The sequence below is a fragment of the Panthera tigris genome, chromosome B1 (genome assembly GCF_018350195.1).
Source record: "Panthera tigris isolate Pti1 chromosome B1, P.tigris_Pti1_mat1.1, whole genome shotgun sequence".
In the NCBI taxonomy this organism is placed as follows: domain Eukaryota; kingdom Metazoa; phylum Chordata; class Mammalia; order Carnivora; family Felidae; genus Panthera; species Panthera tigris.
Window position 1 is genome coordinate 149,577,157 of NC_056663.1, and position 72,089 is coordinate 149,649,245.

Genomic DNA, 72,089 nt, shown 5'->3' on the forward strand with positions numbered 1-72,089 from the left:
AAACAGGCTCCAGGCTCTGAGCCATCAGCCCAGAGCCCGACGCGGGGCTCGAACTCACGGACCGCGAGATCGTGACCTGGCTGAAGTCGGACGCTTAACCGACTGCGCCACCCAGGCGCCCCCCATGTTTGTATTTCTATTCTGTATTTTCTTTTTTTTTATGTTTATTTTTGAGAGAGAGAGAGACAGAGTATGAACGGGAAAGGGGTAGAGAGAGAGGGAGACACAGAATCCAAAGCAGGCTCCAGGTTCTGAGCTGTCAGCACAGAGCCTGATGTGGGGCTCAAACTCACAAACTGTGAGATCATGACCTGAGCTGAAGTAGGATGCTCAACTGACTGAGCCACCCAGGCGCCCCTATTCTGTATTTTCTAATTCATTTCTTCATATATCTATCTATCTATCTATCTATATCTATATCTATATCTATATCTATATCTATATCTATATATCTATATCTATATCTATATCTATATCTATATCTATATCTATATCTATATATCTATATATCTATATATCTATATCTATATCTATATCTATATCTATATCTATATCTATATATATAAACTGGGGTCCCTGAGTGGCTCAGTTGGTTAAGCATCTGACTCTTGATTTTGGCTCAGATCATGATCCCAGGGTCATGGGATCAAGCCCCATGTAGGGCTCTGCACTGAGTGTGGAGCATGCTTGGGGTTCTCTCTCTCTCTTCCTCTGCCCCTCTCCCCATTTCAGATTAAAAAACATACTAATGTTCACTTATTTTAATTTATTATTTTCAAATTCAATCTTTTTCATCATTCTTATTCCTTAAATTCTATCATTCTCTATTTTAGTCTTTCCTTTATTGAGTTTCCTTGTATCATTTGGTCTTGCTTTCTAGAACTTATTTTCTCCCCTTCTCAGTGATCCTAGGGAAGTTTCATTTCTTGAATTCATGAAGAGTGAAGTATTTTTGAAGTTTCACTTTGAGGAGATAAACAGACATGTAAAAATAAAAACTTGAAACCTATAGGTTGGCTAAACACTAGAGAATTAGAATCTAGTATTTAACTTTCTTTAATCAATGTGGCCTCAATTGTAAGCTTTTGGTTTGAAAATACATTCATAAGAAGTTTACACTTTAAGAAAAACATTTTGAGAAAAGAACAGTTATATGGGTCATGTGATCACTATATTGTCATCAAAGTCCTTGAGAACCAATATTGCCCTGAAATTCCAAAGATAATTGTATGTGGCCTACCCCACACTTAATTTAGTATCTCAGAATTTCTAAAGTGGTTTTCAACTGTGACAATGTGCCATTTTTAGACTGTCACATTGTTAAATGTTAAAATATAGAGTATATGAAAATCAAATGGCTTCTAAACTGCACACATTTTCAATATGCTTTGATAAGAAATAATTTCATTGTTTTAAAATCCATTAGAATAATGGATGCAAATGACTTGTGACACTAATTTTTTTTCTATATCCACTTTAGTTCACTCTGTAACCCAGTTCAGTCACCCTAATGGTTTAACACATTACAAAGACTTGCTGATTGGGGAGAACACTGTGGTTAGCAGTAAACAGCAAAGCTGAAAGGGTCGCAAGACACATCTGTGAAGCACCTCGTGGAAGTAAAGAGCTGTTTCTAACTCAAGAGAACTGAAGTCTGTGAATTCAGAAAGTTTCCTGAATTATAAGGGAAAAATGGTGGAAATTAAAGAGACAGAAATAGTTCAGTTGTTTTTTATATTTGAAACCAACTCAGTATAACTGTCTAATGGAAACAATTAGAATTGATATTTGATGTCTTGCCCTCTGATACCACATCAGATTGGTGGGAGGCTCTTGGAAAGGGTTAGATGGTGTGTAATACATAAACTTTCACCTTAGTGTCTCAAAGCATTTAGGAACTTGGATACTTGGAATTTAGGTCTAGCTCTGCCATTGACCAGTTCGGGGACCTTTTGGATCTTCACATAGCTCATATAATTCACCAGGGAACTATGTGATAATAGCTACAGTTTTCCCACCAATACTCTTTGAGCCATACCCCATGTGAAATGCACACAGAGCTGACCTTTCAGCTGGTCAGACTGATCTGAAAACATTTCTGGTCATTTTTCTTTCCTTTTCCCTTCCCTTTTCTTCTTTCTTACTTTCTGCTTCCTTATCCTTTTATTCCTTTTCTCTTATACAAACACTTACGGAATAGGTACTCTGTGGTAGGCATTGTGCTAGCCTGTAAATACTACATTGTTTCTGAAGAAAGACATACCATTGAACACTTATAACACTAGTTACTTTTACTTGAAAGGACTTTATAAGGTGGATGGAAGCCCAATTTCTCTTTCTCTCTTTTCCTCATATGCATGTGTAAGTGCATACTCACATGCACACACAAAAAGAGAATTAAAGGCCCAGCTATGCTGTTCCTACCATGCAATCCCATGTGATTTATGGGAGTATATGGTAATGAGAGATTATTGCTCTCTCTGCAAGGTAACAGGATTTATGTAGGATTGGCTTCATATTTGGCACTTAAAAAAATGAGAACGGGAGGATCCTGGGAAGATGGTGGCGTAGGAGGACACTGGGTTCACCGCGCGTCCTACTGATCACTTAGATTCCATCTACACCTGCCTAAATAACCCAGAAAACCGCCAGAAGACTAGCAGAACAGAGTCTCCGGAGCCAAGCACAGACTAGAGGCCCACGGAAGAGGATAGGAAGGGCAGCGAGGCAGTAAGCGCTACACGGACTGGCGAGAGGGAGCTGGGGCGGAGGGGCAGCCCGCCAACCAAGCAGAGCCCCCGAGTCTGGCTGGCAAAAGCAGAGGGGCCGGACAGAGTGTGTTCTGACAGCAAGCGGGACTTAGCATCTGGGAGGATCATAAGTTAACAGCTCTGCTCAGAAAGCGGGAAGGCTGGAGGACAAAGGGAGGGAGAGTTGTTGAGCCCCTGAAGACAGAGCTCAGCTTGGCGGGGAACAAAGGCGCTTTCCAGCGCCATCTCCCTCTCCCATTCCCCAGCCAAAATCCCAAAGGGAACCAGTTCCTGCCAGGGAACTTGCTTGCACCGCGCAAACACCCAATGCTGTGCTTCTGCGGATCCATCCCTCCGGCGGGTCTGACTCCCTCCCAGTGCCGCAGGGCCCCTCCCGAAGTGGATCTCCGAAGGAAAAGTGAGCTGAGCCTGCCCCTCCCACCCCTGTGCATGCTGCCGATCCACCCCAGCTAATACGCCAGATCCCCGGCACCACAAGCCTGGCAGTGTGCAAGCCACGCCACCCCGCAGTGCATCCCGCCCCTAGGAGAGGGGAAGAGAAGGCACACACCAGTCTGACTGTGGCCCCAGTGGTGGGCTGGGGGCTGACATCAGGTCTGACTGTGGCCCTGCCCACCAACGCAAGTTATTTAAGACAGCACAGGGGAAGTGCCCCACAGTTCTGCACCACTCCAGGGACTATCCAAAATGACGAAATGAAGGAATTCCCCTCAGAAAAACGTCCAGGAAATAACAACAGCTAACGAACTGATCAAAAATGATTTAAACAATATAACAGAAAGTGAATTTAGAATAATAGTCATAAAATGAATTGCTGGGCTTGAAGACAGTATAAAGAACAGCAGAGAATCTCTTGCTACAGAGATCAAGGGACTAAGGAACAGCCAGGAGGAGCTAAAAAAGGCTATCAATGAGCTGCAAAATAAAATGGAGACAACTACGGCTCAGATTGAAGAGGCAGAGGAGAGAATAGGTGAACTAGAAGATAAAATTATGGAAAAAGAAGAAGCTGAGAAAAAGAGAGATAAAAAAATCCACGAGTATGAGGGGAAAATTAGAGAACTAAGTGATGCACTAAAGAGAAATAATATACGCATAATTGGTATATAAGAGGAGGAAGAGAGAGGGAAAGGTGCTGAAGGTGTACTTGAAGAAATAATAGCTGAGAACTTCCCGGATCTGGGGAAGGAAAAAGGCATTGAAATCCAAGAGGAACAGAGAACTCCCTTCAGACGTAACTTGAATCGATCTTCTGCACGACATATCATAGTGAAACTGGCAAGATACAAGGAAAAAGAGAAAATTCTGAAAGCAGCTAGAGATAAACGTGCTCTAACATATAAAGGGAGACCTATAAGACTCATGACCGATCTCTCTACTGAAACTTGGCAGGCCAGAAAGGAATGGCAAGAGATCGTCAATGTGATGAACAGAAAAAAATATGCAGCCGAGAATCCCTTATCCAGCGTCTGTCGTTTAGAATAGAAGGAGAGATAAAGGTCTTCCCAAACAAACAAAAACTGAAGGAATTAGTCACCACTAAACCAGCCCTACAAAGATCCTAAGGGGGATCCTGTGAGACAAAGTACCAGAGACATCGCTACAAACATGAAACCCACGGACATCACAATGACTCTAAACCCATATCTTTCTATAATAACACTGAATGTAAATGGGCTAAATGCGCCAACCAAAAGACATAGGGTATCAGAATGGATAAAAAAAAACAAGACCCATCTATTTGCTCTCAACAGGAGACTCATTTGAGACCTGAGGACACCTTCAGATTGAGAGTGAGGGGATGGAGAACTATTTATCATGCCACTGGAAGTCAAAAGAAAGCTGGAGTAGCCATACTTCTATCAGACAAACCGGACTTTAAATTAAAGGCTGTAACAAGAGATGAAGAAGGGCATTATATAATAATCACAGGGTCTATCCATCAGGAAGAGCAAACAATTATAAATGTCTATGCGCCGAATACTGGAGCCCCCAAATATATAAAACCAATTACTCACAAACATAAGCAACCTTATTGATAAGAATGTGGTAATTGCAGGGGACTTTAAAACTCCACTTACAGAAATGGGTAGATCATCTAGACACACGGTCAATAAAGAAACAAGGGCCCTGAATGATACATTGGATCAGATGGACTTGACAGATATATTTAGAACTCTGCATCCCAAAGCAACAGAATATACTTTCTTCTCGAGTGCACATGGAACATTCTCCAAGATAGATCACATACTGGGTCACAAGACAGCCCTTCATAAGTATACAAGAATTGAAATCATACCATGCATACTTTCAGAGCACAATGCTATGAAGCTTGAAATCAACCATAGGAAAAAGTCTGGAAAACCTCCAAAGCATGGAGGTTAAAGAACACCCTACTAAAGAATGAATGGGTCAACCAGGCAATTAGAGAAGAAATTAAAATATATATGGAAACAAATGAAAATGAAAATACAACAATCCAAATCCTTTGGGATGCAGCGAAGGCAGTCCTGAGAGGAAAATACATTGCAATCCAGGCCTATCTCCAGAAACAAGAAAAATCCCAAATACAAAATCTAACAGCACACCTAAAGGAAATAGAAGCAGAACAGTAAAGACAACCTAAATCCAGCAGAAGAAGAGAAATAATAAAGATCAGAGCAGATATAAACAATATAGAATCTAAAAAAACTGTAGAGCAGATCAACGAAACCAAGAGTTGGTTTTTTGAAAAAATAAACAAAATTGATAAACCTCTAGCCAGGCTTCTCAAAAAGAAAAGGGAGATGACCCAAATAGATAAAATCATGAATGAAAATGGAATTATTACAACCAATCCCTCAGAGATACAAACAATTATCAGGGAATACTATGAAAAATTATATGGCAACAAACTGGACAACCTGGAAGAAATGGACAAATTCCTAAACACCCACACCCTTCCAAAACTCAATCAGGAGGAAATAGAAAGCTTGAACAGACCCATAACCAGCGAAGAAATTGAATCAGTCATCAAAAATCTCCCAACAAATAAGAGTCCAGGAGCAGATGGCTTCCCAGAGGAGTTCTACCAGACGTTTAAAGCAGAGATAATACCTATCCTTCTCAAGCTATTCCAAGAAATAGAAAGGGAAGGAAAACTTCCAGACTCATTCTATTAAGCCAGTATTACTTTGATTCCTAAACCAGACAGAGACCCAGTAAAAAAAGAGAACTACAGGCCAATATCCCTGGTGAATATGGATGCAAAAATTCTCAATAAGATACTAGCAAATCGAATTCAACAGCATATAAAAAGAATTATTCACCATGATCAAGTGGGATTCATTCCTGGGATGCAGGGCTGGTTCAACATTCGCAAATCGATCAACGTGATACATCACATTAATAAAAAAAAAAAAGAACCATCTGAGCCTGTCAATCGATGCAGAAAAGGCCTTTGACAAAATTCAGCATCCTTTCTTAATAAAAACCCTTGAGAAAGTTGGGATAGAAGGAACATACTTAAACATCATAAAAGCCATTTATGAAAAGCCCACAGCTAACATCATCCTCAATGGGGAAAAACCGAGAGTTTTTTCCCTGACATCAGGAACATGACAGGGATGTCCACTCTCACCGCTGTTGTTTAACATACTGTTGGAAGTTCTAGCATCGACAATCAGACAACAAAAGGAAATCAAAGGCATCAAAATTGGCAAAGATGAAGTTAAGCTTTCACTTTTTGTAGATGACATGATATTATACATGGAAAATCCCATAGACTCCACCAGAAGTCTGCTAGAACTGATACATGAATTCAGCAAAGTTGCAGGATACAAAATCAATGTACAGAAATCAGTTGCATTCTTATACACTAATAATGAAGCAACAGAAAGACAAATAAAGAAACTGATCCCATTCACAATTACACCAAAAAGCATAAAATACCTAGGAATAAATCTAACCAAAGATGTAAAAGATCTGTATGCTGAAAACTATAGAAAGCTTATGAAGGAAATTGAAGAAGATATAAAGAAATGAAAAAACATTCCATGCTCATGGATTAGAAGAATAAATATTGTCAAACTGTCAATACTACCCAAAGCTATCTACACATTCAATGCAATCCCAATCAAAATTGCACCAGCATTCTTCTCGAAACTAGAAGAAGCAATCCTAAAATTCAGATGGAACCACAAAAGGCCCCGAATAGCCAAAGTAATTTTGAAGAAGACCAAAGCAGGAGGCATCACAATCCCAGACTTTAGCCCCTACTACAAAGCTATAATCACCAAGACAGCATGGTATTGGCACAAAAACAGACACATAGACCAATGGAATAGAATAGAAACCCCAGAACTAGACCCACAAACGTATGGCCAACTCATCTTTGACAAAGCAGGAAAGAATATCCAATGGAAAAAAGACAGTCTCTTTAACAAATGGTGCTGGGAGAACTGGACAGCAACATGCAGAAGGTTGAAACTAGACCACTTTCTCACACCATTCACAAAAATAAACTCAAAATGGATAAAGGACCTGAATGTGAGACAGGAAACCATCAAAACCCTAGAGGAGAAAGCAAGAAAAGACCTCTCTGACCTCTGCCGTAGCAATCTCTTACTCGGCACATCCCCAAAGGCAAGGGAATTAAAAGGAAAAATGAACTACGGGGACCTTATGAAGATAAAAAGCTTCTGCACAGCAAAGGAAACAACCAACAAAACTAAAAGGCAACGAATGGAATGGGAAAAGATATTTGCAAATGACATATCGGACAAAGGGCTAGTATCCAAAATCTATAAAGAGCTCACCAAACTTCACACCCGAAAAACAAATAACCCAGTGAAGAAATGGGCAGAAAACATGAATAGACACTTCTCTAAAGAAGACATCCGGATGGCCAACAGGCACATGAAAAGATGCTCAACATCGCTCCTCATCAGGGAAATACAAATCAAAACCACACTCAGATATCACCTCACGCCAGTCAGAGTGGCCAAAATGAACAAATCAGGAGACTATAGATGCTGGAGAGGATGTGGAGAAACAGGAACCCTCTTGCACTGTTGGTGGGAATGCAAATTGGTGCAGCCACTCTGGAAAACAGTGTGGAGGTTCCTCAGAAAATTAAAAATAGACCTACCCTATGACCCAGCAATAGCACTGCTAGGAATTTACCCAAGGGATACAGGAGTACTGGTGCATAGGGGCACTTGTACCCCAATGTTTATAGCAGCACTCTCAACAATAGCCAAATTATGGAAAGATCCTAAATGTCCATCAACTGATGAATGGATAAAGAAATTGTGGTTTATATACACAATGGAGTACTACATGGCAATGAGAAAGAACGAAATATGGCCCTTTGTAGCAACGTGGATGGAACTGGAGAGTGTGATGCTAAGTGAAATAAGCCATACAGAGAAAGACAGATACCATATGGTTTCACTCTTATGTGGATCCTGAGAAACTTAACAGAAACCCATGGGGGAGGGGAAGAAAAAAAAAAAAAAGAGGTTAGAGTGGGAGAGAGCCAAAGCATAAGAGACTGTTAAAAACTGAGAACAAACTGAGGGTTGATGGGGGTGGGAGGGAGGGGAGGGTGGGTGATGGGTATTGAGGAGGGCACCTTTTGGGATGAGCACTGGGTGTTGTATGGAAACCAATTTGACAATAAACTTCATATATTGAAAAAAAATGAGAACGTATATCATTAATCATCCTGTCTTCATCTGAACAGTCATTAAAAATGTGATCGGAGATGCCTGCACAATCCCTAGGTGCATAGTGTGCACGGTAACTCTACTTAAACACAATTACTCTGTGGCTTATATCTGTATACCATGCTGCTCTGCCAGCTGCTGCAGCACCCTGCTCAACTATGTGTAGCTTCATCATTAGTTTTGATGCCATGGGGGTTTTGCTATGATGTGTATCACATTTGTCCTGGTAAGCTTGTTAATACTCATAATCTTGTGCTTCTACGTTAGGTTCATTATGATTTGGAGGAGTTCAAGAAGCTTTTTGTGTTATTGATGGTGGATCCGGATCTCCTAAACCGGAAACATTGTCTTGGGTTTAGTTTGGGATATATTGATGTTACCAGATTCACTTTTTAACAAAAGCGTTTACTTAACACAAATTTTTAAATCATGATACCACTGGAAAGTGTTTTGCCCAGAAGCTTAGAATTTAGGGACAGTGTTTTGCATTGGGTTTTAATAAAAATTTTAGCTTCTATGGACAATTCCCTTAATGTGTTATGGTATGAAATACCTAACTGGCAGTTCATACTACTGTATTCAACTGTAATATTGTGCATGATTAATTGCACGTCATGCACTCTCTTTTGTGCACCTGGCCAAGTTCCTAGGTGAGTGGCTTCATGGTTTTGGATACTGTCCTTTGCCTGCTGACTTAGAAAATGGAGATGAAAAACAGCACAGAGTTTTCTTTTGAGCCCCAGGTGTCTGTCAGGGCCTGTCCCTCTCCAATGTGCTCTGGTCCTGCTGGAAGATCACTTAGGACATACAGATTTGGAAGGATGTAGTGGTGCTTACTGATTTCTCATGGCATGGACAGGAGCCAGGCAGAAGGACTGGCTTTGGTACAAAGCAATCCACAGCCTTGAGAACTTGCTAATAAACTGTGAATAATAATAAAAATGATCCTGATGATATCATTTCTTGAATGTTATTTCTATGTGCTTTACATGCATTAATTTATTTAACACACATATTACCACACATAAACCTTATGACAAACGTAGTATCTTCATGTCCATTTTGCAGATGAGGAAATTGAGGCACTTGGAGTTTAAACAACTTGTCCATGGTCACAGTACTGTGAGTGGCTACATAGGAATTTGAGCTGAGGCAGTCTAGGAAAGCAGCAACAAGATGCAACATTCTTCAGAGACACCCGAGTATCCCTTCTCTGCTGCTTGTCTCCTGCCTTCTCTTGTCCCACTGGCCTGAGTCATTTTGTGAGCTAGTGCCTGATTTGCCTGCTTCGTTTGTCATATGTTTTCCTCTTCCTTCCTTCTTGTGTTGTGTCGTATTTCCAGGTCCGGCCTCAGGGTTAGGACCCCCCACTCACCCATGAACACCTCTGTTTGAATTAGAAGAGATTCGTTTTTTTAAGTCCAATTTCTTTGACAATTTTATTATCCAATCTGCAGAGCCCTATGTGGGAGTAGCTGGTTGTGTGCACACACCCACTCCCTTACCCATTCATGCCCTTCTAACTTCCGTGTGTACCTGCCACTAGCACTGCACACATTCCTGACACCCCTCCTGCCACCTTCTTTGGAGGTCAGGAATTGAGTTCTGTGACCTTTAGGGCAGGTGAGGACTGGCCAGGACTTAGCCGTGTGTGTGTGTGTGTGTGTGTGTGTGTGTGTGTGTGTGGTGTGTGTGTGTGTGTTTGAGCATGTGTATGAGATCCTATGTGCAAACTTTAAGGGTCAGTGCTTATGTAGGAAGGTTTCTTTTCCTCTTTCCAAGACTCATTTGGAAGCCTCAGGATCTCTATTCCTTCTCTTCCACACTCATGTAAGTTAGCAAAAGTCTAACATGTAGGGAGGTAGTACTTTTGAATAGTGTACTACCTCAATGCCTATATGTCAAGCCCTGTACTGCCCTCCCTTTGAGAACATTCCCTAAGTGTAGCCTAGAAGACAAAGTCTGTGGCCTGGTGGTTAAATAGGCTTAATTTTTAGGTACTCCTTTGATTTTTAACTTATTTTTTATTTTATCCTTTAAAATTTTCTACTTTTGTATCTGTTACATAATAAATACTCATGGCAAGTGAGTGTACAAGAGCTTTTTGATTACTAATTCAATCTCTTTACTAGTTATTTCTCTGTTCAGATTTTCTATTTCTTCCTGACTCAGTTTTGATAGTTTGTGTGTTTTTAGAAATGTATCCATTTCTTTGAGGATAAATTTTATGTAATTTGTTGGCATATAATTATAGCAGTCTCACCATCTTGTATAAGTTGCAATGTTACCTCTTTTATTTATAATTGTATTTATTTGAGTTTTCTTTTTTTTTCTTAGTCTAGCTAAAGGTTTGTCAATTTTTATCTTTCCAAAGGACATCTTAGTTTTGATAATCCTTTCTGTTGTTTGGGTTCTTTCATTTATTTCCACTCTGATCCACAGTATTTCCTTTTTTCTGCTAACTATGGGCTTAGTTTGCTCTTTTCTTGTTCCTTAAAGTGTAAAGTTAGGTTTTTTAATTTGAGAATTTTCTAATTTCTTAATATATGCATTTGTTTTTATAAACTTTTTCCAAGAATTGCTCTTGCTATATGCCACAATATTTGATGCACTCCGATTTTCATTTGTTTTGAGATAATGTTTTTATTTTCCTTTTCATTATGTTTTCTTTGATCCAGTGGTTGCTTAAAAGTGTGTTGTTTAGTTTCCACGTATTTGTAGATCTTCTCATTTTCCTCTTGTTAATTTCTAGTTTCATGCCATTGTGGTCAGAGAAGATAGTTGGTATGATTTCAATCTTCTTAAATTTGCTAAGAATTTTTTTTCTTTTTGCCTATTATATAATCTATCCTGGAGAATGTCCCCTGTACAATTGAGAAGAATGTGTATTCCGCTGCTGTGGATGGAATGTCCTGCATTAGGTCCATTTGTTCCAAAGTGTGGTTCAGTTCCACTGTTTTCTTTTTGATTTTATCTGGATGATCTATCCATTGCTGATAATGGGGATATTGAAGTTCCTACAACTATTTTATTGTTTTCTATTTCTCCCTTAAGATCTATTATTACTTGCTTAATATATTTTGGTGCTTGTGTGTTTGGAGTGTATATACTTATGATTGCTGTATCTTCTTGATATAATGACCCCTTTATCATTATAAAATGACCTTCTTTGTGACTTATCACCCTTTTTGGCTTGAAGTCTATTTTGTCTGATATAAGTATGGCTAAGTCTACCTTCTTTTCATTTTTGTTTGCTTGGAAATCATCTTCCATCCTTTCATCTTGAGCCTTTATGTGTATTTAGAGCTGAAATGAGTCTCCTGTAGGCAGCATATAGTTGGGTCTATTTTTTTTTTAACCCATCTAGCTACCCTGCCTTTTGACTGGTGAGTAAAATCCACTTACATTTTGATTATTGATATGTAATGTTATGTACAATGATATGCACATTGATATGTAATGTACAGAGATAAAATGCACTGCTATTTTATCTTTGCTTTCAGGTTGTTTTGTCTCTCCATTGTTTCTTTTTCCTTCTGTTTCTGTCTATCTTTGTAAGTTGGTGATTGTCCATGGTGATTTGCTAATCCTCCCTCCTTTCTTATGTTTCATGTGTCTGCTCTATAGTTTTGCATTGTGGTTACCATGGGGTTTGCATAAAACATCTCATAGATAAAATAGTATTTTTCTGTAGATAGCAATTTATCTTCATTTGCCTTTAAGGTTTTCATCCTTTTACTTTTCCCCTTTTATATTTTTGAGGTCAGATATTCTTTTTATGCTGTGATTGTGTTAGCAAATTATAGTAGGTAGCTATTTTTAATACTCTTTTCCTTTAATTTTATTCTATAGTTAAGAGTTTAATACACTATTCTAAAAAAGAGTCAGAGTATTCTAATTCTATCATCTTTTTTTTAATTTTAGAGAGAGAGAGAGAGAGAGCACATAAGTTGGGGAGAGAGGCAGAGGGAGAGAGAGAATCCTAAGCAGGCTCCATGATCAGTGTGTAGTCTGACAAGGGGCTCAATCCCATGACTCTGGGATTATGACCCAAGCCGAAATCAAGAGATGGACACTCAACTGACTGAGCCACCCAGGAACCCCCTGACTATTACCTTAATCACAAAATCAGAATTTTGTATATTTTTGTTTTTTTGTTTCAGCATGAAGAAGTGCTTTAAACATTCTTTGTAAGGCAGGTCTAGTGGTGGTGAACTCCTTCAGCTGTTGTTTGTCTGAGAAAGCCTTTATTTACCCTTCATGTCTAATTTTTTTTTAATGTTTAGTTTTGAGAGAGAGAGAGAGAGAGGGAGAGAGAATGCAAGTAGGGAAGGGGCAGAGAGAGAGAGGGAGACACAGAATCGGTAGCAGGCTACAGGCTCTGACCTGTCAGCATAGAGTCTGATGCAAGGCTTGAACCCATGAACCATGAGCCAAAGTCGAACGCTCAACTGACTGAGCCATCCAGGAGCCCCTACCCTTCATATCTAAAGATTGCTTTCGCTCAATAGAGTATTCATGACTAGCAGTTTTTATCTTTAAATATTCTGAGTATGTCATTCTACTCTCTCCTGTCCTATAGGGTTTCTGATGAGAAATCTGCCAATCTGCCAATAGCCTAATAGTGGCATACTGATTTGTTTGTAGATTGCTTTCTTCTCTTCTTTTTTAAAATCTCCCTGGCTGCCTTTAAGTTTTTTCTTTATAGTTGATTTTTGACAATTTTAATATAATGTGTCTTGGAGAGGTATTTTTGTGTTGGGATAATAAGGTGTTCTATTAGTTTCGTGGACTTGTATATCTGGTTCTTTCCCCAGGTTTGGGAAGTTATCACCTATTCTTTTAAAAAATAACCCTCTCTTCCCTCCTCCCTTGCTTCTCCTTCTGGAATACCCATTATTCTTATGTTGTCTTTTTAAACGAAGTCAGTTCTTGTAGAGTTTCTTCACTTCTTAAAAATCTTGGTTCTGCTCTCCCACCTGAATTACTTCTATATTTCTACCTTCCAGGTCACTCATTCTCTCTTCCATGTTATCTTCCCTATTTCCAATGCATCTGATGCACTCTCCATTTCATTTATTGAGTTATTCAGCTCCAGTATTTGTTTGGTTAAGTTTTAGAATTCCAGTCTGTTTGGTAAAGTACTCCTCCTGTTCACTGATTTTAGATCTATGAGCATTGTATTGACTTTCTGAGTTTCCTTGTAGCTCATTAGATTTATTCATAGCAACTATTTTAAATTATCAGTTGGATTGTAATATTCCATGACTTTGCATCCAATTACTAGAAAATTTTCATTTTCTTTTTGCGATACCATATTCTGATGTTTCATGGTATTGATGAAAAGTGCCTCTGCCACTACATTTGAAGCAAGAAAGACCTTTATTATTTAGGCAAGATTTTTCTTTACTTTGATTCAGAATCAGTTTACCAGGTTGGTAATTAGAAGCCTTATTTTTGTTTTCCAGAAGGTGGCAATATAGCAGAAGGTTTTAGTTTCCCTGACAATGTGACTCACTGCTAAGATTGGATTAAAACAAACACACATACACACCACAAAGGGGCAAAGAGTGATGGCAGAGTTGGAACAGAGGTGTGCAAGGAGGCATATGCTTAGCACTTGAGGCTTTGGGTGTGCCTACTGCCTGCTACAGGTATCCTGAAGGTGCAGGAAGGGTCCCAGAGGTCTAGAGTTAGCCCTCTTGTCTCTAGAAGGAGACATCTATCTCCAGAAGAAGACTCTTGTTTTCAGCTTTTTTTGCTTTTTTCCTTTCCTTTCTCTCCTGGCATCACTGTGGCCTCTCCTCAGAGATAGCGACTGGTATCTCCAGCTACAGTATGTATGGCAGGGCAGATCCCCACTCATGGCCTTCACCTTCCAACCTCTTTGCAGAAAGATCATGCCTGCTTGCTGCCAGATGGGCTGTAGCCTTCTTTGCCATCACCACCTCTGTCACCACCTCCCTTGCTCTGCTGTTCCTCTGCTGTCCAACCCACCCACTTTTGGTGAACAGATGAATGGATCTTTGAGGTGTCCTGGTATGTTGTACAGAGGGACTTTTCTTTTTTCAGTTATGAACGTTGGATTAGTTGCACATCAAAGGGGAGAGAAAAAGGAATGACTCATGCTGCTTTGATGCTTATGTCACAATATGATACTGTCACCATCATTGTTATTGTCATAAATAGTTCAATTTACATAGCTGTTATCTTACATGTACCACACCATTTAATTTCCAAACTAACCCTGTGGCATAGGAGTTATCTTCATTTTACAGATGAGAAAATTGAGGCCCAGAGAGGTGCCATGAATCTCCCAAAGGTACACAGCTAATGAATAGTGGGGCAATGGCTGGCCCAGGTTCATTCAACACCAAAGCCTATGCTTTAAAATATTATATGCAGCTGCTTCCCAGCAGGGTTATTATAATAATGTACACAAATTGGTTAACTTCCATTTGAATTTTGTTTGCACAAATTTAAGGGAACTTTTTTTTTTTTTTTTTTTTTTTTGCATTATTTGTCAATCTAAGAGATGGGATCGCTAGTTCTTCCATTTCCCTCAAAAGCAAGTCAATAGAACTATGGGATGAAGGCAGTCACAATGTGTTGAGACATTATCAAGTAATTGTATAAGCTCTCTTACTATGACTAGTAACTCCTTATTTGAAACAACAAAGCAATTTTGCTTTATTAGTAAACAAAAACCTCTTATTAGGAGGAAAAATTTAAACTTACAATGTCTTACTCATGACAGAATATCACTGTACCTGGATAACACATGTTAACTGCAACTGTAACCTCATAACAATCCCCCTTTCAAGTTCTCTTTTGCCCATTGTCTCTTCATAATATCATATCACCCTGCTCATCAACCTTCTTCCACTATAGCTCACATTTTACATATATGTGCTAGCAAAACTTTTAAATTTATTATTATTATACTGTATGAGTTATAAATCTTCTCCCAGACTCACTTTAGTATCAGCTTTGTCTTCTCTGAGTGTGTTCCTATAACCTTTTAATTTTACCTCCTATTCAGTTACTGTAGTTTTTCTCTACTAACCTAAGTTTGCTGCTTAATTACTCCATCCACTGATTTCCAAGCCACTCATGTCTGAAACTAAAACCCATTTACAACCCAGAAGTTCACTTATAATACAAAGTTACTGGAACTGTAATAAACAAAAGGATAAATCTAATTTAAAAAATTATTTATTTATTTTGAGAGAGAGAGTACATGAGTGAGGGAGGAGCAGAGAGAGAGATAGGGAGAGAGAGAGAATCCCAAGCAGGCTCCGTGCTGACCCCACGAACTGTGAGATCATGACCTGAGCTGAAACCAAGAGTCAGACGCTTAACTGACTAAGCCACCCAGGTGCCCCTGGATGAATCTCAATTTAATCTGATATTTATTGAGTATCATATGCAAAGTAGTGGGTGCTAAGTACTATCTGAGAAAGAATAAATAAATGAGCAGGGGGCTCAGGTCAGGCAAGGAAGTACTGACTTCAGTGATTAAGTTTTGCAAGAAGACATTAATCTTGAAGGTTGCCAGATGTTCCTAGAAGTGAGAATGTGGCTTGGATAATGTGACTAATAATTGCAAGGGATTCTCTTCTATGTTGCTAGGACTTAGAAAATTAGAACTAAAAGTATATGAAATAATCTCCAAAGGTGAAATTGTAAAGGATTATGACAGTTGGTGGACTCAAAAAGAGAGATGATGTAATGACTATAGCAAACAATAGAGGGAATAGAGGTGGAGAACTCATGGTCCACTATTCCCACTACTTTGTCTGGTGCAGGTGCTGTGTTCGGTAACAGGAGTCACCTGGTATGAAGGATATGGATTTGGGAGAAATGATCTTATCAGACAACTTGACCTGAATAACCAAATGGAGGTATACTGAGAAACTCTCATTTTATATTCCCGAAGTGATGCTTTCATGATTAATTATTTTTCTAGATATCTCTGTGAGTCATACAAACAAATGTTTTCAGAACTAGTTAACCTGGGGTAAAAAAAATGACTAATCAATTATAAGTATAAAATTGGGAGTTAGGGGTGAAATGCTGCTTTTACCATTCTTATTAGAGAAGACTTACATTAAGGTATGATCTCTATTTTGATAAAGCTGGTTGACGATTATTGTCCCCTGTGATATTGACATGCTTCACCCATAGTTTCCAGCTAAAGAATATTTGCCAATCTGAGGGTATTTACACTATGGTGTGGTTTCAAAAAAATATTATTATTTTTTAAAATTTTCTACTCCACTTTTACCCTCGTATATTTTCTCCCTTTAAAGAACATGAAAAATGTACCAGTCTAATATTGCATCTTAGTTTTAGTATTGAAATTATAAAGCCAGTAGACTATTAGTTTAACAGTGCTTTGTCCCAAGTATCTTAGAAAATATTGATGTGTAATTTGTAAGAGCTTTCTAAGGCTAGCTGCAGGCTCTCCCCAGAAAAGTTTGAGAACTTGCTACAAAGGAAGAAACATTTCCCCTCATTGATTAACAAATACCAATTCCATTATAAATATACATGCGTGTTGACCTTTTAGTTTGTTTTCCAGAATACAAATTCAGTAGAGCCCCCATACTGTTGCACATGCTGTGAAGGTATTTTGGGGGCACTGAAACACAAGTGGGGACATCAATCTACCCACTGCATTTTGGAGCCCCTATATGAAGCCTTATTTCTTACTCCTCTGTGGTACTGGAACAGAGCTCGTGCTAATCAGTAGGCCTGGGGTTTAAAGATTTCTTCATACTGGAGCTCTGTAAGCTTAAATGAAGAGCAGATTAGAGTCTTACACAAATAAGATGAATACTGACTGGCTTATAAAGTCTTCCCCCTTTGATTTGAAAAACAAATATGCTTGCATTGTTAGACTGTATGTACATTGATATAGGCTTATATAATACAGCTGGTAAGCTAAGGAAACAAACAAAAACAAAAATGAAACCCCAATTATTTTTTCCATAGATAGACAGAAAAGACTAATTCTCATTTGTGTGATTTTGAAGGACTGCCTTAAGTCTGGTACCACCAATCAAAACACAAATTGGGAGATTGAATAACACAGCACTTCCATTTAGAAAGGTATTTTAAGATTCCTTATACTAAAGTTTACTCTGTATGAATAGTTGCGGTATAATTATTGCTTCCACGTACATACTGACTTGCCAGAGTTAGACACTGTGCTATTGTCTTTATATTTTGTATATGTTATCTATAATTTCCACAAGAAAATTCTTATTTTCCTGATTTTAATAGAGGAATCAGAACCTAGAGAAGTAATGTATACATTCCATGTTCAGATTCTAATTTCCCACATACTCTCAGTATAAGAGTTTCTTAGCCTCTTTGGGCTGTAATTTCTTCAACTCTAAAATATAGACAAAAGTCTTACCTACTTGTAGATTCATGTGGAAATGGAGATGAAATGAGTCAATGACATGAATAGACATACATAAAGCCCTTAATACAGTGCTTGGCACATAATAAGCATTATACAGTGCTTGTTATTATTATTATTATTATTATTATTAACAACACTATAATAGACTATGTTATATATTTCCTGAATATCTATGAATTTTTCATGTTTTAATAATTGCTTTGCTTTAGGCACCTGAGATAGCAGAGAATAAAATGAAACTAAAAAATTCTTCTTCTCAAGAAGCTTCATCCTAATAGAGATGGACAGTTAATGAAGAATGTAAGTAAAATAATAGTATGTTATATGGTGAAAATGCAAAAGAAAAAAGCTGTGGAGGAGGGCGGAATATGAAAGTTGGGGTTTATAATTTTAAGTATTGTGATCAGGGAAAATCTTTCTGAGAAGACAGTACCTGAAAAAGACTATATATACATAAAGAGGTGGAGGACTGAGTCATGTGGATATCTGGGGGAGGAACATTCCAGCTCATGAGGGCAGCAAGTGTGAACACTCTGATGTGAAAGCACACCTGGCAAGTCTGAGGGGGAGCAAGGTGCCCAGCAGGATGGAACATAGGGAGAGTGAGAGATTACAGGACAAAAGAGTGAGCAGGGAGCAGATCCTATAGGGCTATGGAAGCTATTGTAGAAACACTGGTTGTTGTTTTTTTTTTTTTTTTAAGTTTATGTGTTTATTTTGAGAGAGAGAGAGTGAGTGGGTGAGGGGCAGAGAGAGAGAGAGAGAGAGAGAGAGAGACAGAATCTCAAGTAGGCTCTGCACTGTCAGTACAGAACACATTGTGGGGCTCGAAGTCACAAACCATGAGATCATGACCTGAGCCAAAATCAAGAGTTGGATGTTTAACCAACTGAGCCTCCCAGAAATCTCAGAAACATTGTTTTTGTTTGTTTGTTTGTTTGTTTTTAGCTTTAAAAATGTTTTTATTTATTTTAGAGAGAGGGAGGGAGAGAGAGAGAGAGAGAGAGAAAATGCACATGGATTGGGGAAGGGCAGAGAGAGAGGGAGACACAGAATCCCAAGCAGGCTTGAGTCTCAGAGCTGTCAGCACAGAGACCAACGTGGGGCTCAAACCTGCCAACCGCAAGATCATGGCCTGAGCAGAAGTCGGATGCTTAACTGACTAAGCCACCCAGGCGCCCCCAGAAACACTGGTTCTTAATTTGACTGAGATATCGAAGACTTCCATCAGAAGAGTGAAATGATCTGTCCAATTTATACATGTTTTCCTGGGATTCCTGTGGCTACAGTGTTGCGAATTCATGGAAAGAAACAGGGAGGGAAGCCAGGAGGCCTTTGCAAAAATGTAGGCAAAATGTAATGATGGCTTGGACCAGAATAATAGCGGTGGAGGTGGTGAAAAGTGGTAATACTCTGGATATATCTTGAAGACAGAGTTAATAAGATTTGGTGTTGGATGGGATAAAATATAAGAGTGTATATGTGTGAGAAGAAGAGTCAAGAGTGACTCCAAGGCGTTGGCCTGAGCAACTGGAAGAAAGGAATTGCTCACCCCTGAGAAAGTGTGTGGTGGAAGGTTTGGGGAAAAGAACCAGTTTGGGAATTCAGTTGAGGTATTTTATGCTGGAGATGCTTATTAGACATGCATGTAGAGGCACGGAGTGGCAGTTTGAAGTGGAAAGGTAAGATGCAGGCTGGAGATTAAATTTGGGAGCCATCAGCATCGAGGGAATAATTAAAGCCTTGGATGGAATCACCAAGGAATAGGTGTAGGGGGAAAATAGGTGAGGTTTAGGGATCACCAAGTCCTGGGTTATTCCTTTGTTAAGAGCTTGGTGAGCTGAGGAGAAACTACCTTAGAGAGTGAAAGGAGTGCCTGGTGAGTGATGAGAAAGTCAGGGGAGTGTGGGGTTTTGGAAACCATGACAAGGAGGAGTAAATGATCAAATATGTTAAATGCTTGGTGAAGTACGATGAGGATTGAAAATTGACTCTTGGATTTAGTAATGATGAAAATGTGTTGACAACCATAAGAAAAAGAGGACTTTCCATGGAGTCGTGGAGGCAAAAACATTATTGGAAAGAATTTAAAAGAAAATAGGGAGAGAGAAACAGGACACAAGTAGGCACAGGGACTTCTGTATAGGTATTTGCTGTAGCGGGAAGGAGAGAAAGTGGTCTGTGGTTGGCAGGGGAGGTGAAGTCCAGGGACAATTTTTGTGTATTTTAATGGGAGAAATAATACCATGCCTGTGTGTTGATAGAAGAGAGGTACCAGAAAAAGTAGCCTTCAAAATGCAATAGAGAGAAGAAATCAGCCATACCAATATTCTCAAGCAGGCAAGATCTGATGATACTCCTTGCTAAGTAGAACAGTTAAGCTTAGCCAGGGACATTGACGTTAGCTCACTGTAATGAGAGAAGAAAGAGAGATAGGTGGGAGGATATAGTAGTGAAACTTGTGAAACTCATCTGATTGTTTCCTTTTTCTCAGGGGAAAATAAGAAGATAGTTCAGGGAAGAAAAATGACCAAAGAGTACAGGGTTTCCTGTGATGAAGACAAAGAATGTAATGAAAGGCATTTTGAAATTAGTCCCAAGACTAGATTGGACCATCAGTGTTGAGGCAGGACAAAAAAATGGCAGTCTTACCTGGAGTTGTAAAGTTTTGGTGCTTTAACCTGACACTAAGCAGTGAAGGTGTAAAAGATCAGGGGTGTTAGGCTTACTATTAGCACTTGGGGACCCCTCTGGACCCTGTAGATAAAAAGCTTGGGGAGGCCAGAGGGCGACCTTACTTTGAACATGAAGGTCTCTCTGTGCGAGCCTCCCTCTTGACCCCTGTTGGTGGAGGGAGCTCTCCCCCAGCCCATTGCTCCATAGTTCCTCAGCACTTGGTGTTAAAGGCAAAAGCTTTAGATCTGAATAAAACATAAAGGGATTTATGTAGTGAAGTAATGCTACAATAATAATATTGAATAGTCAGTGTCCAAGGACTAATAAAGTATGCAGATCCAGGGAGCTTATGTTTTGGATTAGTTTCTCATTTGTACTTATTTGATCCATAGCATGAGGTCAGTCCTTTTCTGTTTAAATTAAATTGATTTCCATCATTTAAACATTATCTAAGTAGGACAGAGAATTTTGAAAACTTAGGGAAATTATCCATCATTAATGAGGGACTTCAAGGTTTCCATTGAAAGTGGAAAGGTTTGATTTCGTGACGTAAAGCAGTATTCAAAGATTTAATTACAAGTAACTATAAAATAATCGGACTGATTTTCTTATACTGGGCCAGTGTCACTTTTTTTAATAGGCAGAGATATTATATTGTATATTCATTTTTTAAAACAGCAAAGCTTTTTGTAGTCTCCATTTGAGAGTGGAACTAGCATCATTTGATTTTAAAAATGAAGTTTATCATTAAGTTCCCAAAGAAGAGGTAGTAATAATGATAGTTAGCATTTGTTACATGGGTACTGTGTCCCAGATATATTATCTTTTTTATTCTTTAAAATAATTGTGGGACATAGGCGCTATTAATTCCACTTACAGGAGAAAATTTAAGATCAGATGAGTAAATTGCTCAAAGTCAAACAGCTAGCAAATTGTAGAACAGTGACTTAACTCCACATCTGTCTGCTTTCAAAGTCTGTGCTAATATGGCATTCTTTCAACTCTTCTACCTTGAACTACTCACTCTGGACAAATCAGCCAGGACAGCTTTATGAGTAATCAGGGTAGATGATTGCTTAAGCTCAAAAAAATTAACTCTACTTCCTTTCAGTTCATCATTATAATTTCAATCTTTTGGGTCATAATGTGTTAGTCTTTGAGAGTCCATTTATGTTTAAAATGCTATTACTTGTGGGTCATTCATTCAGCCATTATCAACTCACATCTTTATTACTAGTCAACTATGCAGCATTAATTACCAGAGAGTTTGACTGCTGAAGAGTGAAAATATTCACCCAGGATAAGATCTGGAGGCTGGAGAGAATTCTGGGAGGAATGTGCCAAGAGGAGAGAAATATAAACTGATAGGGAGGTTGTAGGCCAGAAATTGATTGAGTTTCCTCTATCAGGTCACGGTAGAGAAATTTACAGCTTGAATGGTTCTTACAGATCAAGCACTTCAATACTCTTATTTTGTAGATTACAAAGCCTAGCCCCAAGATCACACAGCAGGAATAGAGGTAGAGGTAGGATTACAATCAGAGATCAGAGTCCTTCCCATTATAAGGCTGCCATACTAGGTTGTTGTCAAGCTATAGCCTTTGAATCTTAATGCATTCACCCTCCTTCCCTATTTTGGAGTCTGAGTCATGTACCTCTCTTTCCTCATTTCCTTCAAGGTTTCTCTGACACATAAAGCACTGAATTGCTCTTTAGTTCCCAATTTCTCCTACTTCTGGGTGTCCCCAAATCCAAGGCCATTAATATATAAATTTTTACCCCAGGACCTGCTCAAAAGAGACTCATTTACTGCCACACAAACAGATCTAAAAAAAGGATGCAAAACTATGTTGCATGATCTTACTTGAAACAGTTCCCACTGTCAGTATTAGGGATCCTGTCAGCAGTAAGAAAATGCATAAGCAGCAATTCCAGAAATGCTCAGAGGCAATTAACTCATAATCAGTCACCTCAAATGATTGTCTTCCAATAAAAATTCAAAATCTTCTTTGTTCTCAATTTCTGGCAAGGTTTTGATTTTAGAGTATGAATGGAAAATGAATAGACAGTAGTAGGTGTTAAATATGCAGAGAATCTGCTTTTGCTTTAGAAGCTATACAGGGAAGCCTATGAAATCTTTTCAACCAGGCAGCTTTAACTGTCCACATCCAAAAGAATCCTCTCAATACTCTAAATTCCTGCACATGATTCTATTAACTTCCAAACTTGATGTGTTGTCCAAATTCTACCAAATAATAGAATTGACTCCTACAACCAACCACCATTTATCTAATCATTTCTAAATCCTTCTGCATCTACTGTGGATACTCAGCAGTACAGAAATGAATAGATTTAATGTCCTTTGAGGTTATGTGGAATTTGAAACTATTGATGGGCATTTACCTAAGAGTTAGTCAATAGGTCATTTGTCTGGGAGAAGTTGTAACCAGACAGATATTGACCTTTGTATCTACCTCTGGTCCTCAACTTTGAGTCCAGCTCAAGTCAGACTGACCAAATTGATGATAGTCTAGCATCTCATTGCCATTTTATATAGGTGGTTGGCCTGTGCACAGAAGGAAAGGGGAAGTCTGGATGTGGACAACAGGGCTTAAAAATATGCTTGTAACTTGATCTGATCTCATTCTTGAAGACATTCTTGAATGTAGAGAAGAGAGAAGAAAGGTTTCTTCTTTGTCTCTAGGGAAAAATTCTGTTTATTTACTAATATTGGTGGAAAGGCTATTTCTTTACATGGCTGAAATAGTTATATAAATGTAGTTCTAGTTGTGGTCATAAGCCAGAGTGTTTCTGCTTACAGTGATTTCCTATTTCCTAGAAGAGTATTTATGTACGATGTGGTAGGCAGCTTGTGACACAGCTCTCAATGAACACTTCTCCCCGACTCTGTCTCCATAACTGTTTCAAGTAAGGGGCATGCCCTCATGAAATACCCTCCCCTTGAGTGTGGTTGGTCCCTCATGACTTGCTTCTAATGAACAGAATGTGACAAAAGTGATGCGTATCACATGTGTGATTAGATTACAACAGGTGATCTTGGTTTGATGAAGTAAACTACCATGTTGACCATGTGCAAAAACAGTAACAACAAAATAACAGTGAAGGAGGTCTCTGGCCAAAAGCTCATTAAAAACTGAGGTCTCAAACAAGCTGAAAGAAATTAGATCTTGCTAACAACCATCTGAGAGAGTGAGTAAGTGACCCTTCTCAGTTGAGCCTTTAGATGGCTGCAGCCTTGTGAGAAACTCAGAGCCAGACAACTCAGCTGTCACCCAGGTTCTTGAATCACAGGATTCTGTGTCTTTTCGAGCCACTAAGTTTTTGGTGTAACATTATCTAGTAATAGGTAAATAATGTGCATTGTGATTAGGACACTCTTATAGTCATAGACTTCTTCCGAAAAATGTGGAAAGTATAGTCTCCATCAAAACACACTTTAATTCTTCCATTCAACAAATATTTATGGAGAACCTATTATGTGCCAGCAGTTTTGGAGGCTGGGCTGAACCTGTGGACACAGACACAAATCCCTGTAGACTAGGCATGATCTATGTAATCCCAGCTGATAATACTAGTCATCAGTGTTTTTCTAGATAAATTAAATTTTTCATTATTCATCCACCAAACCTTTATTGGATGCTATTTCTAGGAAATCAATGATAAACTTACTATATCACATGAGAAATAAAAATCAGCACACAAATTACTATAAGACAAATATCATTATAAGCAAGAGGTCCTTAATCTGTTATGGCCCTCTGTTAGGTATTCCTGACTTTTGTGACTAAATAAATGCTATTTCTGCAAACAAAGGAAGGAAGGAAGGAAGGAAAGGGAAGGAAGGAAGGAAGGGAGAGAGGAAGAATGGGTATAATTGTAGATAATTTGTAGGTGGAGGATGAGAAATTGAATGGATTCACTTCTCATTCTCTTAATTTTCTGAGAAATGAGGAAGGCAGGCAGGCGGGAAGGAAGGAAGGAAGGAAGGAAGGAAGGAAGGAAGGAAGGAAGGAAGGAAGGAAGGAAGATGTTATTTTTGAAAGATTAAGTAAAAGAGGAAGAGTAGATTTAAGTTTAAAGAGGATGAGTTTACTTTTCAATTTGTTTGAATTTGGGGATATCCAGGTGGACATATCAAGAAGGAATTTACAAGTGAGTTTTGTGTTAGAAGCGTGCCTGGGTGGCTCAGATTAAGTGTCTGACTCCTGATTTTGGCTCAGGTCATGATCTCATGGTTTGTGGGTTCGAGCCCCACGTCAAGCTCTGTACTGACAGTGCGGAGCCTGTTTGGGATTCTCTGTCTTCCTCTCTCTGCCCCTCCCCTGCTCACATACTTTCTCTCTTTCAAAAATAAATAAACATTAAAAAAAAGAGTGAGTTTTGGATTGGGAATAAACATTTGGAAGTCATCAGCTTGTAAGTGGCAATTGAAACCATAGATTTAGGACTTGTCCAGGAAAATGTATAGAATGTAAAGGAGCACACATATTTAAGGAGGGAATTCATGGCTACAAGGAAGTGTTGAATAGGTAGGAAAATGGACAGGAAGGGTGTCTTTATAATATACCAGTGGAGAAGGGGATTTCATGAATGGGAAAATCTAGTGTTGAATCACATCAGAGACTATAAAATAAAGGCTAACAGATGTTCCTTTCGTATAAGAATAAGAAGAGATTGATGGCCTTAACTGAGAGTAGCTTCAATGGGGTGGTGAGGGCAGAAATGAGAATGGAGTGAGTTGAAGCACAGACATGTATGAAAAAGGAATTTGTAAGATGAAGCTCAGAAATGTTGGATGTAATAATTATATGTCTTTTCATTATATCGTGATGGAAGTTTTTCTTTTTATTTTCTGTTTGGATGAAAATATGTTCTTTTTTTAGTTGTAGAACTAAATGGAATATAACATAAATTTTATAATTTCATACAGTAAATCTCATGTCTTTTTGAAGTTTTATCTTTTTTCTGACAGTTGAAATACAATATTTTGGTTGGTGCTTGTGTGGGAACATTACAGTGAAGTTTAGGAATGTTATTTTGGCATACAAAGGATTTATGGGCTCTCATCTATTTCCCTGGTTCAGCACTTAATGATGAGTGATGGGAAGAAGAAGGGAAGTCAACACTGTTGCCTACTTTTGTCTGTGAAAAGATGGTGATTAATGAAGATGCAACTAGTGGAGATTAGGTCTGAATATGAGATGAATATGTATGTAGAATGAGGATAGAAGTAGATGAAAGTCAAAGTTTGAGAGTTTAGGGAAGAGAGGGACATTTGATTGAAAATCAAACACAATGGTTTAGCATAAGATCTGAAGGACTTATAGAAAGAGAGACACTTCTAAAACTGAAGGTAGTAGATAAGAATGGGTGTAATTATAGATAATTTGTAGGTGGAGGATGAAAAATGGAATGGTTTCATTTCTCATTCTCTTAATTTTCTGAGAAAAGATGAGCTCTTGGGCAGTCTGAACCCATGCAATTTCTCAATTTTGCAGCTCAAGATTGCCTTTCTTGTTTAAAAAATTTTTTTCCAATTCAAGGAAAAAAGTTGCCAAACTTGGACCAATTTTAGGGGAGTACTTAGCTTGAGCCCATCCCCAAAGTACTTGTTTATAATAAAATAAGTTGAGTATTACACTAAGGAGAAGCTGGGAGATAGATTGCCAGATAAAATATAGGTAACCTACTTAAATTTGAGTTTTAGGTAATAAAAAAATTTTTTTTGTAGTGTATAAAGTATATATGAATACTGCATGGGACCGACATAAAAATATTCATTATTTATCTGAAATCCAAATTTAACTTGTAGTCTTATATTTTTATTTTCTAAATCTGGAAATCCAACTTAGAATAAGAAGGGAAGCTCTTAAATACTATCTTGAGCATCCATATTCTTTCTTTTTCCTGTCTTTCTCAATTAAACACTCATTCACTCACTCATTAGGTTTTAGAAACAAAGTGGTGTAATCTCACCTTTAAAAAATAAATCTGGTTTCCTTTTTGAGTCATGCTTTTCCAGTTCTGTGAAGAGAGGGCACCATATCATGCCTGAGGGAGGAATGTGGTTGGGCAAGAGAAAGTGCAACTTTGGGAAGAAAACTCCTAGAGAAAGAACATGCAAAAAGATTGTGTGATGTGCATTTAAACTGATTTTCCTAATACCGCAATTCAACCCAGATGGTGACAGAGAAAATTCATGCCATTAGACTAAGGTGTGTTTTGTTTTGTCAGTGAATCTAATGGCCAAAGGAATTTAAAAATAATGCAAAATGTATTTAAAAATTATTAGAACAGAAGGAGAGCATGCTCTCAAACAAACAGGTACTGATGTATTTCTCAGAGGCTTAGAAAAATACTACACACGGCAAACAGCCTAGAGACTCTAAAGTCTTCTAGTTTGTTCTAATTTTTAGTATATCTTACAGCTGTTTTAAAAGGAGAAAGTGAACCTGACCCTTGAGTAGAGTTTACTGCTCATAGAGAGTGATGTGTCTAAAATAAGCCAATCTGAGTAATAGGAGGTGGTTTAGCTTTATGATGTTGACCTTATTTTTAAATTTTATTTAGTTCTTTGTTATACATCTATATCCATATCCACAATAAAAATAATGACTTTATATTTACAAAATGTTTCCAATTATGCTTGTTATTCTTGTCAACTGGAGAGTAAGAAGCATGAGTACATGAAGTTGAATCATTGAGCTCATTAGTATAGTTGCTTGGGAGTTTAGATATATGTTTTTAGTATTAGAGTTGTTTCTTTAAATATTAATTATATTTTAATTACTGTGCTGATATAAAATAAACTTTGCTTTAATTATGGTCCACTTAGCTTCTTCTAAGACTTCTCCCCTCCTCTATAAAATTACCAAGTGTATTTAAGAAACTCACACCAGCTTTTAAATCTCTGGGGTATTCTTCAGGTATGAAACAATGATTAAAAAATGAAAAGAAGGAAGAATAAATTATAAATTATTGGGATAAATTTTAAAAAATAAGTTGACTTTAGTCTTTTTATCCGTCTTTAACAAACCTGAGTTCATCTCTCTGGACTGATTGAAATAAACACATCTAGAATAGAAAGTAGACAATTCTTAAGGCTCAAATAGAATTTGTGAAAGATTTCTGTGTTAATTATTGTAGATAGAATGTAATTGATTTAGCAATGGGGGAATGGTGGTAAAGAGAGGAAGTAAACCTATTCAAAATAGATTTTTAGAAACAAAATACCATTGAGTGATAAAGAATAACACTTAGGAATAGTATGTATAAGAACCATCTGTACTCATAGACATATGACTCACTGTTCTACAACCAGTTGACATCTAATACCTAAATACAAAGTGTGGCACAAGAACAGACACTCAGATCAATGGAATAGAATAGAGAACCTGGAAATGGACCCAAAAACGTATGGCCAACTAATCTTTGACAAAGCAGGAAAGAATATCCAATGGAATAAAGACAGTCTCTTCAGCAAGTGGTGCTGGAAAAACTGGACAGCGACATGCAGAAGGATGAACCTGGACCACTTTCTTACACCATACACAAAAATAAACTCAAAGTGGATGAAAGACCTCAATGTAAGACAGGAAGCCTTCAAAATCCTCGAGGAGAAAGCAGGCAAAAACCTCTTTGATCTTTCCCACAGCAGTTTCTTACTCAACACGTCTCTGGAGGCAAGGGAAACAAAAGCAAAAATGAACTACTGGGACCTCATCAAAATAAAAAGTTCTGCACAGTGAAGGAAACAATCAGCAAAACTAAAATACAACTGACAGAATGGGAGAAGATATTTCCAAATGACATATCAGATAAAGGGTTAGTATCCAAAATCTACAAAGAACTTCTCAAACTCAACACCCAAAAAACAGAGTCCAGTGAAGAAATGGGCAAAAGACATGAATAGACACTTCTCCAAAGAAGACATCCAGATGGCCAACCAGTACATGAAAAAATGCTCAACATCACTCATCATCAGGGAAATACAAATCAAAACCACACAGAGATATCACTGCACACCTGTCAGAATGGCTAACATTAACAACTCTGGCAACAACAGATGTTGGCGAGGATGCAGAGAAAGAGGATCTCTTTTGCATTGTTGGTGGGAATGCAAGCTGGCGCAGCCACTCTGGAAAACAGTATGGAGGTTTCTCAAAAAACTAAAAATAGAACTACCCTACGACCCAGCAATTACACTACTAGGCATTTATCCACAGGGTACAGGTGTGCTGTTTCAAAGGGACACATGCACCCCCATGTTTATAGCAGCACTATCAACAATAGCCAAAGTATGGAAAGAGCCCAAATGTCCATTGATGGATGAATGGATAAAGAAGATGTGGTATATATATACACAATGGAGTATTACTCAGCAATCAAAAAGAATGAAATCTTGCCATTTGCAACTATGTGGATGGAACTGGAGGGTATTATGCTAAGTGAAATTAGTCAGTCAGAGAAAGACAAAAATCATATGACTTCCTTCATATGAGGACTTTAAGAAACAAAACAGATGAACATAAGGGAAGGGAAACAAAAATAATATAAAAACAGGGAGGGGGACAAAACAAAAGAGACTCATAAATATGGAGAACAAACTGAGGGTTGCTGGAGGGGTTGTGGGAGGGGGGATGGCTAAATGGGTAAGGGGGATTAAGGAATCTACCGAAATCATTGTTGCACTATATACTAACTAATTTGGATGTAAATTTTAAAAAATAAAAAAATAACTTTAAATCAAAAAAAATAAATACAAAGTGGTAGTTACATGTTGGGTGTGCTCTTTAGAGCTAACGGGGTGATTCTACATTACTAGAAATTAAGGGGGAATGTTGTCTCTAGAATGAGGTTGTGAAGGTTGCTATCTGGTCTGTCAGCACCATTTACTGGTGGGGTGATACTCCTCACATCAGTGTAGGACAATAAGAGCAGTGAGCAGAGAAACTAGTGAATTAGTATATTTGTTGAAAATACACCTTTTAATTTTTACATGTTTGTGAACAGGAATAGATTTTGTGCTGAGAACTCTCCCACATCGTGCTGGTAGACACAGATTCCATGACTAAATAACAGAGGACTTTTACATTTGTGCAAGGTGAGAAAGAAATCTCTATCATTGTGTCTTACCAAAGAGAAAGGGGACAGATAGTCATGTTTCTGTAAAAGTACACAGGGAACACTAGTAAATTGTGGTTAATAGTATAATCTTTTAGTACAGAAGGGAAGAAAATAGCAAACATTAAAAGATGGATTTTTGACCATCTGCATTTGCTATAAAGGTACTTACTTTTAATTACACATAGTTTTCTTAAAAAAAGAAAAGAAAACAACAACCACCTCTCCCTTCTTCCCTTCTGTCCCCTCCCCTCTCTGTCTCTTCTCCTCCCACCGCCCCCCCCCGCTCTGTTTTTGTTTTTTGAAAGTGGGGGTGAGAGAGGCATTGAGGCAGTAGTTGTCAAGATAAAACATACGAGAGGGCAGATATAAACTTCTTTTTCTCTATTTTATTTGACAGAAAAAAATAAAAGGTAGTAAAGGAAGGTAATAATTATTGACCCTCAGTATTAACTTTGTTCTCTTGGGTAAGCACATAATTAGGTTGTTCTTTAAAATGCATATTATGTAGTCGGCAGCCAACTCTGGTTTAGATCCGATAACTCCTTATGCAGGCAGCTTTTTAAATGCACATCATGTACCAAAGGAACTTTTCTGGTCTATTGGGTAAATATGTATTAAAGTAATTTTTAAAATACTTATGTACTCAATAGGCTGGAAGTGGTCAATGGTTTAATGAATAGTCATGCATTTTTAAACATGTATTATTATTTATGCACTGACCCAAGTGAGAAAGTCTTTTAAAAATGGCATATTCCTGATGACTGTGTAATTTTGCAGTAAAATCTTAAAAGTATTTCAGGAGAACAGAAGCCAATTTTAAAATTACATTATCTCATCATCCCTTCACCTCATTTTTCCTGGCTGCTCTTCCTCTTATGGGATGTATTATAATAGGCTCATTTATGGCCTCCCTGCTGGCCTAATTTCATTTTCATATTAAAGCTGATTTACATTAGAATTGCAATTTTAGTGCTGAATTTATCCTATGTTGACTCACAGTGTCTGGCACATAGTAGGCACTCCGTCAATATCTGTGGAATGAGTAGTTTTTATATTTTTGTGTCATTCCTGCAAGCAAACATGTCTTATGCCTGCTGTATGCTAGGCACAGTGTTGGGTATCAGTCAGCTTAGCACAAAGATAAGACATCTATGGGTCACAAATGGATTCAAGCCTGACTTCCAGCCTCATCACTTCTCAGCTGCCTCTCCTTTGGCAAAGGAGATACCCTTCTCTGGAACTCAACTACACAAAGGGGAACAACAGCTCCAATCTGGCAGATTTCTTATACAGCTCAGTTGAAACTTCATATGGAAGACACCAAGCATAGTACTAGGTACCTAGTGAGCTCTCAGTCAGCACTTTTTCTCTCTTGACCTGTTTTCCCAGCCAGAAATATGAGAAACATTCATTTCTAGACAGCAGAGGCTTCCGAACTATACAGTGCTCTCATCACATATATCAAGAAGAAAATTTTAATACCCATAACAAGCCTCATCCTCTGGTGTCAGGAACACATTCACTAATTCTTGAAGTTCCCTTTCCAGATGGGGACCTCATGTGGGCACTGACTTCTGTGCACCAAGACTTACCTGGGCATCCTCAAACCCTGCATGCTCATTTTATTCCTGCCTTCTGTGATGGCTCCACCCCAGTATTTGGGTTCTTTCCCTCCCATGTTCACAATCCTGCAGGATCAGAGGAAGGCAGTCCTCAAGGTCCCTTCTGAATTCCAGAAAGTTCCACAAAAAACCCTCCAAAAAGTCAGATTTTCTAAGAGCAAACAGGGGTAATGATATCTCCTGCAGCACAACACGGTAAATAGGGTCTTGAGAATAAGCATTATTAACATGCTCACTGAGCTGCCTCAAATCCTATTTGGAGGGAGTCATGGTATAAATAAATAAACATGCTCCCTGGATCTTTACAGTCTGAGCTTTAGTGAGCCACTTCAATCTCAGAAAGGCATTAAAATCGCTGGTACATAATTGGATTTGTTTTGCTATTAGGTGCAGCTCTCTAACTTTTCCCTTGTATGCCACATTCCCAAACAGGAGAGTCTCATCCTGATGGAAATGCTATCAATGATGTGACTCCTGGGATCACCTGAAGGGTAGAGAAGGAGAATCAGGGGATGCAAACTCTTTTGTTCCCTCTTATTCTCACTGCATACCTGTTTTTTCAGCAGATGCTGGGTAAATGGACAGTGCTCATCACTATTGTGTAGGCACAGGGTCTCTCTTCATTATGAAGTTGTTGATTCTTTATGGTATCCATGGTCTTGGATTAGAAGCCTTTGGCTTGTTAAAAGACTTAATTTGAAATGGAAATCTCATGTTATTTATTTTTTACCTATTGGAAGATTATATTTTAACATGTTTAATCTGAAGAAAATATATATATTTAATCTGGTATGCCGTTCTAAAAATCTGTTGCAAATGGTTATACATGATGGTTTAAATAAATTATAATAAAGTAGTTTTCTTTTCCTAGTAAAAACGGAGAGACAGAGAAGAGTTGGATGTCTTTCCAAATGACTATATGAAGGAAAAATCAGATGTATCTAGGGAAAGTTGATGTTATACTGGAGGGATCCATTTAGAGACAAATTTGGGTTCTGTCAAAACTTTGGGGTGTATACAAATATTGACACAAAGAGCGCAACCAAAATGGATTCAGGGAAGAAAGAATCCAGAGGCCCGAGAGGGAAATTATAGTTTTGAGGTCAGTTCTGAGCAGATTTATAGGGAAAGAGTGATTATAAGTTTGAAAGGAAACCTCTCAAGTTCGAGCTCTGGTTCTCCAAGTGAAGGAGCACAATTTCATTAGTGGAACTATAGTTCAATCTGGGGATAGCCAGGAGGACACAGTCTGCCCTGTTTGTTAATAGAATAGCTTATCTCTTTCAGAGGAGCTGAGAGGACAGATATAAGCTAGATTAGGTAAAGAATGTATCACTGCAGCCATGGACACTGATGTACCAGAAACTTTGTCACTGTAACTTCTGAGCCTCTTGCTTCAGGATAAGAAAGGGGCTTTTACAGAGGGAGCATTGAAGAGTATGAGTTGAGGTGGTAAGATGAAGTTAGCATGCATGGCATGAATTGTTTAAAAATGGGGGCATGTAAAAGAGACCTAAGGAAAGTCCAGAAAAGATTGTTTTACAAGGAAGGCAGATGCATGCCAGAGGCAAGGATATTATACGATAAGCAGGTATGACCTAGATGCACTCAAAATCTATAATCTCAGATAAGAAAGGTGGTTCTGGAATCAAGACCAAGAGGTCATAGATGGGCCTAGGAGACCAAGATTCTTATGATAAATATGAACAAAATAGCAAAAATGTGGAGACATGTGTCTTTTAGTGGAATACTGATAGGCATACTTTAACACAACTTGCAGAGTGTTTAGGGAAAAGCAAACACTAAATGCACAATTGCTGAAGAATAAAGCATACCTTGAATACCCTGCTTGGACATTGCTGGAATCAGAATCTCTTGTCTCCTTTATATTTATTTAGAGCACATATTCATTAGGCAGTACCTTCTCTCTTGGTTTCTGCCTGGCTGTGGGAGGGATCCAGTTACAATCTTAGATCTGATTTACTCCTCCCTTCCATTTAATGTAGTATTACCAAACCAAAATTTCTACCACTAACCACTTAAGAGGAGATTACCTTTGTAGCCAAGGAAAGAAATTGTACCAATAGGACTATTGTCTTCACATGGGTTGAGTGGACTGCCGACCGTGTCTAAACCATCCTTCACCTCTCACTGCTGCAGGCCTCAGGCCACAGGGATGCTTGAAGACAGGAAAATAAGGGCCTGGCCTGCTGGGGAAGAGAATTCCAGAATATTTGTCCCTGGGCTGGTCCCTCTAACAGTATTGTTTTTATAGTGTTCATAGTTTCTTAGGACTAAAAGACTGATACCCAAATAGCTTCTGGCTTACTTACTCTTTGGTAAGTCTGAGAATGTAAAACAAAGTTTTCTCTAATCACTAGAAGGCAAGGGGGCTGGTTGGTGAAGTCAACTATTAAATAAACCCTGGGATTGATGGTAGTTCCTGCCATCTTCAATGGCATGCTATTGCTGAAATTGAGAAGGCATAAACCAGCCCAACCCAAGGAAGATGTAGGGCAGTAATCTTTGTTCTTGATCTTTGCTTCTGTCCTTTATTTATTATCACTTAGGGCTGTGCCTTCATAATAGAAGAAAAAGAACAGGGTGAGCATGGTATCCTGTGGATTATAAGAGGTTACAGGTATCTTAGTGAGTGGATTTAGTAAGATCAAAAGTTGTAGAGCATGGGAGTGAGTGGTGAAATGGCAGTAACAGGCCTAGAACTTCCTTTAAAAAGAATGAATGGAATGGAAACAGAGGGAAGGTGTGACAAAGTCTTCTCTCACCTTTTTTTTTTTGTTGTTGTTAATGTGGGATCCTTTGTGTGTTTAAGGACAGAGTAGTCAGTACATAGGGTATGTATGAAGGTGTTAATGTGAAAGGGGAAAAGTAAGTCCTGACTGCTAGTCATTAGCACTGTGATAACAAGAAAGGTACTACTCTTACATAATTTTAGTTTTAATTTTTATAATAAAATTGGTGGTTAGTTTAGGTCAGGGGTTCATCACAGTGGTAAACATCAGAATTCCCAAGGGGCTTTTTCATAATACTCTAAAAATTGAGGTTGGAACATGTATATGATTACAAAGCTTCCTGGATGATTTGGATATACAGTTTCTGTGGCTTAGAAGTCAAGGCATGGCTTAGCAGAGTCACTTCTAAGACTGAAGTCAAGGGGCCAATTGGTGAGATCTCATCTAAGGTTTGATTGGGGAAGGGTTTGCTTCCAAGCTCACATGATATTGGCAGTATTCATTTGTGTGTGTGTGTGTGTGTGTGTGTGTGTCTGTGTGTGTATTATTGGCTTGAGAACCTCAATTTCTTGATGACTGTTGATTAGGAGCTGCCCTCAGTTTCTTGCCATGTAGTTCTACCCCAATGATTTCTTCCTCAAAACCATCAATGAAGGGGGCGTCTCCTCACAAGATGGGCATTGCAGTGTTATGTAATATATTCATATGCTTGTAAACAAACATATCCCGACACCTTTGCTGTATTCACTTGGTTAGACATAAGTCACAGGTTCCACTTATATCATGGTGTAAATACCAGATGGTAGGAATCATAGGTGCCACCTTAGTCTAGTCTTTCCACTACACCTGTTATCTAAAATCTTGTTGGGGCACCTGGGTGGCTCAGTCGACTGAGCATCTGACTTCAGCTCAGGTCATGATCTTGCGATTCGTGATTTCAAGCCCTACATTGGGCTAGCTGTTGTCAGCCTGTCAACACAAAGCCTGCTTCAGATCCTCTGTCTCCCTCTCTGCCCCTGCCCAGTTGTGCACTCTCCCACCAAATAAATATTAAAAAAATATATAAAATCTTGTCGATGCCTCCATTTTTAATTACTGTAAATGACTGAGGGTTTTTCACTTTTTCATTCAAGAAATACTTCATATGTCAGGCACGGTCCTTAGATACAGCTCTTGCCTTCAATCACAGATACATGAATAATTATAACATAGTGAGAAGAAACTGTAAGAAACATGGGGAGAGCCTAGGTATGCCTGATGTTGACAGGGGTAGGTTTTTATCATCAAATTTGGGCATGACTCTAGGCGAGATTATTAAACGGATAGTTTGGTGCACCGTGAGTAGAAAAGCAGCATTTGTAAAAGCTGTCAATTGTCAGTGGGCCGAAGTTGAATCCTCATTTGCTTTTTTTGCAGTAAGAGTTATAAGGATAGTATGGTAAGCTTAGAATGTTTGGACCAGAGTGTTTGGAAAGCTCTTGCTATGCCTGTTTGGAAATCATTTGGAAATATGGACTAGAACCTAATACACTAAATAAATTAATTGCTATTGAAAGAAACGTACTCAAAGGATACAATCAGGGCTGCTCAACCAATGAACCCATGTCATTGTCTGGAGGACAATTCCTGCTGTCAGTGCCAGAGCTCCATCCGAGTCTTTCTTCTCTTGAGCACTTTTATTAGTGACGTGAATGAATATAGAGAAGGCACAGAAGCAGAGAGGACTAGAAATGATGACAGAAGCAAAATCCAAAATGGTAATGCAAGAACAGTAGATCAACTCTAATTTGATAGATATTTCTAGTAACAAATGCAATGTCCTTTTCTAAGAGCCAAAAGTTGGCACCAAGTATAAATTTGTGGAAAGCGAGTTGTTCATTTAGGAATTTTAGGTTACCTAGGTTAAACGTGAGCTATTTGTGTGATATAGATGCCGCAAAGAGCAGTACAAATAAAATATTAAAATACAGTCATTTAAGTATAGCATCTAAATTGAGTGAAAACTAGTTTTGATCTCCCAGGTTCTGAGATTTCATTTGAAGGATTTCATCTGTTCTGAGGATGCCTTTTAAGAGCAGATACAGACAAACCATAATGTGTTCAGATAGCAAGAACAGAGCTGGTGAGATGGATTGCAAATGTTGTAATATAGGAAAAGCTTAAAGAGATGAAGGTGTTGAGCCTGGAAAAGGGTGTGTCAGAAGTGAATCTAGTTGAAAAATTTGAAAGGCCATCTTGGGTGAAGTGAATTGGACTTATTTTCAATAGCTTCAATGGAAAGACATCAGACCAATTTCTGAAAGTCGCCATGAGACTGATTTTGGAGGAATTTCTTGGATCCTGAAATATCTAAAGTTGGATAAGGTTGCTTTGGAAAATGTGTTCATTGTCATTGAGGGGGTTCAATAATATGCTGGACAGCTTGATAGGGTGTTATTGATTTGATTTAAGAATTAGATATATAATTAGGCACATGAGCTCCCATCACAAACCATAATTACAGTTCCATGTCACTATCTGTAGAGTTTTAAAACAGGTATACACATCTGTGTTCCACTCCAGCCACATTGTATAGTCAGAATTATTCTATATCTTATTTCTATAGAATTATTTCTATATGTTGAAGAAATTCCATACGTAAATTTGCAGATCAGTCAGAGTTGGCTGGAGAAGGATACAAAGGAGCATTAAAAAAGTGTTTCACACCTTTCTTTACTCTTGCCATAATTCTGAAATACAAATACCATTGACTATTTCATCCCTTTTGCCCCCCTTACTTTGGTGGTAAACATTGTCTAATCATGTGTTGATTCCAGTTCTCCCCTACAGAAGACAATAATGATACAGGCATTTAAACAAAGAGGCTTGGATTGAGAAGAAAAATATCAACTACTGAAATTGTCTAAGAGGAAGGAAAAAGGAATTCAGAAGCTTATGGATGAAGAAGGTATCTTGAGGACAGACCACTTTTCCCTATAAAGTGCTTCTCCAGAAAACACCTATTAGAACAACATGCTTAAGTAAAATAAAGTTGTGCTGATTTTCTGGGTTCTTCAATTAATCAACTAATACTACTGTTTGTTTTTAACTGGCTTCCCTGTGCCACTGGGACACAGAAATGATAATGTGCTTTATTTTCTCTAACTTATATCTTCTTTCTTCTTTCCTCTTCTATAAAGATGACTTATAATCAATGAAAGTATTGATATGTGAAAGACTAGAGGAAAACAAAATTGTTAAAATAACCCATAAAGAATCAAAGCACTTTCAGAAATTTGAAAAATTAATAGAAATAGCTTTTTAATAGAAACAGTTAAAAGGGAATCTAGAAATCATTTCCAATAATTATGTGGATGTTTTTTCTTCTTAGAAGACTTCCTTGATGAAATAAGAACTCTGGTATAGGTATCTCATCTCCCTTTATCAGTGGAATCAAGTCATGACCAGCTATTTTGACTAGCACTGAGATAGTAGTTTTTGCTTTATAAATGAGAAAACTAAATGAAATAGGTCTTAATTTCCTCCAAATAAATCTTTAATCTTTATTCAAGTATCCAGCACCTATGTAAAACCTAATTAGACCATTTTGTCATTATCTAAAAATTTTTGGGGGTAGATGTGGGATATTGTTTCCTATTTCTGCTATTTGAAGAAAAAATTAACATGTTTGTGAATGAGAAAGCTTAACATTGTAAAGATGTTAGTTCTTCCAAAACTAATCTATAAGCATAGTGAAATTCTACTTAAAATTCTAATGTGATAGTTTTGAGAATTAAACAAAGTAACACTAAAATTTATGGAGGAGCAAATGTCAGTTGATAGTTAAGACCCTTCATACCCACCAAAGAGAGAGGATTTACCTGATCAAATAATAATATTATTTTGCCAGATAGATAATCAGATTGTGTATATGTATAAATATACACATACATGTACATATACATATATGTATCAAACACTCATATGTATGTATATTGGCACATCCACAGTAGTGATGTAAGTAGAAAAATGATTACTTAACAAATACTATTGGGAAATAGACTTCATCCTTGCGCCTATAAAAAAATTAATGTCAAAATTGATTAAAGACCTGTGCATAAAAGGAAATATTTACAACCATTAGAACAAAATTCAGAATCTCATTATGACCTTGGGCCTGGGAGATATTTTTTAAATAAGAAACAAATGGATTGATCACAAATAGGGGAAAAGTAATAGATTTGATTATAGTAATATTAAAGACTTCTGTTTAACAATGGGAAGCAAATATAAACATTAAAAAACAACTGGAGAATATTTTTTTAAATATGTGAATGAAAGGGGATTAATAGTGTAAAGTGTAAAGAACCTGCAAGTCAAGAAGAAAACTGTCGGGCAACCCAGTATAAAAGTGAACAAAGTGGGGCATCTGGGTGGCTCAGTCGGTTAAGCGTCTGGCTTTGGCTCAGGTCATGATCTCAAGGTCTGTGGGCTTGAGCCCTGTGTCGGGCTCTGTGCTGACAGCTCAGAGCCTGGAGCCTGCTTCAGATTCTGTCTCCCTCTCTGTCCCTCCCCCACTCACACTCTAGTCTCTTTCTGTCAAAAAATAAATAAACATAAAAAAGTTTTTTTTAAAAAGTGAACAAAGTGTATGAATGGATAATTCACAGGGAGAAAACTTGAATGGCTAACATTATAATAGATGTGTAGTACAATACCATTTCGGTAAATTTAATTCTCAAGTTCAGGTTCTTGGAGTGGGGAAAGGAATAAGATGGGAAATTGTGGCTGTGGAGATGAAAGAAATGAAAACATAAAAAAAGAACGTTAATTGATTATTGAAAATAACATGACACAAATGATATTTTATAATCCTAAGAGTGCAAAAGTTCTCATAGGGCCTACTCTCTACAAGAATTTTGCAGATTCTAGACCCTCATTTTAAAGAGTTCTTTTTCTTTTTTTAAATTTTTAAAAATGTTTTATTTAATGTTTATTTATTGGAGAGAGAGACAGAGCGTGAGCGGGGGTGGGGGGCAGAGAGAGAGGGAGACACGGAATCCAAAGCAGGCTCCAGGCTCTGAGCTGTCAGCACAGAGCCTGACGCGGGGCTCAAACTCACAGACCATGAGATCATGACCTGAGCCGAAGTTGGACACTCAACCGACTGAGCCCCCAAAAGAGGAGTTCTTTTTCTTTTCCATAGCCTCCATGACCATGCAAGAGTACCCATGGTTTCAAAGCTCACAGCTGTTTTGAATCAAGGAAATAGAAGAATCTTATCCTACAGATGATCTTGGTGGACTTTATCTAGGTGAAAGGATATGTGTATGGAGGGTTTTGAAAAATTCCACATTAGCTCACACAGGAACAAGGAACAAAATTCAAGAACGGATAGTGACAATCAGGCCAATAACTGGCCTAAGAAATATGTTTTAAAACTTCGTAGCCTCTGAACAGAGGGTAGCCTATTATAAGGGTCACTGCCTCCCCTTGACAAAGACTTTTTCCTTGACCAAACATTTGGCATGCTCTTCTGAGCATTTTTTTTTTTTTTTTTTTTTTTTACTAGGTCTCATCCTTGGGCCCTCCCTTCAGTCTACTGAGTCCACTTTTAGGGTGAATGCCATTAAGTCAGTTTAGTGAGAACCTGCTCACCCTTGATCCCTGATTACCCTGGCCTGCCGTCAGCAATTATCCTGTTATGTCAGTTTAGTAGGATTCTCCCTACCCTACTTGTCTCCTCTTAGTAATTTTCCATCCATGGACACCCTCACTGGCTATAAATCCCCAGCTTTTTTGCTGTATTCAGAATTGAGCCTGATCTCTCTCCCCTATTTTGAGAGTCTTGACATCTATCACAATAGTCTTGAATAAAGGCTTCCTTGCCATTTTAACAAGTGTCAGAGCAATTTTTTCTTTAACAACCTGAAACAAGAAGATTTAATGGTAAATAGTAATCATGGGAAGGGAGGGTAGGATGTCTTGGGAATGTAGAGGATAAGGTTTTATTGTTTACTGTATGCAAAGGATCTAACAAACTCCAGGCAAATGCCCCTCTTTAAAGGGTGCCAGTATGAAGCCATACATGCTACAGCTATAAGGAAATATAAATCACATCAAACACAGGTGTAGTTCTACCCCCTCTGACCTCTGGAGGAAGACATCTAGGCATGACTGGTGATGGAAAGCACTGTTTCCTCATTCCTTGTGCATCAGAAGCATATGCTGTCAGTAGTCTCTGATCACCATGATTTTGTCTCCATATGTACAATGATAGTAGCCTCTTAAAAGGAAGCAACTTTTGAGGCAGTTGTGAAGCCTGCCATTTCAGTAATCTCCAGAGGCATTCTTTGACTTTTCCTGTAGTGCTGTGGCATGTTGACAGGGAGTCTGAAAACAAAGAGATGACAGGGAAAGATTCTGCTTCTCATCATCCTCATCATCTCTGTGTCAGAATGTTTTGCCTCTCTAGGAGTTCCTTATTTTGAGCTTTACCAGTGGTGCAAAGGACTTTGGCTTTCCACAAAGGCTGTGCATCTTCTGGCCAGATGTATGCTCCTGTCTGTATTGCCCTCCTTCTGGAGGTGAAGAGGAAGGTAAGCACTTCTGCCTACTGAGCCTGTTTATGTGATTGATGCTGGGACTTCAAATTTTGAGGACAAATGATCCATTAGTAGAAATGGGCACACAGGAAACCTCAGTGCCAATAAGTTAAGTGCCCATCACTGTACTCAGTGAACAGTCTGCTGATCTCAATTGTAGGCAATTAACAGTGATTAGCAAGTGCGTGCTTGGTGGGTGGCACAATGAGATTCTTCTTACTGATGAGGCAAACTCACAACCCAGAGAGGTATTGCTATGAAAATGCATCAAAAAAGCTCAATCACTGTGCAAGGGGGTCTGACCAAATGAGGACTCTTGTGAATGTTTTAATTTCTCCTCTTAAACCTCTCATTAACTCTCAGACAATCCAGTAATATGGGGGGAGGGCTGGATATTCGTTTAGAATCAGATACTCTTTATGCATCCTGAGTTAGAGAAATTAGAACGAGAAGAAAATAAATCCCCACAAAATTGTGCAACCCTGGGGAGCACAGCTATTTCTTACTTCTCTTGTGTTTCCTTCCAAACTAGCACAGTGCCGTGCACCTAGGAGAGCTCAGTAAATGTTGGTGAAAGTGAATTGAAATCAGGTCTCCTTGTCCTAGCTACTTATAATCATGTTAGCCTTTTCTCGTCTCTTCCATTATTTTACGTGTTGCTTTTTAAATTAGTTTTTTGCTACCCTTTCTTTCTCTTCTCCCCCTTTTTTAATCATTAAAACTATATTTTTAATGTGTTTTTGTGTTACATATATATTTGAGAGGTTCGCAAAGTAGAAATTCCATATAAATTTTTATTTTCCTATTGACTTTTATTATAATTTCATAGTAGTAGTCTCATCAATATATTTGGACTCAAAGACATGGTGAAGAACAACAAATATCTGTTTCAAATAACTTTCTGCTAGTGGCAATTATCAGTGCCCACAATCAGTGGGCAATTATTCTCCCCTATAGCAGGAAAATAATCAAGTAGACAATTAATTTACATTTTCTTTAAACACCCATATATTAAAACACATTATACAATTTCCACTTCCTTGGGAGTTCTCACTGACTTTATGAGACTTGCGTTTCTAACTAACCACATGAGTTATACCAGGTATTCAGAGAAATTCACTAAGTGGAGGAAACTTAACACTGTTTTCAAAAATGTGAGCTATATTATTCCGCCATTAAGTGCAGAATGATCTATGAAGGCAAAGACTACTTCTACACATTCACTCTAAAATTCCCAGTGCCTAGCCCTAGCACAGTGCTTGACGAGTAGTAGAGTTGAAAGAATAAATTATTTAATTACTCAATACCAAAGCAAAACAAAGATATTACTTCATGAAAACCAAAATATATCCATTCTTATTATTCCTTCTTAAAACTTAAATAATTACCACTTTAAAGTCTTATTTAAGCCTATATACAGCTACATAGCAGAAAACAATATGTTATGCCACTGAAATCATTGATCATGCTTGAAGATGGAGAACTTTATTGCTTAAAACGTACCTTTGCTCAATGTGTAATTTGAATAAGTGATGATATGACCTGCAAGTAAACTATGCATCTTAATATTTAGGGCCAAGGTAAGAAAATGCCTTAACTAATGTTAACAAGAATCAATGCCTAATGGATGGAATTAATTGTAACCTGACTTTTGTTGCAATGTAGGTCAAATTATCCTTACTTTAATGAAACACAGTCTTGCCTGTATTCTAACTATAGTTTTACCAAGCAGTCCTCTGGTTATGAATCCAGTTTTTTTTATTATTTTATTTATTTACTTAATGTTATTTATGTAATTTTATTTTTAACCACTTTAATGAGATATGACTGACATACAAAAATCTGTAGATAAAAACTGAGAATAAACTGAGGGTTGATGGGGGGTAGGAGGGAGGGGAGGGTCGGTGATGGGCACTGAGGAAGGCACCTGTGGGGATGAGCACTGGGTGTTGTATGGAAACCAATGTGACAATAAATTTCATATAAAGAAAAGGAAAAAAAAAGGAAAAAAAACCCAAAAGCTGTAGATAGTGAATGTATACTACTCAATATTTTTAGAGATAAGTATATACCCATGAAACTATCATCACTATCAATGCCATAAACCTATCTGTCATGTCCAGTTTCCTCACACACCCCTTGGTTTTTGTTTCCTTTCATGGTAAGAGCACTTAACATAAGATCTACATACCCTCTTGGCAAATTCATAGCTATATAATACAATATTATTAATCATGTGCCCTGTGTTGTCCCATAGAACTCTAGAACTTACTTATTTTGCATAACTGACACTTTATACCCTTGGATCATCACCTCCCCACATCCCTCTCTTTCCAGCCACTGACAACCACCATTCTACTTTCTGCTTCAATATGTTTGACTATTTTATTTTTGAGAGAGAGAGAGAGAGAGAGAGAGAGAGAGCGTGCAAGTGAGGGACGGGCAGAGGGAGAGGGAGAGAGAGAGAATCTTAAGCAGGCTCCATGCTCAGCGTGGAGCCCAATGTGGGGCTTGATCTCACAGCTGGAAGATTCTGACCTGAGCTGAAATCAAGAGTCTGACACTTAATTGACTGAGCCACCCAGGTGTCCCATGTGGTTGACTGTTCTAGATTTCACATGTAAGTGGGATCATGCAGTATTTGGCTTTCTGTGTCTGACTTATTTCACTGGCGCATAATGTCCATGCATGTTGTTGCCAGTGGTAGGATTTCCTCCTTTTTTTAAGGCTGAGAAGTATTTCATTGTATGTACATAGCACTTTTCTTTCTTCATGTGTTCATTCACGGACATTGGGTTGTTTCCATATCTTCCCTATTGTGACTAATTCTCCAATGAACATGGGTGTGCAGGTATTTATTTGAGATTCTGATTTCAATTCAGAATACATACTCAGAAGTGGGATTGCTGGATCAGATGGTGATTCTCTCTTTAACTTTTTGAGGAACCTCCATACTTTTTTCCATAGTAGCTCCACAGATTTACATTCTGATCAACAGTATACAAGTGTTTCTTTTTCTCCATATCCTTGCTAACATTTGCTAATCTGTGTTTTTTAGATAATAGTCATCATAACAGGTGTAATATCTCATTATGACTTTTGATTTGCATTTCTCTGATGATTAGTGACTTTGAGCACATTTTCATATACGTATTGACTGTTTGCAGTCAATTGTCTATTCGGGTCCTTTATCCATTTTTAAATTGGATTATTTGTGAGTGTTTTTTATTTGCAATTGAGTTGTATGAGTTCTTTATATATTTTGAATGTTGACCTCTTATTATATATGTGTGTATGATCTATTTCAATTTTTTTGAAAATCTTCTTAGTGAAAATGTAAATCTTAGCATTATGTTTTATATGTTATCCAATTTTGAACGTGCTTAGCATTAACCGGTTTTCTAGACATCAAATCATCCCTGAGTGAAATGATTACAATACAGGCTTTTGTTTTTGTTTTTGTTTTGTATGTGTGAAATTGAGGAATAAATGTACCAAGACACAACTAATTTATTATTCTGTCCCCAAATTATCCAGAATAGACTATCTTGCCTTTTACAAATTATCCATCTTAACCATACTCAGTAACCCTTGATCATCATTTAATACAAAATCATTCATGCCTAAACTATGTAAAAGTCTAGGTTTTCTCTGACTTCTGCAAAGCCCTGATTTTGAATAATCTGAGGCCAGATTAATGAGGATTAATTGTGTGCCTTCCCTGATGTTCTTTTGACCTTTTCATGTGAATGAATCACGTTAGCCTTCAGCCCTTCTGACTGCTATTTATAGAAGTCTGCAAATATCTAGTAATGAGGTGATTGAAATTGAACAAAGAGGTTCCAGAGCTCATCTTATTGGGGACAATTAATATCTCCCATCATTATCACCTTAATAACATTTAAATATTAGATCAAAGATTTCTTTCTATGTGCTTTAGAGATGCCTATTTGATTGGTGGGCTTAATAAAAATGGTCAAGGATAACAAAGTACATTTTTACTTGCTCCAAACAGACTTTATATCAGGAAGCAATAACAAAACTATAACAAAGCAAAACAAATAAAACTTCATTATCATCAAAGATATGTAAGTTTTTTTTTTTTGAATTTGAAATTTAAAATGGGCACTTTGGGTAGCTTCTGTTGATGTTCCCTGACGGAGGACCCTTTTGAATCTGTTATTGAGCCAGGGGGTCAACACTTGTCTGAAGAGGTCCAAGAAGTCTAGTTTTATACTAACTCAAACTACAAAAGATCCTAGGGATTGGCCAATCTGGGGGCTTCCTAATAGGTTACTTTTTTAAACTAAGGAAAAGTTTTTTTCAGACCAAACTGTGACCCAGTGAATCTAAGCTGCAGGTGAGTTTTTGGCCTTGCTATGATTTGTTTCTGATGTTTCTGAAGTTGTTGCTGCCTGTAACAGCAACAGTTCTTGCAACATGAATATGAATACCCATTAGGGAAGTAGATTTGTTTGGCCAATGTCTTTTGAATGTCATGGCTGGAAAAAACTAATCAAAACAGTCTCATTGATTTTTGCTTGCCCAAGCAAAAGAAGAATATTGTGAAATTTCATACTTTAATTTAAATGGAGTGCCCATCATATACAAGTTACCATGTACTCTGGAGGACACAGAGCACAAGTCCTTTTCCCCCCAAAACTCACAATCTATTATATATATAAGATATGGACAGATAATTACAATGGGAAGTGTTACCTTACATTTGTGTTCACCAGAAAATAACATAAAAAACAACCCAGTGAATTATGAGTGATTTTGAAAATACTTTCAATGTTTTCCTGGGGTTGAATATTGTAAGTATGGAGACCTTAACACATTAAGCTTTGTTTAAAAAATTGAACAGCTTCTCTTATATCTTAAATATCCATTTTGTTTTATTTTAACAAACCCAGATATTTAAGTAGGAATTTCATTATGAAACAGAATTTTCACTTATGATGAAATTTAGAGAGGTGGAGAATGGCCAATGAGCACTAATTGTTAAGTTATTATAATGAAATGAAGACAAATTGTTCTGACACTTTAAAATAATTATAAAGCTGACTCATTGCTGTACTGAAAAAGCTGAGCCTACATATTTCTCCGTCTTTTTGTTCTAATTAGATTTTATTTATTTCCAATATCTTTGTGAGAGACTGAGAACAGATCACAAAAAATGGTCCATTATGCACCTACAGCATTTGAACTTGTTAAAGACAAAGTAATTCTTGATATGGCAGAAATCCATATGACGCCCAGGCTTTCCTCAGTAAACTCATAAACAAATGGCAGCAATAACATCTTTAAATCACTTTCTCAAGTGCTTCTCAGCTGCGGCTTCAACGAATACACATTACACCACTGGATGTGTAATAACTGGGAAGAGTATTTCTAGGAGGAAGAACAGGCTCATCAAAATTCAATTCAGAAAAATGCAAAACAAAACAGAAAGAAAAAGAAAGTCCACAAACTCAAAAACAATCTATGAGGAATCAAATAAGAACTTTGGGGAAAGACTTTGTTGATTTTATTGTTGAATATGCTATAAACAAATATGACCAACATTCTGTACGCACTCTTTCTGGTCCTTGGTTTAGAATAGTAAATTGGCTTAGTGTCTATTGTTTCCTAGTATATTAACTGAAAGTCTTTAACTAAGACCCTTATTTGAAAGCGCTGGGTATTTACATGCTTAAAAAAAGCCTTGGACTGGAGAATAGTGAGATGGGTGAGTGGCAATATATTCAATAGCCGTATGGAATGGAGAAGGACCAGCCATAATACGAATATGGCGCTCTGGTGCATACCAGCTGGATGTCAGCTCTCATTGTCTGGTGTTTGTTAGATTTTGCCTTGAGGTGGCATTTCCTCAGGAGAATAAGAAAAGATTAGATTAATGGGAAGCAAATCAAACTGTCCTTTTGCACACAGAGGAGCAGTATGTCAGAGGCTCTGGTGATTGCATCGTTGCACGCATATAAAGGAACAGCTTGGAAATCATTTTAGTTGTTTAGCAAACACCTATTAAATAACTATATATTGTTAACCTGGGAGTCTATCTATTAAAGTTTTCCTGTTACATACTCCATTTTATTCAAAAGAAATGATGGAGGTGGAAAGAAATTTGAAGGTCATCTAATAAAGTCCTTTTATTTTACAAATGAAGAAACTGAGGCCCAGATTGATTAAGTAACAAATATTTCTTGAGCATCTACCATGGACTAAGCACTTTCTTAGGTGCTAGGGGTAGAGTGGGGAACTAATGAAACAAGGGAAGAACCCGTCCTCTCACAGAGCCTATATTTAGGAGCAGAGAGAGGAAAAAACAGAAGGCAAGATTTCAGAGAGTGATGAGAGCCAAGAAGGAGAGGAAATAGTGGAAATAAAGTGACTGTAGTTGGGGATTGGCCACTTGAGAGTTAGTGTTTAAGGAATTCTCCCTGAGGAGGTGACAAACTGAGACCCAAAAGAGGAGAAGCCATGTTTCCAAAGATATGAGGCAGAACACTTAAATCAGAGGGACAGCAAGGGTAGAGACTAGAGTTTGCCATGCAGGAGAAACAGAAATAAGGCCCGTGTCTCTGGAGTGTGAAGAAGTTGAAGAGGTGGGAAGGGCCGGATCGCTGAGGCCTTTCAAGTAGTAGTGACTAGTTTGATTTTTAATTGTGGAAATTTGTTTATATTTATGCTCACATTTATTGCATACTATACACAGCATGTGTATGGACACATATGCATGGTGTGAGAATAAAATCTACTGTATATTTCTGAAATACCATTCTGGCAGAGGGAAGATCACCTAGTAGGTTATTATGGTTGACCCTTGAACAACATGGGTTTGAACTGCCTGGGTCCCTTTATAGACAGATTTTTTATTTTCAGATAAATATAGTACAATACTATAAATGTATTTTTTCTTATGATTTTCTTAAGGCTTTCTTTACCTTAGTTTATTGTAAGAGCACATATAACAAACTAAATATGCGCTAATCAACCATTTATGTTCTCAGTAAGGCTTCCAGTTAAAGGGAGGCTATTAGGAGTTCAGTTTTGGGGGAGTCAAAAGTTATATACATGGACTTTCAACTGTGTGGGGACTGGTGCCCCTAACCCCTGCGTCGGTCAACTGTATGGCTAAGTGAAAGGTGATAATGATAGTGGGAGATGTGGATTTGGGAGAAGAGCATGGTTATCATATATTTTGAATATCAAGGTGAGTCAAAAGAGAGAAATTAGGTTACCTCCTAGTTTTTTGCTTGATTATCTAGGCTGATGGGGATGCTGGTAAGCTGAGATAGGTACACTGGGGAAAGAATAGATGTATTGGGGAAGACACTGAGAATTCTCTTGTGGACACATGAACTATGAGATGCCTGTGAGATATGTCCATAGAGATTTTCAGTAGGCTATTGGGCTATTAGAGTGTAAGTCTGGAGCTGAATGAGGTCAGCACAGCAGAGAGAAATTTGGGAATCATCTGCGTGCTGAGGGTATCGGAAACCCTGGGGCAAGATAGGGTCTCTTAAGGAAGGAGAGCAGATGGAGTAGAAGACTGAAAGCTAAGTCCTGGGCCCCTCCAAAATTCAGATTTTGGAAAGAGGGAATAGACAGGAATAAAGGCTGAGGAACAACAGACACTGAGGTAGAAAGAAAAACAGGTGAGGTAATGTCAAGGAGGTCCACGGGCAGGCATTAAATCCTAGGTTACCTAACTTTTAGACAAGTCGTGTCTATAATGCCATGCTGCCCTTTTCCTAATTCTTATTTATGGCTAATATTTTACTGCAAAATAAAAAGTGAGAAGCTGAGGCAATCAGTGTCTAAATCGAACTTAATCTCTTGCCCGGTGTTAATGCCTGATGTGCTTGTTTTTGCCTGATGAGACCGGGGTGTCTTTGCTCGGGACGCCCGGCAGCCTTGTATCTATCCGTCCCTTGTAAATATGTCCATCCAGGCCCAAGATATCCACCTCATCATGCTTCATGGCGATCTGGATCTCCTCGGTGGGGTACAGGCCCTGTGACAGGTGCTGCAGGCGGTTGCGGCGGTAGGGTAGGTGAGGGTGTGACTTTGGTCATATTTTTGTCACATATTTGAAACTAGATTTCTTGAATTTGGAGTGCCTTCTGGTCTATTTTTGATGTGCCTATTAAGGCCTGGTGATGGTCAATCTGGTGATGTTTGGAACCAGGGTAAGATGTGATTTTTTTCCTTCTTCCTGTCCTTCCCACTGTAATTATCTCCTTAATAGTATTTCACAGGAGGCAGCAGCTTCGAGTTTTAGTCTTTCTGACATCCAAACCCCAAACCTCAGCTATAGCTTTATATATCTTTGCCCTTTACTTGTTGCATTGATTGCCAAATCTCACTGCTTCCCTTTATATTTGTAGCTTTTTTCTCTCCCTCTACTGCTGCCCAGCTCTCTACCTGAATGATTCTCTTCACTGAAACACTTTGCTTGTAAGCAGTCCATCTGTTCCATTCCTGCCTACTGCCAGTGTTCAAATGATTCTTTCTGAGGTTCTGGCATTTCCATTCTTACTCTTAAATCCCACAGCGGCTTCCCATTCCCTAAAGAATTAAGTTCACAGTCTTTGCCCTGTCAGGTGTTGGAGCTCTGAATGATTTCCTTTCTCTCGTCCCATTCAACATGTCTGACTTCTTTCACTTTTCCTAGGTTTTCAGAATTCTTTTGTTCACAATTATTTTGAATTTTCCTTTCATCAGGCCTATTTTTTTTTTAAAGAGCCACTGGAAATACAAGAAAAACAAGATGATTTTTGTCATCTCTTGCTGAAGTATAATCTGTTACGATATGTGTTTAATGTGTTAAATTTTATCTAATAAAGTTAATGTGCAGCACAGCTAGAATTATCTTACCTCATGGCTCCTCTTAGAACTTACTTAGTTCAAGCCAAAAAGGACCTGACAGAAAATGACCTAATGATGCCTTTCAGGAAAGTACAAATAAAAGCCTTGTACAAATGTGGGGCTCTGAAATGAGCCAATAGGGTGAATGGAAAAATGTTCTCTCTTACAAAGTGCCTATTTTTACTTTATTTACTTTGAACCCGGTTCCTGTTAGGCAGCATTAATATATAGGCAGTAGGGTGCTCAAAACGAAAAGAGGAACTGAGTTAGTAAGCACCGGTTGCCATGGGGGTAGAGACCTGTTTGTGTCACAGATCTTGGCAAAGATCAAGCCGGAGATCAAAGGCTTTGATAAAATATGACTGAGCTTAGCAGCTTGTCACCTCTTCCCACAGCCATGGGGAGTAGTTTGTGACGGTGACTGTCTGCTGCCTGAGGTGTGCCTCTGACAGGGAGTCGCATGAGAGCTGCTGGCTGGGCCTGAGGTCAGCCTGGGTGGTAATGATGATGATCTGGGCTGATAGAAGAGTTGAGGTGCCAGGTTCCAGCAGGAGTTAACAGATACCAGGGTATTAAAGCAGCCGAGCTCACTGTGATCTCAGACAGATGTGACAGCAGCTGGAGAAAGCTATAGGAGCAAAACAAGCAGCAGTGGCTTCAAAGAGAGCTGAAAGATTCCAGCTTTATGTTCCCTTTCCGACAGGAAAGGCGTGGGCCTACAGTTTTCTATCTCTGCCACTATTTTTAAAGGGCTTACCGTTTGCCGGCTCTGACTATTCCTTATGCTTATACACACCACCTAAACCCACCCCTGAAAGGTATGTGTTTCCATGGGCCTGGTATAGATAATAAATACTTGGCATTCACCATAAATATCTGCTGAAGGAAGGAAAGAAGGAAAATGGGAGGGAAATTTGGATGGAGGGTAGAACTTATGTGTAAATTTCCAGCTAAGTAGTACTCAGGAGACCAAGACTGGTGTAGTGAGTAGGTTGCAGGCAAAATGGGAACATCTGAGGAAGTAAACTGTTTCTTCATTTTCTCCACAATACCTGCCTGTGAAACTTCCACTGTTACATATTTATTCCCAAATGGCATAAACCTCTTCAGACTTCAAGAGTTTCTTATAAAAAATGTAAATAACTCTTGTGACGGAATGCACTTAACTGTATGTTTGGCTGAGAACTAGTTATGCGCAGGGCCATTTTGGAAAGGGACACAGATGGGATATCTGGGTAGGTATACTTCAGATTTCAAGAGGAGTGTCGATTTCAGTCCAACTCAGAAGAGTTAGGAGCAGCTACTCCCATTTTACAGTCTGGATACAGCTAGCATGGACAAAAAGAATCTGGTCTCACCTGCTGTCACTACAGAAAGAGACCTGTAACCTTATTTCAAATGCTACGTCTGATTCATTCCATAGAAGTATTTTTGTCCTAGAGCAAAGTGCAACCTATACAAGCAAAGGTACATATATATGCAAAGATATACATGAAAACGAGTTTCTGTGTGTGTGTGTAGTTGGGGAAAAAGTTCACCAATAACTCACAGAGCTCAGATACAGAGTTTCAGACACTGCCACATTACCATACTATATTATTTACCCAGGAAGTAAACCTGGAGGGTCAGCACCTCCAATGACATGATGAACCACCAATCTCATTTATCAACCAATCAATATCAACCAATCTCATGTATTAGTCTTACTCTCACTTTTAAATAGCTATAGAAAACAGTTCAGATTTACAAAATGGGTGACAGAATCATATTCCACTTCTAGACACTAATGGGTCTCTAAAGCAGCATCAGGGAATCTGGTTGGATTTCACTGTCACTATTGTTTTCTAAAGGCAATTTGCGAGCCTGGTAAAGTGCAGAAATTAACGTGCAGTGAGTGTAAATTCAAGTTTCAAATAATTAGCCTCCTGTGGAGCAATTCTTCACCTTCAAAAAGTATTCCTGTACTCTCCCTGTTATTTTGACGAAGGCCAATTGGCCAAGACTTTGAATTGCTTGGAAAAATTCCTCCCGGAATGAAATGAAGAAACTGTGAGAAATGAGTAATTTGTATTCATTGTTTTGGTACATGTTTGTGACACAGTGCTTTGGGAAATATTCAAACCTATGCTAATTTGAGATTTTGGTTGCTCTGTGACCCTGCCGGTTATTTCCCACTGTTTTGCCATTATCATACTCGGCTGGCCCAGTCTGGGTTCTGTTTCGGAAACAAATGAGACTGGATTTTGCTCAACTTCTGCTTGAAGTTTTTCATTGTTTGTAATTGGTTAGATGACTTGGACTATGTTAAAAAAATAAATTTTTGAGCATATTTGATCAGTAATTTTGTAATTCAAGGGAGGTAAGTATCCCAATCAATTATTCAATATGGGCTTTGGTGCACGTCCTATCTAAGTATGAATCTCAGCTCTATCACTTGCTAGCTGTGGTTATTGGACAAGTAATTTAATCTTGCTACACCTCAGTTTTGTCATCTGTAAAATAGGGATGGTACCTCAAGAATCTGTGTTGAGCACAAAATGAAATAATGTACATAATATTCTTAGCTATTAACACTTTAAAACATATTAGGTGATGGGCTAGAACAGCTGTGTCTGGTAGAAATATAATACAAGGCACACATTTAAAATTTTCCAGTAACTGCATTAAAAAGTAAAAAAGAAATAGGTAAAATTAATTTTAATTATACATTTTATGGACTCCACTATGTCCAAACATCATTTCAACATGTAATCGATAAGAAAATTATTTTATTTTATTTTATTTTTTTATTTTATTTTATTTTTTTTTATTTTTTAATATATGAAATTTACTGTCAAATTGGTTTCCATACAACACCCAGTGCTCATCCCAAAAGGTGCCCTCCTCAATACCCATCACCCACCCTGCCCTCCCTCCCACCCCCCATCAACCCTCAGTTTGTTCTCAGTTTTTAACAGTCTGATAAGAAAATTATCAAAGAGCTGTTTTACTTTTCCGTCCCTTATTACCAAGTCTTCACAATCCCATATGTGTTGTATACGTACAGCACATCTCAATTTGAATGGTAAATTTTCAACAGAGTAAAAAGTAGTCCTGGCAAAACATTAAAGTCGTATTTAATGAAAAACTATTTTGCTCTGCTTCAGTTTATAAATTAAAATGAATTAAAACTAAATAAGATCAAAAGTTCAGTTTCTAGTTGCACTAGGTGCATTTCAAGTGCCCAATAGCCACATGTGGCTGGTAGGTAATGGTATTGGACATCTCAGGGCTAGAAAGTAGGTGCCCAGAGCCTGTGGACCTCAGCCTTCACCTGTTTAGTTTCATTAAAAGCCTTAGCTGCTCACTTGTCTCTGCTCTACTTTTCCTACTCATGGAGAAAAGAAAAAACAACAAAAAACAGAAAACGAAAAAAGAAAGAAAGAAAAGAATTAAGTGGTTGCTCCTTGACAACCATCTGCGTCGACCAACTATTGGAAAAGATGGCAAGAGAAGTTGAATTTCATGGCAACGTTTGTTGTTTGGGCCAGATCTCCTGCCTTGAGAGTCTCTCCTTGGAAGGTGGAAGCAGGAACATTAGTAACGCAAGCAAGCTCAGTGATCATGGGTAACCCTGTAATATTAACTGTGGTGACAACACAGGTAGGGCCACGAAGAACGAAGTGAGTCCTGGAAGAAGCCCAGGTCAGAATGTTATTGTGATTAACTTCTTTTGCACTTGGGAGGCCAAGCTGAGCTGCAGTGGGTTGTGACCATGAAGCTGAGAGCCTTGCTGCAGAGCAGATTTACAACGGTGTGGTGATCACAGCAGTAGCAGGGAGATCGATTCAGTTGTTTAACAGAGCCTTCTACCACCCAGTGATGAAGGAAATGCAAACACCCCAAAGCCACAGTCCCTGCTATCTTCCATTTATGGATAGTATAGGTGGGGAGATCAGACATAAGCAAGGGAAGATTTTAATTCCATATGGGATAAAAATGCACAACAGCATTAGAAACATGGTTAAAAAACCAAGAATACTATTAATTACTAAATTGATGGTATCAATAGTAAAGGATGTTGGAGTTCACATGTAAGGAGATTAAGACTGGGTTCATCTGAGAAGGCAGGCAAAGCCTGAGGATTTTTTTCTCTGAAGTCAGACTGAGCAAAAGCACTGGTGAAAGTACTTTGTATGCTGGTATGGAGAATTCAGAAGTGAATAGTTGGAGCTAAAAATGTGAATAGGTGTGTTCAAGATGCTCTTTTTTTTCTCCAGACAATGGACAATGCTTGAATTTACAAAGCATGAGTGATAGGATCAAAGAAAATTGATTTTAAAGGAACATAACTGTTATATACGTTGGTACAGGATTGCATGTTTTCCGAGTGATTGAATTTATAATTTATCAAAATCCTCATTAATAATTGTGTGATAAAGACAAGCAGGTGTAATTATCTCCATGTTTATATGAAAAAAATACTCAAGATAAAGTGGTTAAGCTAATTGTCCAAAGCCACAAGACTAGTGAGTGGTCACTAAGGACTAGAATTTGGGTATCCTCATATTCAGTCTAGGGCTATCTCCATTATATATCAGTATGTCTTTTAGAGGTAGAATTTCTTAATAAAGGTGACATCCCTGGGTAATTCCTGCACTCTTTGATCTTTTAAAAGCAATTATTTGGACTATCGTCAGACAATATTATCAATATGAAAATTTGGCCATTAGTGTTCTCCTTTCAGTTTTTCAGCCTCCCTCTAACCCTTCACTAAGCCCAAATTCCTAGTGTCTTCATTGTATAACCAGAATGGTTAAGATCTTCTGCTCCTGGGACAAAAACCTTGCTTCTTGACCATCTTGCCCACTTAAAATGTATCCGTCTCTTATTTTTTCTGGAAGTGCCCAACAGTTTGTAGCCAAGTGTAGTTACCAGGCAATGTACATTAACCTCTGATAACATTTTAATCAGCGAATTTGTTGCTTTTCCTTTATAATAATGCTTAGACTTGTTTATGTTTATGATCAGGACTTTATCATTTCAAGTCTTGGGGTGTGAGTCAGTAGAAATACTTTTACCCCTCTCTTCTTTCTCAGGCTGGCCTCCTTTCTTTCTTGCATGTGCCCCATCTTACACTGCTTACTGAATTCTGGCCAAGTGCTAGCCTGTTCAAGCTCCATTCAAGAAGCTTTACACACATTTGTTTCTAACCCTGTAACGACCCGGCAAGTTAGCTGTGATCAGCTGGTATTTATCTGGGTTCAAAGCCCAGGCTTTCCCCCTATGTTAGATTGCTTAATGAAATTTCCAAATGGCAGCTGCTCCGGGATCTTGTCTGCCTGATTGTTTTAACTCAAAAGGCAACAACCCAGCTGTCAATTCCTACTAATTTCTAGGGCAATATTCAAAGCTGCCAAATCCTCATGTGATCTTATGTACTCTGGAAACTTTTTTCCTTCTCATGGGCAATATCCTTTAACGATAGATATGAAAAGTCTTTCAAGTCCAAAAACTCCTGCCCCAGTGTTCACTATGCTCTAACCTCATTGGTGCCGAACTGATATTGTCCATTTTTAAGCTAAGTTCATTGATGTTGATGCTGGTTGACTAGTAATGTTTGCCACCCACTGAGGTCTAATCAGTGGTTTTGCTTTTACTCCAGGTTTAACACTGATGCTTCTTGTCAGTCCTCCTTTCCTTTTGCCTTCATTCCATTGGTGTGCATACAAATAGATGTGCAAAATTCTTGTTCTAGGGTTATAATTCTACCAAGCTAATCAAGAATAGATTGGCACCAGGGCACCCGGTGGCTCAGTTGGTTAAGTGTCAGACTTTGGCTCAGGTCGTGATCCAGCGGTTCGTGGATTTGAGCCCCACATCAGGCTCTGTGCTGACAGCTCGGAGACTGGAGCCTGCTTTGGATTGTGTGTGTGTCTGTCTCTGTCCCTCCCCCGCTCATGCTCTGTCTCTCTCTCTCTCTCTCTCTCTCTCTCTCTCAAAAATAAATAAATAAATAAATAAATAAATAAACATTAAAATTCTTTTTTGATTTTGACAAATTCTTTTGATTCAGAAGTAGATGAAACTTGTTCCAGATATGTTTTGTTTGACTCACAAGGCATTATTTATGCATTTGAAAAATTAATCCAACACTACAGACATTTGACAAATACACAAAATACTAAGGATTTTTTGTTTTTCTTGAAAAAATGGCATGTTTGGCCACATTGAACTCACATTTCCAAACGATAACATTTGAATGGAATTGAATATTAACTATCCCCTTTGTCTGATCTATCTGGGCTTCTATTACTCATCCAATATATTATGCATTACAAATTGTATGCAGTCTCCTTCACTCATTATTATTTCTGTGACTTTCTTAGGTATGTGAGATTGTAACCTTTTCTCTAGACATTTATTTACGTAGCAAAAAGAATATTTTGCAGTTAGATAGATGGATATCCAAATCTAGGTTTTGCTCTTTATTAGCAGGATGCTTAGAAGTTATCATACTTTTTGTAATCCAGCTAGGGTTCCTAACACAATATCTGGCACATAGAAAGTGTTTATTACTTGGTAAGTGGTTTTACTGCCTCTGCTACTATAAGTACTGTTACTATTACTGTTGCCATCATTATTACTATTGGAGTCCCATTTCCTAGATTCTGGACAGAGGAGTCCTACTCTGATAATTCTCAGAGTTCTCTGTTTCCAAGAGACATCACCAGGTTAGTAACTTTTACGGGGTGCAGTAGAGGTGTTAGCTTGGTCGTCCTCGAACTTGTAGTTGATGCCCTGTGCTGATCTTTAAATGTTTGTCCTCAGAGAATAAGGTGGCACCTGTCACTTGCCATCCACACTCTTTCATGTGATATTAGGATATGGTGAGAAGTTGTTTTTTCAACTATTTGAGATCTTTCGTTACCAACCTTATTTTCTATGAAGGAATTGCCTCTTGCTTGAAAAATCAGAACTTTTGTCATCCCAAATAAAAAGTTATCATGGTTTGACAGGGCTTTAGCTTTAGTTCCTTAATAAAAAGAGAGAGTATTAGTTGTAAAAATGTCTTTCTTAATAGGTCATAATGAGCAACGTGGACTTTGTTAGCAAAATTTCATTAGCGTAGTATTATTAGTTTTGTGAGAAGGGAATACTCCACTTACTTGAGTAATACCAGGGTTATATTTCCTGGAAATTTTGGGCTTTATTATAAATGGCATTATTTGAAATAATTATCCATGCAAACAATATTGCAAATGAGAACTTGGTCCCAAGAGAAACTCATTTTTATTGTATCATAAAATAAAATTTTACTTTCTCATCACTGTGATAATTACCTCAAACCTCCAATTCAATCTTTTCTCCCTTTACTCAGAACTACCCCATATTTTCTCCAAGAAATTTCCAAAGTACACCTGCTTATGAACCCACACCCTGGCTTTCTTCATATCAGATTCAATGAATTCTCTTTGTTATTGCCTGTGACCAGCGTCTCTGCTTGGTCATGGGATTTCGTCACTCTTGCCTACTTAAGGCCTCTGCTCTGGTAGTTCTTCTCCCTTTCCATCTCCTCCCTTAATCAGTTTCTCTTCTCCTGAAGAATTCTCATTAGTACACAGACTTGCTATCGTCTTCCATTAAGGAAATCCTTCCTCGATCCATTGTCCTTCCCGTGACTGTCACATGCCTCTGATTTCTTCTAAAGCAAAAATCCTGAAGGAATTGTCTCTACTTACTTTCTTCACTTCCTAATTTCTAGTCATCTCTCTAGCCCATTCCAGTCAGTATTTTGTCTTCACTAAAAGTCCACTGAAACTGGACATAACTATTGACTGCCATCTTGTCAAGTCCAATGACCCATTCGCTGTCCTTTTCCTACATAAGGTCTCAGCAGACTATGACATGGTCAAATAAAGTTCTTCTATAGAAGGTATAGAATCACTCCACATTTTCTCTCTATGGTTCTGCCAGCCTTTTATCAGACTCTTTGGTAATTCTCCTCCTGTTACAGTCTCTAAATGTGCAGTGCCATAATTCAGCTATAGGTCTCTTCTTTTCCTAGACTCTCTCCTAGGTCATCTCATTCAGTTCTGTAGCTTTAAATTTCATGTCTCTGCTGGTGACTTCTGAACTATATGTCCATCTTTAGCTTTTCATTTGGCTTGCTCTATATTCAACCTCTGCTTGAATGTCTAATAGGCATCTCGAATGTTATGTGTTAAATTGAACTCTTAATTTCCACCTTATCACTTCTCCTTTCCATGTTGAATTACTTTGAGTAAATGGTACCACCATTCATGTATCCCAACATGTATACCTGCACCATTTTTATCCCCACAGTCCCTTCTCCACATAGAAGACAGAGTGATTTTCTTTTAAACATAAATTAGATCAAGTAAGTTTCTCTCTTAAAGCCCTTCTGTATCTTTACATTATATTCAGAATAACCTCTAAATTTCTTATTGCTCTGATAATATCTTATATGATCTGGCTCCTGTCTGTCTCTCCAGCCTCATCCTACCACTCTCTCACTTGATCATTCTATTTTAGCTGTACTGGCCTTCTTGTTACTTAGACACTCTAAGCTGGTCCTTGCTTTGCTTTATAACATAGGCATTTTCTATGCCCTCCACGTGGAATATTTCCTCCACCTGAGCTTGCCTTATTGCTATCATTCAGGGCTCTGCTATGGACTGAATTGTATCTCTTCCAAATTCATATGTTAAAGCTCTAATCCTCAGTGTGGTGGTATATGGAGATGGGACTTTTGGAAGATAATTATGTTTAGATGAAGTCATGAAGGTGGACCCTTATGATAGGATTAGTGTCCTTATGAGAAGAAATACCAGAGAGCTTTCATGCACTCACTCTTTCTCTCTCCTCACCATATTAGGGCACAGTGAGAAGGTGCACATCCAGAAGCTAGCTACGTGCCAGAAGCTGACCACACTGGTGCCCTATTTGAATATCTAGCTTCCAAACCATGGAAAACTAAATTTTTGTTGTTTAAATCACATAGTCTATGGTATTTTGTTAGGATACTGTTTAGATGATGTTTAAAGAATGCATAGGATGATAATCCATATCAAGGTCACATTAAAAAATCTTATAATAATTTAGTTTTAATATTTCTGTTGGGTCCATTGTCAGCACTCAGGAGTCTATTAAAACTGAATCCTTTTTATGCCTGAGGGGCTTATGTTAGACATGCTGTGGAGGGTTGACTATGCTCCACGGCTGCACAATTAGTTAATTCATGGAGATTTTTAACACCACACCAAATCCTATAATGTCAGCTCTAAATCTTACCAAAAAGGACCAAGACATTGCAATATGAGAGCATAAATTTGATGAGTAAACACAGGATTTGTTCAATTGTTAATATTTCTGTGTGAATTATGGCAATATTTAGTGTTTCTGTATAGTTGTTCTAGAATTATGCACAAGCAGATCATCAATTTCTAATTAAATACCACACATAAGTTATCTTTTTAAGTTCAAGGTGATTGTGAAATTCATGTGTTTTTCAAGTATTTCATTAGTAGAATGGACAATGTTTTGAAGTTTGCATTTGATATTACTTATATTGCTCATGTACTAGTAAAACAAACATACATACTGAATTTTGAAACTTTTTTGTGTTGAGATTAGATATGGCATTTCCATTGTCTTTCCATTCAAACATTTTGCCTTTGGTTTTTCAAAGACCATTTCTGAAAGGATTGCCCATTAATGGTGGTTTAAAATGAAACAAAACATCAACATTGCTCATTGGTTTCTCTGGTTTTCTTTTTCCTTATTTCATTTTTAGTTCTTTTCTATTTGTTTATTGTAGTGACCATTTTTTGTGGGGGGGCGATCTCCAATTTGCCAGCCTCTGCCAGAGGTCAGATGCAGGTTGCAGTTATATTTTCTGGATACTTACTAGGGACAGGAGGAGGCATGAGGAGACTCAGTGGTATTCCAATGGCCATGGAGATGGATCTGGGGATAAATGTCATTATCTTTGTTCTCCTAACACCACACTTATTGAACAAAATGTCTATTTTGAAAGGAATAGAGGAGACAGGAATTAAGCTATTAATTGAACTCCTTTTCTGGGACTTAGTTATGACTCTATGAGATTGCGTGTTACCTGTCTCCCACTTATAATTGTTAGGGCTCAGAAATGAAATTCAAGTAGCATCTCTGATAGTCCCAGAATTCCCTTAGTATTTTTAAAAAATGAGTTGCCTGTTTGGGGGAGACAATTGCATAAATGAGATTTTGCAACTATGCACTCAATGTAAGAGAGTCAGGATTTGCACACTGGGCTGGCCATTTAGTAGCAGTATAACATTAGGCAAATCACTTTATTATTATGGACCTCTGTCTGCAAAATGAAAGTAACATCTGTCTCATTTATTTACTCCATCAACATTTGTTGGATGTTTACCTATGAAAAGATTAAGTTTGTGGTGGGGATTAAATAACCCAGGAATGTGTAAATGTCTAATGTAATGCCTGTCAGATGAAAAGTGATACATATTTTCGTGGCATTAGAATCGAAAAAGGACCAACATTTAACTAATAATTATATTTTTTAGAGTCTTATTCTGATTGAAAGTTAACTTGGAGTAGATAGTTTAGGGACTCTAGGAGTTCTGAGTACCAAAACTAAAAATACTCCCCTAACAGATGAATCAGCTACTGGGCCTTTGCTGAGATACTACATCTTCTGTTATAAAAATGTGTCTATTTTCTGTTCATTCTATATTTTAGTCACTATCTCCTTCAGAAACAGAGGCCTCCAACAAAGTTAAATTGTGGGCCATCTGGCTTCTGGATTGTGAAGAAAATCCTCTTTCTGAACTTCAACCCAATTCTGCTCTTTCTGCTTACTTTATAGTATTGTTTGATGTGCCGGCTGCAAGAGGGTAAAAACTGAAATCTCTTCATTGCTGCAAAAACGAAGGACAAATAGCTTCCTAAAGATATGCATAGGTTTCTTATAGTTTGCAAACGGTCAAATTTCAATTGGTTTAAAGGGCTGTCAGTGTCATGGTGAATGTTCAGTTGATTAGCTCCAGTGGCTGTTACTGAATGCTCAGTTGACCCTAAAAGGATGAGGAAAAGTTGATTCCTCGAATTGAGGCTGTGAAACTTTCTGTATCTGATTTCAGCGCTCAGTCTATATGGTCGCTTTTCTTTGAGACTTAAGAGAATCTTAGACTCATGGCATGTACCAGATTGTTTTATTTATGATAATGTTTTAGTAATGCAGACACAGTTGTTGTTTTGCTTCACATAGTTTTAAAGTGGTGAAATCCTGAGGCTTAAACAATAAACATAAAATAGGTCATAGAACAGACAGGTTTCCCCTGCTCTCTGAACACAGAGCTTTCATATGAAACCTCTCTCATAAGCCAAGATGGCAGAAAGTGAAGTAGCAATTCACACTAATTATATGGCAAATTTTTTGAGCCTTCTCAGAACCCCCCAAAATAACCTCTCTTAAGCTTTTGTGATACCTTAGGACACATCTTGCTAATGGACACACAAAAATAAAGATAAACCCCAGATACTCACAGACACAGTTCAGAACAATGATGGCTGGATGCTGAGATGCTGAGCGTAGTTCCTGGAAAGGAGCCTAGCGAATGTGCATTGCTTCTGGAGGAGCTTGCTCCAAAACCAGTGATGGATGCTATTTCACTTTCTGCCTTTTTTCATAAAAGTGAAAATCCTCTTCTGATTTCATTCAGTCAGAGAAAACAGGTACAAATGTTAGGTCTTTCATAAAAAGTGAAGCGGCATAATGCGAAGTTTTGAAAAGTGCTGGGGTTACCTGTATTGGTTTATTTGTTGTCTCTCAAATCTTTTGTAATAATTCTCAAAAGCCTTCCTAAGTTATTACTGCATTTTACCCTTTGAATTCAAAGTTGGAATTTGGTCCAAAAACAATGGTCAACCAAGTGGATAAAAAGGAATTTATAGATCATCTGAAGATATGATACATCCACTTTCCCCATTATCTTGTTTATTAGTTGATTCCAACTGATTACTGCTCCCTGAACAATCTCATGCAATTACCAACTAGGAATATTTCGCAGTTTCATATACAGGCATTACCACAAATCTTCAAATTTTAACAATTGCTATTTTCTTTACAATTTTTTTTAACATTTATTTATTTTTGAAAGAGAGCGTGAGCAGAGGAGGGGCAGAGAGGGGGAGACACAGAATCAGAAGCAGGCTCTAGGCTCTGAGCTGTCACCACAGAGCCCGATGTGGGGCTCGAACCCACAAGCTGTGAGATCTTGACCTGAGCTGAAGTTGGATGCTTAACCTACTGAGCCACCCAGGTGCCCCTAACAATTGCTCTTTTAATCACAGGATTGCATTGAGTGATAGGAAGTCTTGGCTATATTATTTTCTCCAAAGTAGTTTACTTGGTGATCCCGGGCTAGTCACTTTTACCCCGTTTTCCTTATTTGTGAACCAGGGTAATGCCACATGCCTACTCACAAGCATGTGGTGAGGATTAATTAGATAAATATCAGCAGAGCCCTCTAGGCTCTTTAGGATTTAGGTGTTTATCCATCCGAGGTATTATTATCATTATCATGCCATTCTACTTTGATCATAAATAAAACTCATGGTTGATAAAGACAGAAAAGGTTTTGTTGGCTTGCCAAATCCCACCCCACCACCTCTCAAACTAGCTGGGCAAGACTGAGTGAGTCCCTTGACAGAAGACATATAATGGATTAAACTGATACTTCACTTGATCATAGCCAAAAGGTTTGTGTTAATGAGCTTAATAGTATTTACTTGGTGGGTATCCAGAACAGCTGTCCTCTTTTGTTGCAGGTGCCAGAACCAAAGCCAAAGCAAGTCTGGATTTAGCAAATCCAATTACTTTTCAGGATTTGCTCCCTTCCAAGACAGCACTTATAATCACTCGTTGGTAATAGATACCCTGTTAAATTGATAGTGGATACCCATAACCAGATTCAGGGATCTATTTTCTTTCTTAAAAACACTATTCTAACTACACTGTTCTAACTATGTAATAAGGCTTATCTAGACATGTTTTACATTTAGAGTGAAAGTTTGGCTTTGATTATGATAACACCAAACAACTAATTCCAGATTCTCTTGATTTGATAACACCCCTACAAGAATTGCATTTTAATTGTTTCTGAGCTTCCAGATATTTCTTGATTGATTTTTTTTTGTCTGCAGGAGCAAAAGGGAATTCAGAGGACATCCTAATTAAAAATGAAAATGGATCATCACACAAGTAGCTTATTATGAGATGTAAAACTCCATGGAAAATGAATATAATCTTTCTCAAGCAGGGTAAGCAGTGTGTATGTTTTAATAATCCAGAACACCTGGACATTTCACATCCAAAATGAAGGCAGAAATGGAAGGTGAAAGTGACCTTGTAATAAGGAAGAATTCGCGTATGGAAGGAGGATGCCTGAATGAGCAGACTAACTGGTGACTGAAATTAGAAAGCCCTTCCAATCAGTGTGAGGCAGAGAAAGCATATATTGGTGGTATGACTGAAATGACATTGACGACCATAGCTCTCTGGCTGCACACACACAAGTGAGCTTATGAGGGTGCCTTTCTTAAAGAATCTGTTTTTTCTATTCATTTTTTTTTTCAGAGAGAAAGGGCAATGAGAAAAGGTGTATTTGGTTTGAGAATGTGCAAACTCCATTTTAAGCCTTGTCTTAGCTAGTTTACATTTTCTGTCATTAGCCATTTTCTTTTCTTCTCTAGGTGACACAGCCTTGCTTTAGTGGATTAGTTAGACAAATGCTTCATCCATAAAATCATGTTAGTGTTCCTAGATAAAAATCCCTCTGCCCATTTGTGGCACAAGAGATATTTCAGTAATTGATTTGGTTAATTGCAGGTTTCCCAAGGTAACACATTTTCAGAACATTAGAAGACGTTCAGTATCTAACTACTGATGTTCCAAAGCTTTTGAATTAAAATAATATCATTTTCCTAGTCAGTTCTCTGACTCTTGAATTTTCTTTTTTCCTTATGCCTCTCCTTGCCATGGTATCTAGCTTTGCAATTTCCCACAGTTGTAAAGATCATATATCCCAGACTTTCAAAAACTGTCCCAATTTTTCCTGCAGGTTCACAAATCACTGAAATGTCCTAAGCATCCAAATAACATTTGCTATACTGCCTATCCCATCAGGAAGCTGTACAAAATTCCTGAGTCAGGTGTGTTCTGATTCCATTTATAAGGAAAATATAGTCTCTGTCCCTGTGTAAGGCATGAGCTTGAAAACTTAAGTCGATCCACCCACTTGTAGGTTGTGAATGCTTTACTTCAGCCAATAAGTATGTGTCCACCAACATAATAAGTTTGGTGGTGTCTGGGTTGGTCAGTTGATTAAGTGTCCGACTTCGGCTAAAATCTGATCTCACAGGTTGTGGGTTTGAGTCCTTGAACAGGTTCTGTGCTGACAGTGTGGAGCCTGCTTGGAATGCTCTCTCTCTCTCCCTCTCTGCCCCTCCTCAACTTGCACTTTCTCTCTCTCTCTCTCTCAAAAGTAAATAAACTTAAAAAAAAAAAGTTTGTATAGCACTATCTTCAATTAGGCCTTCAGTGTAGGCTCTCTTTCCTTTCTTGGCCACAGATTCAGTTCTGAGTTCCTAGAATAAAGACGTCAAGATGTGGGCTGAATGGCCCATGTCTTAACATAGTCATCTCAAAGATTTTTTTTTCCCTAAAAAAACCAGTAAGAAAAACTTGAAGGAGCATAAATGCCATTATGTACCTGACGAAGTCCAAATATCAAAAAGTCTGAGCCTGGAGGAAACTCTTCCTAAATGGAATTTGCTGAAAGAAGGTAGGAAAGGGTAGAAACTAGTGATGGTTTGGGGACAGGGACCTCCATCCTCTTATGTATTCCTCCTGCTTGACTTTGTTCTCTGCTTGGCAAACGGTATGTTATTTTTAGAAATCTAGGTAAAAAGAGGACACTCTGCTAACAGATTAAGAGCTTTCACCAATTTCGACCTTATATCTTAATAAGTATTTGTTGACTTGCTTCCATATATGACAATGATTGTATTCCTTTTTTTGAGAATTTGTGAAGAAGGATGCTTCCAAAATCATCATGTTCTAGCCATTTGATTATTGCTTTTGACATTTTTTAGTACCTGGAAACTGAGATTGGCAAATGAATATTGTTTTTTTCCCGCATGGATTCTACTCTCCTAATCTTGACTAAACTAGAACTTTGGAACAGGAATAAGCAAAAACATTCAAGAATATAATATCTTCAAGAACATAATTATCTATCTATGTATCTGTCTATCTATCTATCATCTATCTATCTATCATCTATCATCATCTATCATCTGAGAGCACTAGCTAATTAGATTACCCTGGATTCCTATCTGATATTGTCTTCCATGATGGAGTGGATGGAGTGATTTTTCTATACATACTATGCCCCATTCCCTCCTGAATTATTTATGAAATTGATCCTAGCATATTCTTTTGTCATTTCTATCTCATCTGGTCTGCCATGTGCATTCACATTTCCCTGAGTATTTCTGCCTCTTTAATAGAAATTTAAAAGTCTAGCAGCATAGTTGGTGGTGGTAGAAAGCAGATTTAATTCCTGGCAAAGTATTTCTGGGTGCCAATAGTTCTGCCCAGGGTTGCATATTATTTTCTTATTGTATTGTTACTTCACGGTCTCTACACATATGCTCATAACTACATTAAAGATGAATTACCAAGAAAATAAGTCCACCTATTTGAGGACCCACATTCATTATAGTTTTATTCATAGATTCATTTTATGTTCTTGTGGTATTCAACATTCATCTCTCACATTTGAGAAATCCAAAGTTGGGGTGATTCAGGGATTAGTATAATTCCATGATTTCCAACTTAAAAAAAATAAATCCTCCTCTGTGGACTCTATCTCTCAGATGAACTGTCTTTATAAACTAATAATTAATTTGTAGTCCCATATTTTTATCATTAATAAAATAGCAAACTTCCAAGCAGAGCTTCTGATCAATCTTAATAACCAGATTGAATAGCAGTTTAATTTATTATGTTTTTGTCACATGTCAGGCACTGAGAATGTAAAGGTGAATAAAGCATATTCCTTCCTTCAAGGAGTTTATAATCTAGTGGGAAAGATATACATCAATGTACTCTGAGTTCATACAATGTAGTCCCAAAGTAAACTCATTAGTTTTAAGATGTTCTATAGCCTTTTATTAGATAAATTTGATTTTCATTAAATTTTTGAAATTAGGTCAAAGCTCTTCATGTCTGTTTTTGAATGGGTTGTTACTAGCCACACGGTGATGAATTATCATTAGATGAAGTAGGTTTGCATTATGAGGAAAACACTGGAAAAGCAGTTTTTGTTTGTTTTTTACAGTATTTCATGCAGTGGTGATACAGTTGAAAATATTAGATTTGCTCCCAGTCTGTCGAATGTACCCAAACCACAGGAGGGAGAAACTACTGTTTTGCAAGAGGAATTCTAGAAGCAATCTCTTTTGTGAATGCTGGTTGGCATTTTTTACCTGGGCACAGCCTCAGGGGAGAGTATTCTCTAGTGAGCAATGCAGCAGAGATGAACAGTGAAAATCTGAGATTTATTACAGTCAGGTAGAATATAACTCTATGTGTTCTAGACTCCGATTTCTTTTACTGACTAATACCAGAAGTTTAGGGGGAAGAAGGGGGAAAGTTTCACTCCAAGGCCTCTGTTAATATACATGGCTTGTCTTTCTCCTTCACACAAACACACATAAGCACTCATATTTAAACACACACACATTTATACACAAAGCCTCCAGTGATTTGGACAGAGCTATTTATGGAAGTGGTAGGCTCTGGTTCCTAAATCCCACAGTAATTACTTTATTTCTTGAAGCATGAGATTTGATTACCCATATATTATTATTATGCATGCTGTGTAGTGTTTTTGACTGTCACTTCATGCAGCTCTTCTTAAATAAGAAAGTCTCACAATTTAGCTAAGGAAGACCAATGTTTTGCATAGACAGGGCATATAATGGCAAGCTGTGCCAAAAAATCCATAGGGTTTTAGGAAGCCCTGAAGTAGAAGCATTTTCCAAGGGGAAGAAGTTTGGACATATGAAAAGATGAGTGAATTTGAGGAGGGGAACAGGTAGCTACTAATTAAACAACACATATTAAATGTAGTTTCTATAGCTTAAGTGAAGGTTGAGTCCCAAATGAGGAGACGAAATGTAGGCTAATTAATTTCCTTTACATACGATGCAATAGCCAAGGCTAGGGCTAAGGCTAGTGGCTCGGTGAAAACCTTTTACCATTATGAACTCCTCCCCCACTATGAAATCTGTGTATTTTGGGAATATGATGGATAATGAAAATGACCAGAAAGCAAGGGGAAGGGACAGTTACAAATGGCATTAGAAAAATCTGATTTCCCATATGGGAAAAAAATAAATCTGATCCCTGTTTTACCAATCCAACAGTAAATCTGATGGATTGAAACTATTATGAAAGGCTAAGTATCACTTATAGGGAAACATAGGAAATATTTTGTAATTTAGGGGAAGGGAAACATTTTTAAATGAGATTCTCAAGGCACAAGTTCTAAGATGGGAAATGGTCAGATATAGTTACATTGAAGTGAAATATTTTTGCTCAGTAAAGGATGCCATTGACTAAATAAAGTGATAAATTGCTCCTCAGGAGACAACATCTGAATTTTGTAAGATGAAGAAGGGCTCAATTTCTAGACTATAAAGTGAATTCTTTAGAAAACAATTCTTTAAAAAAATAAAATTCCTTTTTTAAAATTTATTTATTTATTTATTTAGAGAGATACAGAGACAGAGTGAGTGGGGAAGGGGCAAACAGAGAGGAAGAAGACAGAGAATCCCAAGCAGGCTTTGCACCATCAGCACAGAGCCTGACGCAGGGCTTGAACTCATGAAATCTGTGATCATGACCTGAGCCCAAACTGAGAGCGGGATGCCAAACCGCTGAGCCACCTAAGCACCCCTAAAAAATAAAATTCTTTTAAAAAGGCAGGGAATCAAATGGAAAAATAGGCAAAGGATAAGAATTAGCAATTTACATAAGGGAAAGCCTGATTTGCCACTGAGTATACAAAGTAGTAATCCAAGAAATGGAAATTAACACACTGAGATACAATTTTACATATACATTGGTTTAGTCATCATTAGAAGGAAGTATGCTGCCAAGGTTGGAGAGGATGTAGGAGACTACAATTTTTATTGTGCTATGCTTGAGAATGCAAATGGTGCATTTTTTTTTTTTTTTTCCTGGAAGCAGAGTGCCGGTCCTTAGTAAGATTAAGAATATGCATGTTTCAGGACCCCTTCACCCCCATGGATAAATGCCAGGAAATTTTTTCACAGGTGACTAAGGAAACTTGTATAGGAGTTTTTACCAGACTATTGTTTGTGGTAGTGGGGAGATAAAGGTAGAGTAGGCATCTATCACTAGGAGATAAATGAGTAATCTGGTGGCTGCACAGTAAGGAAAATCTCATAACAACTGCAAACGGTGAACTAGGTGTACGTGCAAATCTCGAACAAGATACGGACAAAACAAAGATAAGGAAGCAGAATAAGAGTCACAGAATAAGTGCATTTTTATAAATTAATACATGCCTTTTTGTGAGCACCTGGGTGTTGTAGGTGAGTGCTGAATCACTAAATTGTACACCTGAAACTAATATTACACTCTATGTTAACTAATTGGAATTTAAATAAAAATTTAAAAAAAGTTAATGCATGACATAGAAACCCATTTGTGATATTTTGATTTATAAAAAGAAATATATATTTAATCTTTGTCTTTGGCTCCTGGCCAGAGCTCCTAAAACCTTTGTAACTTCTTAAGTGATAAAGGTGCTGGGAGTATCTTTTGTTCTAATATTTGGTATTGACCCTTGTTCCCAAGACAAAGTTTCTAAATCTCTTGGAATTTCCTAGGTGTTGGGAGCATCTCTTTTTTCTAGCAAGGTTGCTCTTGGTGGGCTCCTGGAGAACTTTAGGATGGGGGCTGGTCATCAGGAAGACCAAGTCATGTTTAGAAGCTTGGAGCTTCAAGCCCCATCCCTCATCCTCTGGAGAGGAAAGAAAGGCTGGATATCGAATTAAGAATTAGTTGTGCCTATGTGATGAAGCCTCTATAGAAATCCCTGAACCACGGGGTTTGGAGAGCTTCCAGGGTGGTGAACACATCCACATGCTGGGAGGGTGTCGTACCCCAGCTCCCCAGGGACAGAAGCTCCTATGCTCAGAACCCTTCTGGCCGTTACAGCATGTATCACTTTATATGGCTGTTCATCTGTATCCTTTATGACATCCTTTATTATGAACAAACTAGTAAACATAGTATGTATTCCCCTGAGTTTTAGGAGTCATCTTAACAAATGATCAGACTAGAAGAGGGCATCATGAGAACTTTAATTTATAGCCAGTTGTTTAGAAGTACAAGTGACAACCTGTGTCTTGCAACTGGCATCTGAAGTGGGAGTGCTCTTGTACGATCCTTGTGGGATCTGACATTAACTCTCTCTAGCTAGACAGTGTCAGAACTTAATTGAATTGGAGGGCACCCACCCGGTGTCAGAGAATTGGTTGGGGTGGGGCAAAAACCCACACATTTGGTGGCCAGAAGTATTGTGAGTAGTTGAAGAGAAATACGGGAGTTTTTTCCATGCATCATTTTGTAAGCAAACATGCTAGGTTAAGGACAGATGTTGAATGCAGTAAACAGGTGCCTGAGGGGCAGGAGTGTGGGTGGTGGGGACAGGAGTGGAGAGCAAAGATGAATGGGGAAATATATCACAGAAACAAATAAAAGGAATTCTATGTTTCCTCCTGGCACTTCTCAAACAAAGATGGACTTTGAAGTATTGTGTCATTTTTTTAAAAAATTGGCATTCATCTTGGAAATAATGACGGAAGGAGCCGAAGATCCAGGTTAGAAAGCACGCTTTTGTTCTGACTCTGTTATAATCAGTAGAATGATCTTGGCTTTTGGATGCTCATATTTCTCAGCTCCAAAATAATGATCCTACTAATGCTCCCCAATCTTGAGGCCCATTAAGTGAGTTCTAGCATGTAATACTTCTTTGTAAAGCGTAAAATGCTTTTCCAGTGTTAACCAATTTCATTTTCCTTGTAGCAAGTTTATTCACACAGAGAAGCTTTGTGTCTTTTTAATAAACCAAATTGAAAATGGAAAACTGAGCTTTCCTTTCACTCTCATGTGGATCTTGATTCATCTTGGAGCAAGTATTGATCAGTCTTCTTTGTCCTGAAAGGGACAGTTTAGCGAGGTCGTAGTCGTTTAGAGCTAGCCTCAGGAGTCAGACTGTCTGGATTAGAGTCCAGCTCCCACTTGATCTGAGTGACCTGGGGCAAGTGACAAATTTTTATGTGTCCATTCTCTCATCTGTAAGGTGAGGGTAGTCACACTGACCTCAGGGCAGACCTGGGAGGAGTAAATAAGCTAAAGAATATAAAATACTTAGAATAGTCCCTGTCATATAGTCAGTGCTCAGCAAATGTCAGTTGCGATTGTTACTATTATTACTTAGGATAAACCTCAGGGACTGACCTTGGCCACTCTACTTACATTTTTTTGCTAAAAATAATCCAAATTGTTTCTAGGAAATATCAAAGAAGACAAACAAGCAAAAAAGATAAAATTGGTGAGGAAATGGTCCAGATATCTTCCAAAGTATAAAAGCATTTATGGCAGTTATGTTTTACTTACCAAAATGATCAATGTTCACACATTTTGGAGGTCAGTTGTTTCCAACAGTGGGAAACATTTAGTTCAGGGATCTCTCTTTCTTATTTCTTTTAATTCTGCTCTTCTTGTCTCTGGTTCAGAGTTGATTTAAATCGATGACCACATCATACCCCCTCAGATATTTCATTTTTAATATCCATATTCTTTAATGCTTTAAATAGAATAGCATTCCTTAGACTGTTCTGATTTAAAGAGTAATATGTTTATGGTGGGAGATTTGGAAATAAAAAAAGAAAAAGGATAAAATTGAAATCATTCATAGTCTATCTAAAGAATGATAGTTTACGTTTTAAACTAAAAACACTAAGTTTAACTTTACTTGGATTTGACAGAAGGAAAAAGATACTACAATGTAACTGAAGGGGATAACAACCTTTAATTACTTGAAAAGATATGTATTATCAGTTGCTAGAAGTTCCACTAAAGTTAAACTAAAATACTAAGAAAAAAATGAAAAGATTTTAGATAAAGTTTTATTGTTGTGGTGGTGTTTATTAAAATTTTTTAAGTTTATTTACTTATTTTGAGGGAGAGAGAGCACACACATGTGAGCGAGCATGAGTGGGGGAGGGGCAGAGAGGGAGGGAGGGAGAAAATCGCAAGCAGGCTTCCAGCTACATGCTAACAGCTTGAAGCCCGCTACTAGCATGAATCCTGCTACCAGCGTGGAGCCTGACTCAGGGCTTGAACTCACCAACCCGTGAGAACACGACCTAAGCCAAAACCAAGAGTTGGACGCTTAACTGACTGAGCCGCCCAGGCACCCCTGTTGTGGTGGTTATTAGTGAGACTTGGAACTACGCATTTTTTAGCACAGACTGAAGTTTCCAGATAATAACTTAAGGTAATAACTTAATAACTTAAGGTACTATCAGTTATTAATAAAAATCAGATAATCCTTCGTTAATTTAAAAACAAGTTTAAAATTTAAGACTACTTTTAGGATCACTCTTTAAGGGAAATTAATATGAAAAGACTGATCTGTAAGCAAAATGTATGGTAAAATGACAAATCACTTTTAGGAAACATACAAAGAACTATACATTGTGAGTATCAGCTTGGTCTTATTTGTCTTTCTGAGTTACATGACTACGTGGCTTCATTATTTCTGAAAGTTCTTATAATCTTAGCTGCTCAAAATTATACCATGTATTACTTTGGATCATAACTTTTTATGTTTATTTGTTGATAATTAAAAACTTTCTTTGTGAATTAAGAAGAGAAATACTTTCTCATTAAGGGCATGTTATAATGTATACACTCTTCCTCAAAAATTTGTATAGTAGTATCTAGTCTAATTTTGAAGGCAGTTTTCACAAAGTTCTCAGACTTCCTGCTCTGGTTGGAACCATTTTTTGCACTGACACAGTGTTCCTACAGAGATTTCTTTTTTAAATTGCATTTCTTAGGTGCTATGGACTGAATTGTGTCCTTCCCTGCCCCTCCACCCCCCAACCAATTCGGATGTTGAAGCCCTGATTCCCAATGTTACTATTTTTGGATATAGAACCTTAGGAGATAAGTAAGGTTAAATTAGGTCTTCAAGGTGGGTTACTTATCAGATAGGATTAGTGTCCTTATAAGAAGGGACCATAGAAAGCTCATTCTTTCCACAGTGTTCAAAGAAGTTACAAGGATATGGTGGCCATCTGTGAGCTAGGAAGAGTTCTCACTAGAAACTGACAACCCTGATC

The 72,089-nt window shown here is 37.9% G+C and overlaps 1 long non-coding RNA gene across 3 annotated transcripts; it reads left to right on the forward strand.

Annotated features, from left to right (window-relative positions):
- The first annotated feature begins 14,728 nt into the window (after positions 1 to 14,728).
- Positions 14,729 to 37,171, forward strand: LOC122238025. Of its 3 annotated transcripts, XR_006216978.1 has the most exons (7): positions 14,729 to 14,801; positions 16,288 to 16,383; positions 17,477 to 17,593; positions 18,122 to 18,212; positions 26,618 to 26,824; positions 29,622 to 29,712; positions 36,927 to 37,171. It is a non-coding gene; the product is annotated as an uncharacterized LOC122238025 (long non-coding RNA). The 3 variants fall into 3 exon arrangements; XR_006216976.1 differs by lacking the exon at positions 26,618 to 26,824; XR_006216977.1 differs by lacking the exon at positions 26,618 to 26,824 and having other exon boundaries at positions 17,481 to 17,593.
- The last annotated feature ends 34,918 nt before the right edge of the window (positions 37,172 to 72,089 follow it).